Raw genomic sequence first — 67,533 nt, 5'->3', positions numbered from 1 at the left:
TATATATATATATATATAATATTGACTTTCCCTCTCAATGAATGTAACATTTTAAACAAAAAACAATGAATTTAATTAAGTTAACCTCCAAGGAGTGTGCATGTAATCTATTATTACCTATATAACAAAAAAACTTCTACCACCTTATTATTTGCCACATGTCACATTCTCCTTCATTTTTTCCTCTTAAATGGTTTCATGGTAATCATATGTATATTTCCACACTATATTTGTCATTTCTTGATTATAGTAATAATTTAATAAATAATTATTGCATTTTTTATGACTACACCTTAAATTGCATTTGAATTGTTATTGAGGTTCATGACTTTTTCTTTCTCTTCCAACAATTTTTCATAGTTAGTTATTCATACCTTCATTTTTTTGTTTCATAGTTAGTTATTCAGTCACTTGTGAATTTTGTATTTTATTTTCTCTATTTGATGATTTTTAATATATATGATGTTTAACACACTCTTTTGACTCAATATTTGTGCTTTTGGAAATTTTATTTAAACATTATTACCTTATTTTATTGTTTGCTTAGAAATTTGTATCATTTGGGTTGTCAACAATACAATATAATATCTTTGTTCTTTGGTTCTAGATTTTTTGAACCGATTAATACATGAATTAATCGATTACCACTTTGGACAAAAATTTTTGGCAATCGATTACAGATTGTGACAATTGAGTAACCATAGCTGTTGGAAACCAGATTTTCAAATTCAAATGAACAACTTTTATCCAAAGTGAATGTGTTTCATTCCAATCGTGTCCCCTCTTCATGGAAGGTTACTTTGGCTGATTGGAAGCCTATTTAAAGGCATTGGTACATTCAATTCATAACAACAATCCATACATGAATTCTCACACAATCATACACGAAGTTTTTGAACTTAGTGAAACAATTTTCTCCACTATTTTGCAACTTTGTTCTCAAACTTTCAGATTTTTTGAAGTTGCTTTAAGTGCTTATGTTATAAACTTTCAAAGATATAAGTGTAAGTTTAAGATTCCAACTAAGAGGGGGGTGAATTAGTTATTGGGAGAATATGGTTGATTTTATACTATGGTATCGAAGTTTATGTGCAGCAGATTATTTATGCAGAATACAACCAAGTAAAACAAAAGTAAATGACAAGAATAATATGAAGAAGAGTACATAGAGAGTTTTTATACTAGTTTGCCTTCTTGTCCACCGAAGGTTGCATCCAGTACTCTTGCCACATAAGAGATTTTTCACTAGATAATTTGATTTGTAATTACAATTTCTCTCCCCAATACTTTTGTACCTTACACACTCACAACTTATCTACCCTTGAAAATTCACTTTTTAAGTGAACTCTTTTCCCCTTCTCAACACACCCTTGTGATGAAAATTTCACAACCAAGATGAAGAATATAACAATGACAGGATTGCCTTTACAAGTTTTGACAATTCTATAAATTGCAATCCTTAATCTCACAATATAAATACTTAGTATACAATGTTCTTAATCTTTTGAAAGTTTAGAACAAATGCACTTTGGAAGCAACTTCAGAAAATCTGAAAGTTTCGGAACAAAGTTGCTAACAAAATATGTAGAATTTTGTTTACTAAGTTGTGAAAGTTTTTGTATGATTGTGTAAATCTTATGTTTTCGTGTGTTATGAATTTGGATATCTCAATACCTTTAAATAGGCTTCCAATCAGCCAAAACATCCTTCCATAAAGAGGAGACATGATTCAAATGAAACCTATTAACTTTGGATGAGAGTTGTTCATTAGAATTTTAAAATCTAGTTTCAAGAGCTCTGTGTAATTGATTGTCATGAAGTGGTAATCAATTACCCAAATGTTCTGTCCAAGGTGGTAATCGATTAATACACTAAATTAATCGGTTACATCAATCACTTTTGCTTTGTAACTATTTATTCAGTCATGTATCTTGTTACCAACTCGGTCACAGTTTATGTAACCTGTTACCTAGTTTTGGTAACCTGTTACTCAAGTCTAGTAACTCATTACTTAGAAATTTGAATTTGCATTTTAGACATATCCAATTCTTTAAAAATGACTTTGATTTGTTTGAGCATTGGTAATAAATATTAAAGTGAATGTAAGGATTGACGTACCAATATGAAGACTTTAATCTATAAACATCTTGAAGGTTGAATTTTCTCTGTCTTCATGGTCTTCTTCCTTTTATTCTTTTTGTGATTTTGGTGTCTTCATCAAAACCGTGCCAAGGTCAGGAGCAAGATCTTATTCACAATCTCCCCCTTTCTGATGATGACAAACCAATATCTTCTAAAAATGGAGATCCAAAATTTCTGAGGTTCAACATATGTAGATGATATAACTTTGTTGAAAGTTTGAATATGCTCCTCCTGTCTTGTATACTCCCCCTTTGTGTTATTGTATGTGCCTGAAAAGATTTTACAGAAAATTAAAACTCCAACTTTTCTCCCCCTTTTGACTTCATTAAAAAGAAGAAAATCTAGTTTTCTCCAATACAATATACAGAGATATATATATATATATATATATATATATATTTATATATAAAAAATCTTTTGGAATATTTTTAAAAAATGAATTAATTAGTTAAGTTGTCCAAATGAATCAATTCGATCTGAGTTGAACAGTTCGTGAACTTTAATCCAGCCAAACTCGAGCTAAATAAACAACCCATATTGAACTTGAGTTTCGAGCCGAGTCAATCCTTATCGAGTTAAGTTGTAGTTCGACTCGATTCGGCTCATTTATAGCCTTACTTATTCCCAGCCCTAATGTATTAGGTTAAGAAAACCTTTAAAATATTTACTTCTCTTTATCGAAAGAGTTTAATATTTATGTATCGACAATGTAATTTTTTTTAACATTGTTAGTAAATCATTCATATTTATTATTTTTATTTAAGAATTAGTGATGATTAACATATGAATAATGTACTGATTCTGACTAGGGATGACAATGAAAACCGAACTTGTAGGTACCTGCCCAAATCCAACTCGAATTTAACGGGAGAAACCCAATGTGAATGAGTTTGGGTTTGGGTTTTATCCGAGTTCAGATTTTGGGTTCGGGTTTGGTATAGTTGATACCTTATCCTAACTCGCCCTAAACCCGATTAATATATGTAAATACAAGTTTATATAAAAATTTGACACATATATAGAACCTATATATATAAATACATGTTTTGGATAGGTTCTCAAAGGGTTCAGGTTACTCGAAACATGAAGGGTTCATAGATGGTATCATTATTTTCAATACTTTTTAATTCGAGTTCGAGATCAAGTTTTGGATTTCGGATTCGGGGTTAGATAAGCATAAACTTAACCTTAATTCGCCTTGTTGTCATTCCTAATTCTAATGGTGTAAAAACTTTACATTATATTAGAGTTTTTAATAAATAATGATTAGATAATTTCCTCAATAATGAATTCCTATTATAAAAATTCACATGGGATGCTTAGAGGTTCTATCAATATCATGTACATGAACATATCAAAGTAGAATTAAATGTTCTATGAACAACCCTAAACCTTGAACATGAAAGAGAGAAATAGATGGTAAAGATAATGTGAAGAAAGAAAAGTAAGAAATAAAGTGCAATTTTCTATGAGTAAATTACAATAATATTATCTGAGTTTTAATGAAATTTTATAAATCATTTCTCAATTAAATTATTTATGGTTTCCAAATTTTAGGCATTCCTCATTATGGAGGTACATTGGCAGAAATATAACTAATGAGTTTTGATTGTGATAACCAATTGATTTGATTTATATATTTTTTAAATTATTTATGATTTCCAAATTTTAAACAATGCTCATTATGAGTATAAATTGGTAGAATTATAACATATGATTCAAAACTCATGAAGAAATATAATAGTTAGAATTTTTGTATCAGTTACATAAATAGTGTATAAATTTGCAGATAATTTATAAAATAGAAAGAATCAATTAACAACATAAATCAATACCTATAAAAAAGAACAACTAAATTAGGAAATGTATAAGGAATCTTCATAATAATTATGAAATATATAATGTAATTAAGGAGTATATAAAAAATTTATAATTATATTTTACAATTGTAATATTATAATAGTAACAACAAGAAATATATTTTGTTTAAATACTTATGATTTCCAAATTTTAAGCAATTCTCATTATGTATATAAATTGGTAGAATTATAATATATGATTCAAAACTCATGAGTAAATAGAATAACTAGAATTTATTGTATCTATTACAAAAATAAAATTTAAATTTGTGGATCAGTTACAAAATCGAAAGAATCAATTAACAACATAAACCAAAACCTATCAGAAAGAACAACTAAATTATGCAATATATAAGGAATCTTCGTAACAATTATGGAATATATAATGTAATTAAGAAATTTATAATTATATTTTACAATTGTTATATTATAATAGTAACAATATGAAATATAACATAAACAAAATATTAATGATAGTAGATTAAGAAGATTGAAAACTATAATAGTAAATTATCATAACAATTATGAAATATATAAGGAATAATGAATATTAACAAATATATAACAATAATTATGGGTCATAAGGTGGTATGATGATTAATGTGAAAAAGTTTAAGAAATGTAACGAAGGATGTTGTGGGTTCAAGCCTTACCCATAGCAGATTTAAAAAAAAAAGATATAAGGTAGTTTGATGGTTAGAGTTGGAGTGAAAAAGATTGAGGGTTCGAGTACCACCTACAAAAAATTCTAACACCCTAACCATTATCGATAAAAAAACTATGATTTTGTTTCAATTTAAAAATTATATTTTAAAGTTGTTATAAAACTTTGAAAAAATATTTTAAAAATATTAAATGAAATATGCAGTAATTATGTATTTAAATAGATCTTAAAACATTCTCAATTAATATTATTTAATCATTTTTTAAAACTTAAATAGCAAAAATCTAATCTTATTATTAATAGAAAGAATGAGCTCTTATATTACAATTAATAAGGAAATTTATTATTATTCTATGTGGCTAAAAAATGACCCATATTGAATTTATTTCATATAAATAACAATGTTTAATACTAATTATTTAAATAGATCTTAAAACGTTCTCATTTAATATCATTAAAGTGCGTTAATATCAAGAATCAAATTGTATTATGAATAGAATGAACTGTGATATTACAATTAATGAGGAAATTTGATGATATTTAATTTATTTCATAAAATTAATCATTTTAATACTAATTAAAAAGAAAACTGGATAGTTCCCAAATGTTTATTTTCCTATAATTAGGAAATTATTGGCATTGATTACGATGATTTAGTTTCTTCTTTAAAATTATGTAGTGAAGTTGTTATGAAACTTTGAAAAGATATTTTAAATATAGTAAATATAATATGTAGTAATTACACATTTAAATATATTTTAAAATATTCTCAATTAATATCATTTAATTATTTATGTATCATCTATCATTCCTTGCAGATCATTAAACTATTCTTGTGTAAAAATTGTACGGATGAAAATATATAATCAAGATAATGTTACTGTTGGTGCAGCGGAAGTGATCGTTGCGCAGCGTTGGCCACAAGCAATCAAATAATGTGTATAGAATAAATAGAAGAGAAGAAATAAGAGAATTTAGTAACGGGGTTCAGCCAATTGTGCCTACGTCCCCGGGAGCGCTGAGCGGCTACTAATATATTATTAGAGAATAAGGATTACAAACCCTAGCACACCCGTGAACCCACCTGTCCATGAGATATTTCTATTTGATGCTTATATCTGGTGCACATTACAACAAGGGACCCGGGTCCAAAATATTACATTGATACTCTATTCTATTTTAATGCTAGGCAATGTGGCTTCATATAATAACATATTTCAAACATCCACGACAGTTACAATTTAAAATATTGTGATAAACTATTAGTAATTGTACATAATCGCTTGAACAAAAAATATAATAACATTGGTCGTATTAGTTAGAGTTATATTATTTATTTTTTCCTTACAATTCTCATAATTAGGTCATTCTCTATCTAATAGCATATACATTTGTTAATTTTAATAATGCAATAGATGTCATAGTTCAAAGTATTTATTCAAATCTATGAAATCACTAAAAAATGAAAAGTTTTTAGAAACAAAGACAATATTTGAATCAACTATTGAAATTATTGATCAAATAAATGAATATATTTTGAGTTTAATTTCAAGTAAAAATATTTATAATCAAATCCAATAAGTTACTAAGTTGTTGATGCAAATATTTTTGAACTTAATAATATTATGTGATAAAAAAGAACACAACAATTCTGATTCTATTGATACTGTAATACTAATGTAGGCCAAATATTCAACCTATTAACTCATCAATTTTTAAACTCATTTATAATTTTTAGTTTTTCATATCATAAAATTAAGTTCTTCCACACTATGATATTGTATATATTTAAACTTTGTCAAGTTGAATAATGAGAGACATTGAATTTTGAAGGATATCTCAATTTCCAAATAAGAAGATTTTAAGTTCTTTTTTATACTTAGAGAGACAATCGACATATAATATGTATGTTCTTAACCATACGACAAAAAATATTACACCGTGCAAATGCGCATGTAACTGGCTAGTTTACTCTAAATTAATTGTACAATAACTAGGATGAAGTGATCATTTGTAGTTTTGCATATAGAATTTGATTATGAAATTATTTGTCTCTTTTGTGTATTTAAATAATATCTTCATGTAATTATTTGTTAGATGCCTCTCATTACTATGCCTTAAAAGAATTTTATGACAATTTTATGGCTCTCTTTAAGGCATTTTATGTCACTTTTATGGCTTTGTTTCCAAGCATCCAATGCTTGGAATCCAAGATACCAAGACTTTGCTTGCCTATAAAAGGACACATATAGAGAGCTTCAAAATCATCTTCACAACACACAACATCTCTTTCATTTACACATATATTGTGAGTGCATTCTTGGTGAGAATTCTTGTTCCATTTGAGAGAGTATTTGTGAGAAAAATATTGTCATTTGTCCTCATCATTATAAGAGGATTTCTTGTACTCTTCTTTTTTACATAGTGGAATTTTGCTCTTGATCGCCCGTGGTTTTTTTCCTCTCACACTGAGGGGTTTTTCCACGTTAAATCTTGTGTGTTATTTTCTTTATCCTTTACTTGCTTCTCTTTTGTTCTCAATTGATTCAATCCAGTGCTTCCGCATTGTGCTCTAACCTTAACATTATTCATACATTCTATAACACTATCATGAATAGAATTAGCTCATTTGTAAGAAAATAGCATTATCATGAATATGAGGATATACAATATGTGAGAATAGAGTGTGTTTGCTTTCAAGAAATATTTTCTATTTCTATTTTCTATTTTTCATTTTAAAAAAATAATTTTCATTTCCATTTCTTAAAAACATGTTTGTTATTATCATTTTCAAAATCATTCACTGTAAACTTAACAAATCATGACAATTACTCTTGCAATTAATTCAATTCTAAACTTTAATCACTAAAATAGTCAATTCAATGATTTTAGAGGAAGTCTACATATTTGATATTTGCTTTCTCTTTTCCAACGAATTTTATAAGAAGTCTACCACACAAACATGTGAAAAGTCATAACGAACATCATGCAGTTGCAAGTACTCTCTAAAAAAAAGTTAAAGTTAATATAAATTAATAATATACAAGTGTTTTAATATTTAATTTAGGTTGTAGTAACATCAAGGACGTCAATTTTGATCATAAAATCATATATTATCATACTCATTATCGAACTATATTTCAACAATATCATAAAAGAGGTGGAGAATAATTGTTACATTGAGAGATAAAAAATAAATTCAATTATGCAGATGTGTGACGGTCTAGATGAGGAAGTCATTCATCGATTAGTTTTGGTGTTTTGATGATTAATGGAGAGAATAATTACAAATATACATCCCTTATTCCACATGTTTTGATGTTTAAGATTATCACATACTTTAAAAATTATTAAATTATATAAAAATTGTTATAATTTGACTAAAATAACAATATTTAATGGACATTAAAAATTCGATTAAAAGAAATTAAGAAACTTGTGGTTAAAAGATGAGTAATAAATAAGGGTAAAATTGGAAAATAAAATATAAATGTGTATTGAGTTTTCAAAACATTCAAAATAATATAAAAAAGTTAAAACATTAAAATATATGTAACGAATGGAGTAACAAATGTCTTAAAATTTTCAATAAAATGTTATTGTCTCATTATTGAAAATTGCTGGAAATGATATTTTTTTCATTTTCAAAATTTCCGAAAATAAAACTTATGTTTTCAGAAATATGAACTGAAAACAATAATACAAACATGTTTTTAGAATCATTTTATGATTTCGTTGTAAATAATCAAAACAAACATACCCTTGGATTTGGAGAATATTAGATTTTCACGTTTTTAGATGAGAATTTGTATTTTCGTGAGAATGTATTTTTTTAATATGAAATACCTTCCGCATCTTTGTCATCTTAAACTCTTATTTTTAATCAAAGATATCCAAGGAAATTCAATCATGTTTATAATGTTTCATATCAATCAAATATAAAAACCAAACGTGATAATGGAACTCACTCATATCACATATCACATTTTTATAAATGTGTTAAAAAGCAATCATTGCACTAAAGATCACCTTATTATCATATTTACAGTTATTAAAGAATTCTCAGCAGGAGCAATTCTGTTATTCTTATGTTCCAATTTTGTTATTCATATACATCTTTCTTTTTTCCTTTTTATTTTCTTAACCAACAAAAAAGAGGACGGAACATAAAGTACAACAGAAAGTGGGACATGAGTTTTGCTGTCATTCTAAGCGTGGGCTTTTCCTCTTGATTTGGTCCAAGCCCAACCAATTAGGTTAGTATTCATCCTCTTTCAACACACCAAACATTCCTCTTTTACCCCTAACACCGTATATATAACTATCAGCCACATAGCCGCTGAGACCATACTAGGGCATAAACTTCTTTCTTCTAACTCTTGTTGTGTTTTGTTTTTGTTTTGAAACTTTAGATGTTGTTGTTGTTGTTGTTTTAGGGCTGAGGCATATAGGGGAGAGCAGTATTTAACTGTGGCTCTGAAATACCTGTAGGTACTCTACAGGGTGCCCTGCTTTTAAAGCCCTTCAAAGTAAATATAACATGGCATCATAGTACGGGTTTTGTGCTTTGTAGGGGTTGTTTTGCAATTGGATTTGGGACTTTGGTCCTTGGATAGGTCATGCCTTCCTTGCCCAATTTCACTCTTCCATTGCTTTCATCTCCTACTTTTTTTATTCACAAATCCGCCTCCAATCGCCATTACATTTTAACCATTGTTTATATTATTTTGTATTGTGTTGCTCACTTTTTTTCGTTATTAATTTAACTATGAAACATATTTTTTCAATGTTTGCGAGTAAAAAACGAAAGAGCGAAAGTATATTTTTTATTGTTTGTCTCTCTGTCGTGGATATACTCGCATGTTAAAGAGTAATTTAGTAATTTTAATGAGTTCATATATCTTGGGTGATTATTCCATCACATGTCATCATATACAAATTTTAATTGTTTCATTCATTATCCTGACTCATTCAGTAATTTGTCACACATTTTTTTGTAAAATTTTGAGAAAGTTGTTAACTACTAATTGTTTAGTTGACAGAATGTAAGCATAAAACCTCTAACTCATTATAAGAAACTTAACTACGTTGAGATGAATAATTGTTAATTATACGAGGTTATGTGATTGAGAGTTTAACTCTTTTAACATTGCAAGGAAGGTGTTTCGGTCAGTCTTCATAATATTGGTTTATTATATATTATACACGTGTAAATTTTAAAAGTTGATAGGTAAAATTATATTTAAAATTGTAGTGGGTAAAATTTTCTAATTGATTAGTTCTTGTTCCATAACCAAACAGAAAAAAAGAACCCACCTCTCTATTATCAGAGAGGAGTCTCTATTATCAGAGAGGAGTCTCTATTATCAGAGAGGAGTCTCTATTATCAGAGAGGAGTCTCTATTATCAGAGAGGAGTCTCTATTATCAGAGAGGAGTCTCTATTATCAGAGAGGAGTCTCTATTATCAGAGAGGAGTCTCTATTATCAGAGAGGAGTCTCTATTATCAGAGAGGAGTCTCTATTATCAGAGAGGAGTCTCTATTATCAGAGAGGAGTTGTATGAAAAAATATAAAACATAATGAGACTTGTATCCTTACTTGTATATTTGTTAGTAAAATTGAAATTACAATTTTACTCTTAATACCCGAAGGAAAAGAGAACGTGTCTCTTTATTACCAAAGAGAAGTCTCATTTCACAAGTTTGTCGGTACTAGGGAAATAATGATTCCCCTTCCCACCCAGATTGAGCATTGCAATTTGCGAGTATCAAACCAAAGAATCTGATATAACTCCATCTAGAGAATGATTCTTCAAATCATCACATAAAACATTGCTACTCTATATGGATTATGCCCTGAGCGATTTGTGAAGACACTACTTGTGTTCCATGAAATCACCATCATGTTACACTATCTGACAGTTAAGCCATGCTCAACCTAAAACTCATGTAACTAAAAGCACAAATAAGCTAGTATAAGTAGTACGACGATGTTCATAAAGTGACTTCTATGTTGCAATCAAATTTTCTGCTAAGTTTTTGTTTTGGATGGTTTTGGATGTTCATAACACCATGCATAAGGTAATGCTTTCTCAATAATTTACCTACTATCAATAATTTTGAAATAAAATTCTACCCGGATGATAAGCATTTTAATTCTTACTAGGCTTTCTAACAGTAGTAACAAAGACTTGACAAGTTATAGCTATAACTATCATGCCAAAGGACAAGTATCCTAAGAAATTTTACTTGAACAATGAAGTTTCTTCTTTCAAAACCAAGTTACTATAAACTCCTTTATCAAATAAAAGGAACAACTGAAATAGTCTAGAAAGCACACAGTTAGATTCAAACAGATAGTCAAACACCATTGTCAAATTACACAATAAAAGGAACAGCCAAAATAACATTAAACTTGGAAGTCAGCACTGAAATAACATAGTCATAATTAGATTCAAATATAAATGCAGAATACTAGATGGAGGGGAAGGCAGAACTGAGAAACTCCTCATCCTCACAAAATATCTGCAAATTCTTGGACTCCATCAGGAACTCAATTACTTCATTATTGCATTCCAGCACATAAGCCAATTTGATCAGCTCAATAAGTTCACCAACATGATCATAATTCTCACATAAAACACCTTCAGCTATTGCTTCTGAAAAATATGTAGCATATCTTATCAAGCTCGCATTTCCACTAACCATGCCCATCTTCTGAGTAAAAAACTTAGAAGTACTCCTTTCCCAGCGCACCATTCTGTTTTCCTTCTTGTTTATCACATCACCTGAAGACAGTGATAAAGCATAGCTTACGGTAACTGACTCTGATGTCTCATAGAAACTAAGGTCTATAAGTCCTTGAACAGATTTATGCCTCTTTTCTGGTTCCATGTTCAAACTAGAAGCAAGGAAACCAAGAATAAGCTTAACCAACCCCTTAAGGTTGAAAACATTACCAGCATCCATTTCATTGAGTTCACCACAGTTTGTTAAGGATGATTCTTCTTTAGACAGAGATTCAGAAAAATTCCTAGCACCAACTTTTCTGTATATGTCAAATAACTTGCACCGGTCCAATGGTGCAAAATTCTGCTTAGGGAACCAGACAAAAACCTTCTCCCCCTCAAAAAGCTTCATAAGATGAAGATTATCTCCAATAAAAACATCCTCTTTGTTTAGCAAAAATATTTCATTGTTACCTGCCGTTGCAGGTAGTTTCATCAATTTCTCAGAAAGAGTTTTCTCAGTCTTCGCATTCCATTGTTGTAAAATAAACATCCAGAACTTGTAGCAATTGTCATCTGATAAACATTCCAGTGAACTCTCCCAACCATTCCAGAGGTCGACATAATCATCAACTGAAGGCTTGTTCTTGACTTCCAAGGCAAATGAGAAGAAAGGAAGTATCTTCCTATCATAAAAAACTTCTAAGGCATGAAACTTAGATCCAAAAAGATTGTCCTTGTCATGTATGATACATTCTTCAGGATTAACCCATTTTCCACCTTTATCACCAACGGGAATCCAGATCTTTTTGGCTGCCTGATCTTCAGGTTTCCAGTTATTTTCACACAAGAATCTATATATTCGCACAATGGTGTTAGTATCTGAGTGAAATTGTAGGTGATTGGCAAGTAAGGAACACCCTTTCACAACATCAACAATGACACCTATTGCTAAAAGTTCATTCTTGTAATCTGCAATTTTCGGCCCAAAAAAATGCTCATCAATGAACGGACCATCAGAGAGATTAAGGTATGAACTCCATTTGGAATCAAACAGCAAACAGTTATCTGGAGGCCTATAACCAACATGGGTCTTCAGCCAATTTTTGGACAATCTTTTTGACAACTCATCATCACGCACAAGAGTATCATTATTCTTCTGCATGATATGTTTGAAACATTCAAGCAAAGAAAACACACTTTCCGGAATAATTGAGGAGGGATCTGAAGGGAAATTAAGACATTTAGGCACAAACTTCAGCCCATCTTTCAATTCAGTAACAACACCAGTCCTCTTCAGCTCTTCCTTGTACTCATGTATTCCCTTTCCATAACATGTATCAGAGTCATCAAGGAAAGGGAGACAAGTTATTGCACAAAGAGTTTTCCACTCTGGACCATATAAAATACACTGCCTTGGGGACCTACAATCACCAAGCCGAGTACGCAACCACTTCTGATCATGTATAATGCTTGAGAAATCCAGAGGAAACCTGTATTCGGTACCCTTCAGCCGCCTGAGACATGAGAGAAATGAATATACATGCTGTTTGTCAAAGGAAGTTTGTGATGCCCTCTGTTTAAAGAGAGCAGCAAATTTTTTGATGACAACATCAAAATCCACTATAACACCTATCTGCTTCAACTGATCTTTAAAAGTGAAAATACTGTCTCCATAAAATTTATGATCAAGCACCGGAAAACCATCGAATACCTCAAAAATACAACCCCAGACATGGTCAAGCAAGAAACATTCTTCAGGTGTTTTAAAGCCCATGTTTGTCTTCAAGCAGCTTGCACCTTTGATTGAAGTTATGACTTTAGTAGAGCTACCAGAAAATTTAAGGCATTCCAGTAACAAAATAACAGCCTTAGCAGTCAAAGAGACAAAAGTTGAGGAAGGTTTAAGATTGTCAATGACAACTTGGAAATTACTGCTGAAGCTAACTATGACTCCCAACAACTTAAGCTCCTCTTTGAATCGAAATATTTCATCACCAAAATAAGAGTGATCAATGAAAGGGATAGAACTGATTTGGGATGCAATTACCCAATCAGAATCATACAATACAGATCCTACAGGAGACCTGAGACCATAAGATGTCTTCAGCCAATTTCCTTGTTTGATGTTGTTCACCAAATTATCTAAGGGAAGAAGACTTTCCCTCAGATATTTGATGAAGTTGAGCATCAATAGAATATGACTTTTACTCAAATTGGAGGCAGCTGCACGAGACATAAGTTCTTCTCCAATGAAATTACATGCTTCATCATTACTGAACATCACCCCAATTGTTTTCAACTCTTCCTCATACTCGTTTATTCTAGCTCCATAGAAGCTCTCATCAACCAATGGTATGTCAACAAGAACAGAACCACTTTGCAAAAGTTTACCTGACAACTTACGAATTAAAAATGACTTCGACGGTGGCCTATATCCATTGATTGTAACTTTTAGCCAGCTTCCTTCCTTTATACATTCCAAGAATCTCTTTGGTAAAGGTGTCCCTTTGTACTTCAGATTGTGAATCCAATCCAAAAGCAGGAAAGCATTGTCTTTTGTAAGTGGTGCATGTACAGAAGAAAATCCAGCATTTGGAGGAGAAATATTAGGTATATCACCAGCATCAACATGAATTTTAAGGAATTCGATAAGCTCCCCACTACGAGTATATTGGCCTGCATAATTACCTGGACTCAAGTACTCCTTCCCCAGCTCAATATAATTTTCTTCCAACCAAGGATTAGAAACAATCAAGTCTGCCCATTTGCTCACATTCGCAGGTACCAGAACACCATTTCTGGATTCAATAACACTTCCATAGCTGTCAACAAGAGGCATAGAACTACACAAACTATCAACATCACGCTTCGATAAGTAACCCTTTGACTTAGAGTGATAAAGAAAATGACAATATAAAATGGCAAGCCTGTGATTCTTTTTAATAGAACCACATACCAACTTTGCAAAAGAGTAAACATTCACAGTAGCAACATTGACTTGACTTTCTAGCCAATCCATCAAAGTTTGTTTATAAGGGACCCGACAGATAGCATGATGTGTAACTTCCGGCATAAAAACCCGGTTGGAAGGACATCCAAACACCTTGTTCCAATTAATCAACCAAGAGCAAGGGCAAGACTGACTTGAATCAAAAAGCATTACTCTCTTGACTCCATGGGGCTGAGTGCACTGATGAAGAGATAAGTGGGAAATACTCCCATTAGTATCCACATATTTGATCAGTGGAATATTTATCATGCTGGAGCCAGAGAAACTTGAACCCCAATTAGTAGCAACAAAAAGCAAAAGCTCCAAATAGACACCTTCAGATACACCATCAACAAGATTAGAACTCTGGATACACTTTGCATACCATTCCACATTGACCTTTTTTACACCTAAAAATTGGAGTATGTGATCATACTGCTTTAGATCAAAGGAAGAATTCAAGATTTTGATTCCATCATGAGATGATAGGTTATGCAAGTATACTCCTTCCGCTCGAGCTTTGGTCAAAACGTTCCAGAAATCAGGCAGCAACCGGCGAACTTCACTAGGCTTGTAGAAGTGCTTCTGATCACTATAAGTCTCAATAGGAATAATATTTTCCTCAACTAGTTTTTCCTTTATTTTTTCCCTCACATAATTTAATTTCTCATAAGAAGAGCTGTCAACAGGAAGGAATTTGAACATCCGAGGCAAACTAGATACTGGAGCTTGATCTGATGCAAGGACAAGTGTTTTGAATGCAGCCATAAATGCTGATGGAATACATTCTAGTATTCCTAGATTCCACTTGTTATCCAAGAGAATTGTCTCCCTTGATGAAGCTAGAACAAAATCTGCTTGAATTATAAAGGGAAAGTTAGTTACCATCTCTGTAGGAAGATATGAATAGACCCCTGGAAAATTCTCTCCTCGGTGAAGCCTCTCATGATTTGGAAAGGCTAAAGTGATAACCCATTCCTCCACACCGTTTCTCCTCTGCACCATATTTTCGGCTCTGACAGGAAACCTTTGTTTCCACATGTAGTAGCTGCATTCCTCTCCAGAACCACCATTTTCCTCAGCAGAGAGATGGAGTGTGTAAGACTCAGCATTCATGTTTTTCCTCGTCATAAAGTTGACCTCGCTTGAGATCGCCACAGAACTTACAGAATTTAGCTTAGGATCCTCATTAACTTCCTTGACAGAAAGATGCTTGATTTTGGATAAGAACAATAGAACTTCTGGATGAATGGTTGAGAGCTGATGCTTCACAGGCTCGACCTTCTCAGGCTTCAAAGGCAAGACAATTGTTGTAGTGGGAAGAGTAGCATTACCATATATTTTCTTTATGTCAAGAGGGGTTGGATTCTCCTCAACCCATTCAGGAACTATATAGCCAAGACCTGAATGCGGACAAGGATCCTCATTGAATCGTATCTGATATCCATTGCTAAATATGTAAGGCTGAGCAGTTACTAGAAATACACTTTTGAAACCAATTCCTGCAATTCAAAAATAGGAGAGGTTCTGTCAAAAATTTGCAGCTTCTGGCTTATTTGGCTAGTCTAATGCATGCATATCCTAGCCAGCAAAAATCGTTTATCCATTGGGAAAGAAGCTTCATGTATTCTATTATATATCAATCATGAAGATCACTATTATAGACAGAGCTAAGTATGTCTGACCATCAGAATTGTAATCTGCACTAGCTACTAGGCCAAATTTGCTAAAGCGTTGTGAGAATAGTGCTTGACATTGTTAAAACTTTAGTGGACAATATTATTTAATTGAAAGCAAAAACTGACTGTGCATCAATTCAAGCTAGCTATATGCATGCATATATAATTCATCAAACTATCAATAGCATGTAAAGCTATCACGAGACGCCTTTCAATACAAAAATTATAAAAACCCTTTACTATAGACATTTAAAGTGTTTGAATGTACCTTTCTCGCCTATGTAACCGCTCCTCCTATTGCCTTTCTTTGTGGACCGTCCAACACTGCACACCGATTCAATGTTTTTGGGAGAAAACCCCTTTTCATTGTTGAAGATTAACAACGTTGCTGGAGCACCTGTAGCTGTTATATCCTTAGATGTTACAATGAACTCAAGTGTTGGACGAACTACTTCAGCGTACTGATTGTCTTCAGCATTCTGTGACAGTGACAAAAAAATTACAATGGTGAACAACCACTATGATTAAACAATATGATTGGATCATTTCAGTTAGAGTAACATTGAAGACTATACAAAGAACAATAAAATAAGATAGATTAAAAGATATTAAAGATAAGTGGATAACACAGAAAACACGGATGCGACAACTCGACAAGACAAGGGTACAACACAGACATGAAATTATAACAGTTGTGGTAAGTAACCAAGTACCTGTATGAGCTCCATGAGAAAATGAACATCTTTGGCATAAAGCTCCACTGATAGATTCTTAACAGCTTGGTGCAAGTCTTCAGCCAATGGGTTGAGTTCACCACCAATTGAGAACCTGGTCCTTCTTATCTCTTGAATATGCTCTTTTGGTGTTGCCATTTCAGTACCTTGTAAAAACTGAGCTCAAAAAGTGTGTGAATAATGCCTTAGCAGAGAAGAATATGAAGCCTTTGGTAATGGGGAAGAGAAGAATCCTTGGTGATGAAGTAATGTTAAAGATGGTCATCTATTTATTATACCATTCAAGGAGTAGTGTTCCAAGTTCCAACGTGAGAATTTTCCTTTCCAATTTGTCGACCTTTCACTTTCCAATGGAATAGAAGGAGCAGAGACCTTTGGAATGCCACTGTACTTTTGCCATGTTCAGCTCATCAAAAATGTTATTTTTCTATATTTGTCTTTCTTAGTTAACAAAGATGTCATAACTACAATGACTAAAACAAAAAATTCTGAACAATTAAGGACTGGTTATGCTAAAAAAACTAGGGACCAAAACATTCTAAAGTTTCAGGACTTACACAAATATGCCTAAGCAATATATCATATGGAATAAATTAAGGTTGATTGTTTTCTCTAGTAGTTTTCTCCATGGAGAGACAAGTTATTCATTTTGTCTTTACATTTAAGGATAAAAATATCATAACATTACATATAAAGGATAAAATTGTTACATCATATAAAAAATTGTGCACTTCCCTCTCCATTAGATCTGACCCGGTCGACTAAATGAGAATTTCCTTATTATATTATTTATTAAGGATCATTTTGCAATAGGTGAAATACCCTAATGAACAAGTTACCATGTCAACAATACTGGCCATTAATCCAATTTTCAGGAAATTTTCTTGATCTCAGGTTAACTTGTGGTGTAAGTAACCATGTAGCTAAAGGAAGGAGTTCCCATCCATGTAAATGCAGGACTAACTGTGAAAAAGGATCTAGGGAGTTGTGTTAGGTAGATACATAGTTTCCTACATTGAATAAACCCTCCTTTTTGTTTGTGGAATTGTAAGCATCTAGGGAGAAAAAATATGTATCCACTGTACAAGTTTCCTACACTGTTATATTCAAAAATCCCGCAGCCAAATCATCTTAGTATGGAAAAGAAAATGCTTGGGGTTGAAGATAATCATATTAATTCACCATCTCTTAGTTACAACCTCGTTCTTACATGGTGAGAGTGCCACCGTGGAAGATGTTCATTGTTCAACAACAACCTTCTAGAACATGAGTCACCAATCCTGAGTAGCAAGGGCACGATCCAATCTCTCAGAAACAGTGATATAACTTCTTATAACTCTTCAACTTAACCCATTTAATTTTCACCTTAAAATTTCATATTTACTTTTTATAAGTTAGTTTTCTTTAATTTCTTTTTCCACATGCACATTATCATATGCCTATAAAATCATGTCATGATTACTTATGATTTGTTTGCTTTTTGCATCAAATTTTATTCATTGGTGTTGTTATTCTTTGTTAGTGAACTGTTTTCTCATTTATTAATTTTAGTGGGGTTATCTCTATCTTTATATTTTTTTTCTCTTTATAATTTACTAGTGTGGACAGACACTTCGTGTCTGCCGGCGAATATTGTGTGATATTACATATTCAATTTTTATATATTTCATTTTTTTTGAATTAGAATGTATTTGTTGTTTTCGGTGTAATTTATATTATATTTTTGTGTGTTTATGATAATGTTTAATTTAATGTGAGATATGTGGTTAATTAATGTATTGGTGGTGGTTGCTTAGGATTATATAGTTTTTTGTAAAAATTAAATAATGTGAAGGGCAAAATAGGAAATGAAAATTACACCATGAGGAAAGTTATTTCAAGTTTTGGCTTTATATATAGTATAGATAATTTTCTTTGAAAAATATTTTTATCAATCTCAATCATACAATATTTTGATTATCTATTTGAGAGGATATAAAAACTAACTTACGCCCAAATTTGCATTCTTATGAGTTTAAAATAAATATAATGTTTATAAGAGGTAAGTGCTTAGGAATATTTGGAATTTCTTCATAGATTTATTATGTTAAATTTTCTATTATGTTTCTTGGAAATTTAAATATAAGAAAATATCTTATTTTTATATTTAAAATTTATATATTTTCTAACAATTTCATATATAAATCATAATTTTATCCCCTCTAAAATTATGGTCTAAGACTGCCACTGCCTTCATACATCTATACTACTTATAAAGGGAAAATCCAAAATAACCAGGTGTAATTTGTGGTTCTCCCTATTTTGCCCTCACTATATTTTAATTTTTACAAAAAAAATCATATATAACCTAATGTTCCTCTCCACCTAATATATGCTCATATTATTTGTTTTATTATTTTTTATTTTTACATTATGACTATCAGTCTTTGATGTAGAATATTACACCAATCAAATAAATTCAACTGTATGTTACAAATATTTAACACGAAATATTATATTTGACATTTATAACATACAAACTATACATTATAAATGATAGGAAAGCGAATTGACAGACACAATAGCAGCTGTCAACACGCTAGTGATATATAATTAAGATTTACTTTACTTGGTTGTTTTTCATGAAGCAAAAGTGCAATTCTATTTCAAACCTTTGTCATCTACCTAATTGATACTGAGTTTAATTGCAAAGTTAAATTCACTAACACTAGAATGGTTATGAAATCAAAATGCATAATTTTAAGACTTAAAAAGGGTATCACTTATGTTGTGCAATTTTTATTTGATATACGAGAGCAAAATAATGTGATTGAACATAAACATCAACATGTGTCGTGGTAAGAAACATTGATCTCAAATAAAAAAACAATGCAAGGGAAAATGAAAAAAAACCGAAAAAGCGTAAACTATAAAAAACGTGCAGATGAAGTCATGAAGGTGGGAAAGACGGGCACGCCCCACTCTCACCAAAACTTAAATTCCATTTCCAAAACTATTCTTCATTAAATTTAATTTTCTTTTATATATTCTCACGCCAACCACAATTAATAAAAAAGCAACAACAATCATTTTCCATAATCACTTTACAAAAGATTGATTCTCTCTACCAACTCAGAAGAAGCAAAGAAAGAAGGAATCAGAAGAAGAAAAAAATGGATGATGAAGTTGTTCAGCGAGTTTTCCATGAAGGAGGTCGCGATTACATTCAACAACAACCTTCAACTTCTTCTTCTTCTTCCATCCTCCAATCTCTCCCTCTCCATGTGGTATATATCAATCTCAACTTCATTTCCTCTTCCATTTTCCATTTTTGCGCTTTCTCATTATTACACTATGCTTAAGCAACGGTTGCTCGTAATTTCATCGAATTTTGTTTGTGTTTGGACGTTTGTTGAAATTTATGCGTTTTGTTATCTTTATCTTCTGTTTTTAGGGTTATATTTGAGAATTCTAGATAGTGATAGGTTCAGCTAGTAATGAGTTAGCATTTTTCTTATAATTGTGTGACGTGTTTGTGTGTGATAGTGATTCCAGAGAGATGTTGATTATTATGAGGATATTCATATTCTGCAGTTTGGATAGATTGATTTTTGAGTTAACTGTTGATTTAGTTATCGGAAGATTCATTACAATATCGCCAAATATGTACTCCAAAGTTTTTTTATCATGGATTAAGTTAGTGGACAAATGTAGTGACATTTTAAATCTTTCAGGAACTTAATTGGTGATAGAAAAGTATTAAGGACTTATCTATCAATGTTATAACCTTTCTAGGACTGAATTGAGGGTTTATTATATTGATATTCAGCTATATATTGAACTTTACTTTTTTCATTCTCACGATTCATGAAATTGTTGGATGAACTGGCACAGTCTTTTGATCATGGCTATTACTTGTTGGTAAAATCTATCCAAGAACTTCGAGAGAAGAAGGAGGGCATTGTTACAGTTGGCATTGGGGGTCCAAGCGGTTCTGGTAAAACAAGGTATTGATATTACTATCAATGTATTATTTTCAATGTGTTTCAGTGAAGTAAGGTGTATGCTTTTGCTGCATTGTTTTTCTTTTAATTTTGTTTTTTCGTGGTCCCTGAAGCTTAGCAGAAAAGGTGGCATCTGTTATTGGTTGTACTGTTATATCAATGGAGAATTATCGCGATGGAGTTGATGAAGGGAATGATCTGGATTCTCTAGATTTTAATACCCTGATCAAGAATCTTGAGGTTTGAAGTTGCTTCTCTTTTACATTAATGTGGTTAAAATGCTGGTCCGGCTTATTCATTGTTACTTTGGTTGTCTTGATGGGTTTGCATGGCTGACCCTCATCAAGCCCTTGAATTTTGTGCCTTACTTCTTGGACTTCTCAAGGTTTATATTATACATTATTGAAATGTAGTCTTCCTATTCCTATGATCCAAGCAACATTGACAGAATCAAAAGAGAAAAGAAAAGGAAGAATAAGAATAAGAGAGAATAAAAATATATAGGCTAGGCATTATTACCACTGATTCATAATGTTAGACTGTTGGTGGATTATATGTTTGTTTTCCTTTGTACTTAAACTGATTAGATTATGTGTCAATTTAGTATATCGTGTTTGAGACTAGCTTATGGTTTTAGTGAGAAATGCTAATAAGTTGTGCAAGGTTTTCTTTGTTTGAGTATTTGTTAACAGGCTTCTCTGTTGCAATTAGGATTTGACTAAAGGCAATGACACATTAATCCCAGTGTTTGACTATCCGAAAAAGAGACGTGTTGGCTATAAATCAATACAGAGTGCTTCATCTGGGGTGGTAACGTAGCTAACTGTAGACTGCAGTTTTTTAGGCGCTCCTTGCGTTTGATTTTATTTTGTTTTTTGCTCAATTTTTTGTTTGCTTTTTATTCAATTCATTTCAGGTAATAGTTGATGGTACATATGCATTGCATGCCAAACTGCGGTCTCTGCTTGATATTCGAGTTGCTGTGGTAAAATTTATTGTTATAGTAATTTTATGACTTTCCTTGAGCTATCAGTTGAGTTTATAAATTTCAAAATAATACACTCTTGAGGTTTTGTTAAATCAGGTAGGTGGTGTTCATTTTAGCTTGCTTTCTAAAGTTCGCTATGACATTGGGGATTCTTGTTCACTGGATTACCTCATAGATAGCATTTTTCCATTATTTAGGAAGCACATTGAGTCAGATCTTCATCATGCACAGGTTAATCCCTTTCTTCTTCTCACCTCCAAATTTCACTGCTAATGCTTTTATTTCCGCTGCCCCTTTCTGGCAGATCAGAATTAATAACAGCTTTGTCTCATCATTTAGAGAGGCAATCTACAAGGTTAAATGCAGAAGTGAGGTGTGTCTATCATCTATATATTAACAATGATGAGTTTTTCTCTTCATGTAATTTTTTCCTGATTAATTGTCAATGAATGAACACATTTAAATTTCTGGATTTCCTTTCTCTCTGATGCTCGTCTGTCTATTTCTTTTTTTACGTTTGCTATCCTGTGTACTGAAAGGCCATTGTCTGCATGCTTCACTTCACCTCATACACATACACCATATGTATCTTACAGCTTTTAAGGTAAGAAGTGAAAAGTGGATCTTGGTAAAGGAAAGCTAAAATGATGATTTTTTTAAATTAATGTTCTTTATCTAGTTCATAGCTTCCCACTTTTTCTTCTGTTCTTTATCCAGATGAATAACAGATGAAGCTAGTTTTTGACATGAAAACATTTAATGATCTAATAGGTTTGTGTATGTTCACATTCTGTTAAATAAGGACCGTTCATTGCTTGCTTTTCTGTTGTTCATAGTAGATCAGCAGCAATGCTTTACTGGTAATTTTGTCATAGGCACTCATAGTTATGCATTAATGGGTTATTAGAAATGGGAGATCGTTTCTACCGAGAAAAAGAAATGGGAGATCAATAGAGAAAGGAAGGTTTAATATAAAATGGGCACATGTTATTTACGTGTATGTATGCCTTTTTACAGTTTTACTACTTTGACATTTTGTTTATGTTCTGTAACTTTGTGAAGTTAATTTTCCATTCTAGATTAGCCTTTCACTCCTGTTACTTCTCTTTCTGAATTTAGTATTTGTTTGCATCTCTTTTTCATTGTCCCGTATTTGTATGTTTTGAGGTACCCATAGAACTTTAAGCTTTTGACTATATTCTAATTTTTTTGCAGTCTCCAGATGAGCATTCAAGTTCTGCATTTCAAGGAACTGAATCCCAAACAGATAAGTGAGTGCTTTGGTGGTAGGAAGAAGAGTGTGGTGTTGACTAGCTTTTTTTATCTACAGCTGTTTCTTACAACAGTTTTAATATGTAGATTTTAGACATCTACAACAACAACAACCAAGCTTTAGTCCCACTAGGTGGGGTCGGCTGAATTTTAAATATCTGAAGTGGAAAATTTGTTTTCCTTTCAGTTTTCTTGAAATGTACCTTAGACCGCCTTCGGCTAGTGAAGAGGCTAAGATAAATGATTGGATCAAAGTGCGGCAATCTGGAATAAGATATTATTTATCACTTGGTGATCAGAGGATTGTGGACAAAAATTTCATTATCAGGCCTAAAGCAGAGTTTGAGGTAGCAATCAATTTCTTTTTCATCTTACTCTTTTCCTTTCTTCTTTATACTAAAACTATATTAAACAGCATGAGTGGGGTTTATTTCATATGTAGAGCATTTAGTTAAATGATGCATGGCCAAAGGATTTCCTCTCTCTAGTTTAAACTGCTGATTGCAACAAAAATTGTGTATTAAATAAGTAGACATGGATTTATACTTCTCCCCTGTGAAAGAAAAACTGAGGTCTGTGGAAATTGTAAATGCACCCCTCAAGAGTCAAGACTAGTAGGCCACATAACAAAAGCAGCTGCTTACTTGCTAATCATCTTCCCTACCACTTAAGATGTTATCTCGTGCAAGTTGCAATGAGGCCTGGACGTTGGAGCTTTAGAACCAACAGTCATTTCCTCTCTAAATAGCACTGATATTGAATAGCTTCATCATCAGATGGAAATTAGCATTAGATTGTCAAAGTTGTGTTTTTCTTCGTACATGAAATTGTTGAAACTGAATATATTATAGCAAATAATAGGAGTACAAAGTGATTGATATACAAAAGTGCTGCCTTGCACCACGCTCTCTCTCAATCTTTTACAGTTTTACCCAGCACCTTCTTCACCTATTACAAGTGCCCAACACTTTTTATCTGTGTATCTCTCACTTGTGCACTACTTATTTCTTGCAAGCCACAAACACAATAGCCCATCCTTTCACCTATTTATATATGTTCAAGGTCGGTCATTTAAATTCTAGCAGCTTCATGATTTGTATGGTCAGTGGCTTCTTGAATGTTGTTAAAGACATGTTTCACTGCCTTCTACAAATCACTCCATTATTCCACATCTATATATCTCAAGAAAACAATCACTGGTTTTGAACAGTAATATCAGACTGTCTGAGGAAAGGTTTTAATATTTTGATTTCTGAATAAACCCGAGGCTACAGCATAATATTTTGGTCCTGGTATTTCCTTTTCTCAACCAAAACAAAAACTTCATAGGTCGTGTCATCTTTTTTGGGTTTGGAAGGGATCCTTCAAGTGGTATGACTGGTATCGCAGAATAAGGATTATAACTGACCTTTGCCAACATATGATTGTCAGATTGTGTACATGGTGAGAATGACTAGTTTGAATGATGGGGGCAAGAGATATGCCACTGTATTCATTTCAAGAATGATGGGATGTATTTTTGTTGGGATGGAGGTATGCAAGAATTTAGGAGTTGGAGATTTAATGTAACATAGGCTTAGGAACGAATGCATTAGGAAGAAAGTTGGGGTAGCTCCTATTGTAAAAAAGATGTAGAATTGCATCATAGGTGGTTTGGGTATGTGTGGAGGAGACGGTCAGAACCCCTATTAAGAAGAGTAGATCAAATGGATGTTAGTCCAATATTTAGAGGCAGGGAGAGGTCAAGAAAAACCATTAGCGAAACAATGAGGAAAGAGTTAGATATCAATGTTTTGTCAATGGACATAATTTATGATAGAGCATTATGACGTGCTTGGTTCATTTAGCCAACCCCGCTTAGTAGGACTAAGGTTTGGTTGTCGTTGTTGTATATCTCCAGGGAGAAGAGCTTCTATCTTTAATTGTGCGGTTTGCTATACGATTCTTCTCAAAATTAGAATTAAAGGGTTTTCTTTGAATTTTCGTTGACATGGTGTTTTATGTTATTAAGTTTGATCAAAATATTTTAGTTATAGTTTGAGTTTGTCTGCCTTTGACTATTCCTACCCTTTAAATGTACCTTCTCCATGCCTTTTTTAGTCCTTTGTTCCATCTGGAACATGTTATCCATCATGAGAAATGAACCCACTCTTCATTTAGCAGTTTTTATTTGCCTTTTCTGATCATAGTGTTGAAACAGGTTGGACGGATGACACTGGGTGGATTGCTGGCTCTTGGGTATACCGTTGTGGTTAGTTATAAACGTGCATCCACGACTGTCAATAACGGCAAGGTTTCAATGTCTTTTGAAACCATTGATGCTCTTGGTGAGACATTCATGGTGATGAGAGGAACCAATAGGAAGGCATGAGCTTCTTTTACTCGTAACTATATATCATGTTCCCTTTTAAAATAGATCTTCTTGACTGCGCTTATTCTTCACTTTTGAGTGACTCACCATGTTGTTTTAATACTAATGCAGTGTCACAAATGAGATTGTACTCTTCTCATCTTGTTCAGAACACAAACATGATATGTCAATAATTGTAGTTTCCTCACTTTTCTCTGAGAACCGTATTCCAAAATCACAGGGACTCACAGATTTAGCATTGTCATGCTTTGCATACAATGGAAAATTAGAAAGGAATAAGAAAAATATGTCCTTTTAGTAAAAGGAATATATGAACATGCATTCTTGTGACCTTGTTCAAATATGAAATTTTATGAAAAGAGAAATCATAGTGGATATTCCCGGGCTTGAAAACTTTCAAGTTTTAAAAATGACTCAATTTTATATTTATCTTGCCAGTCTAAGTTCCTAAAGCATAAACCATATCTTTAATCTGAAAACCATTAGTTAGGACTGAAAGTATATTTTGTTCTGCTCTTTTGTGTTGATGCATTTTTAGTTGTTTTCTTGTTTGCTATTTTCTTCTCAGTTTTAGTGGTTTCTTAATCCCTCCCTCCCCCTCTGTATATTTTCCTTTAACAAATTCTTTTATGAAAGGCTTTCCTAACATAAAAAGGATGATCTAGTGCACGAGGCTCCCACCTCGTGGGATCTGGGGAGGATAAATGTATAGCTTTACCTTGCAAATGGAGAGGCTATTTCCAGGATTGAAGTTCGTCTTGGTCACTAAGCAGTAACCTTACTCTTATGTTGAGGCTAACAGAGTGTGAATGTTTTATTTTCTTCCTTTTTATATAAATAACATTGTTTGGTTAGTTTCCATGTTTTTTGCTTGCTGCTTACTTTGATTATGCCCTTTTTGTTTGATAATGCGGCTAGCTACTTATCCGAGAGAAGGAATTTTATTTTTCCTGCAGACCGTTGGAACAGAAGCATTGAGGGTAGGTAACAATGGACCTTGGATTACTAAATCATATCTGGAAATGATTCTCGAGAGAAAAAGTATGGATTTGAATGCACTTTCTCTTTTTCAAGTTCATGAATAGTAAATTAATTCAGTTATTTTTTCTTATTATTTGATGTTCTCTTTTCTTATATGTGATGATGACTGTTGTAATAGAATTTGTTTCACCAAGAATTAAATTGTCTATCATTAGATTATCTTTACTATCAAGATAATAATGAGCATAGTTTACTTTTGTTTGTGGCTTGTACTTAACAGTGAATTATGTGATTGTTGTTTTTCCTTTTGAATTCCACATGCAGGTGTACCCCGTCTTAGTACACCACCACTTGTGACTAATGCATCTATGACTGGTAGTCAAGAAACAACAATCATTGCACCAAAGCCAATTCGTGTCACTCCTGACTTTGTTATTGGTCTTGAGGATATATCTCAGCCATGGACTCGATCTCCAACAAAATCTAAAATGGAACCTGTTTTGGCAACATGGCAATTCATATCTTCAGATTCCTCTGAGCCTGACAACTCAGTCCTTGGTATTTTTTCTTGAATTGGAGGATGTAGCCTTAAACTCTTTCTGATATTTTTGTTAATAATTTCCTGCTTGTCTACATAAGATTTCCTTTATAGCAAGAGTTCTCTCATGAAGCAACCACAGATCCTTCATCTTTCAGGGATACCATTAGGCTTGCTCCAATGCCTGATTCATATGACTTGGATAGGGGATTGCTTTTGGCTGTTCAAGCAATACAAGTAAGGAGGAGAAGCTTAGAAATTGCTTAAGAGTCTCATGTTTTGAAAATTACAATTCCATAGGAAATTCGTATTTATATGTTATTGTATGCACTATGACCATTGATCTTTGTTCCAGGCTTTGTTGGAGAATAAAGGTGTCCCAATCATAGTTGGAATTGGTAATATGGATGTTTCCCGATACCTCCTCCTTCCTATGTGTGCGCATGACCCCATTTATTCATGCAGCATGCCTATACATTGCTGTCTTTCTCTGCCACATCTAACAATGTACACAACTAGCTGTACCTCATAAAACAAATCTAACAAATGGAATAAACAAATATTTGATTATAAATTTCTGAAAAGAATATAGATAAGGAGGCATTTCAGAACAAGTGAAAATGTGGAATTCCATTTATGTTCGAGGATTTGTAAGCAGGTCGTAGCATTCAGTCTCTGGAATCGATCAAAAAGTAGTGAACAGCATAGGGCCAATTAGGTGCCATCATGCTAAGCAAACATATACTTGGTTAGTTCTTCAAGTGCTGGCCTTAACTTTGGGGAACATTAAATTAAATATATCTTCCTTGAAGTTGGACTTAATTACACTCGCCATCCCTCTTATTTTTAGAAACTACACCAACTTCCCTTGAGACTCATTTTGTAAGGGGTGAAGTGTTACAATAATATAAACCTCAACAGGGTAAGTGAAATGACAACATAAATGCCAGTGTAATTAATCAAGAGGGATGCTGAGTTTAATTAAGCCAAACCTCAAGATAGGTAATTGTAATTTCCCATTTGTTTAACATAGTAGCTTAAGATGTTTTTTGTTTCCTTTAAGTTCCCCAAATATATGATTGTGAGGGGCTTAAGTGTAATATCAATATAAATCTCAAGGGAGTAGGTGTAGTGACAATATAAACCTTAAAGAGGGTAAGTGTAATGACAACATAAATATGGAGGAGGTTGGTGAATTTTTAAAACAAGAGAGGTGCTGAGTGTAATTAAGACAAACCTCAAGGTAGGTTAGTGTAATTTCCCCTTAGTTTTTACTAACATAGCAACTAAAGATGCTTTTTGCTTCCTTTAGGTTCCCAAAATAGATGCTTGTGAAAATTCAATCTAAAAAAGTTCAAAAAATAACAAGAAGTTGACCATTTTAGCATTAAAACATGAATTTTCATTTTTGAGAACCTTCTTTTGCTGTATTTCATCCACCCTATCCTATCCTTTTCCTTTACTCTTAGTTTTTAAATGTTTTCTCACTTGTTGATATTTACTCTACAAAATATATCTTCTTGTTTTCTTGGATTTATTTAATTGAATTAATTCACATGATTGGTATTTTTGTTTGTAATTGTTTTCATTTTATATCAAACATATGCTTCCCTATACTTTTAAAAAGCTATGCCTAAATAAACCCGAAAAGCTAGCTCATAGGGGTGGATTGCTCAAATCATTATAAATGGTTCATTGCTCCTATACTCAAACAATGTTGGACTTTAATGCTTAAAATCCCCTTACATGTAGGACCAGGCATATAGAGCGTGAAGTTTGTAGGACTGGACATCCCATGGGTTGCTCAGTCCGGGATAGTTTTTGATAACATAGCAGAAACATTTAACCCAACTCCACCCTAAAAACTAGCTCATATGGGGATGATTCCCCAAATCGTTATAAATAGTTCATTACTCATACTCAACTGATGTTGGACTTTAACACTTAACAAAGGAGGTGGTGGAAAGTTTGACAGTGTATTTCTGAGAAATTTTTTTAACACTTGTTTCTGAGCTTGCTTAAAAGGTATGCTCATTCTTCATTAAAAATAACAAATAATTATGTCATGCTCACATTTAATGTCTGGACAGGGCACAAGTTAATGCAACAATTTCCTTTTTCTTCCACTATATCTTTTGGTTACTGATTTCTTCAACTTGTGGAATCAGCTTATCATCATCTTAAAGCATATATATAACAGCTGTTTTTTCTGAAAAAGATTGGTCATGAGGGAAGTTATGCTTTACAGGAGGTCCAAGTGGGTCCGGAAAGACTAGTTTGGCTCATAAAATGGCTAATATCATTGGTTGTGAAGTAGTTTCCCTGGAACACTATTATATACAAGTAAAAGATTTTAAGCATGATGACTACAGCTCTCTTGATTTGTCTTTTCTATCAAAGGTAAGCTAATTGAATAAATAATTTATATGTAGTTGAATGTATAGTTACTCTAGATATCCTTCGTAAACTTTGCAACTTCACATTTCATATATATAGCAGCCTAAAGAAGTTGGTTTTCTGCATATAAATGGATTTATTTCTTCTCAAAAGCCAATAATACTCATTGTTCCGTCTCCTGAAGCTACTTTTTAAGGGGTTTTTGAGTACTTGGTTGTTGTTTTGAGTGCTTCTCTTTTTAATAAGTTCATGCCAATTCAGTGCTCTCGCCCCATAAACCCCTCCCCTTGATGGTTTGGCTAATTATTGGGTTTATAAACTTTAAATGAAGCATTTGCTTTTAGGAGATGTAAACCTTTGCAAGTTTGGGGGCTCCCTTGGTTAGACTTGAACTAATTAAGAGCTAAAAGTGCATAGTTGACAAAAAGAAACTGCATGTTCCTTCAGTTCCAAAACTCTTATACTGAATGATGTGGCAATCCATGCCAGTGCCCCTAAGTCATCAATTAAATAAAAGATCTATTTAAGCCTGAGATAATAAAAAGTATGTAATAAAAAACAATTTTTTGGTTGTGAATACTTTTTCGTTATTTATTTATTAATTGTAAATTTTTAAAATTTGATCAATGGCTTGGCAATGCTGACTAATGTCAATTTTTTATTCCACCCATGTGAGCACAATACTATTTTAGTTTAGTATTTGTCTAATGATCACAGGGCCTGGTGGTATATTGAGTTACCTTGTATTCACATAGATAATTAATATTTTTTGGGTATATCAAAGGTGCCATTTGGTTTTATCCAATACCAAATTTTCTATAAATCCATTTAGAGTAGGAAAATGTTATTCTGGTCCTTGGGCTCCATTTGTGATGTTCAAAAAAATTTATGGACCCTTTAACTAGTTCCACTTGTAGACTTTATTGGTAATGCTTTGTCTTTCCAATTGTATATTGAAACAGTTAAAGTAACAATTGTTTTGCGTTAAATGTAAATTTAGTTAATTCTTTGCTGTCCCCTTTTTTGCTCACGTAAGATGTTAATATCAATGTTTACCCAAAAATGGTTAATGTATATATCTATTCACAAAAAGATGGTAATGTCTCTTTAATTTAAATGCTTGGTTAGTCAAAGCTTCTGGATTCTTCTCAGCCATTGTATTCATGAATCTTGTAGCATTCTTAATTTCTTATTCTTCTGTCCCATGCAGAATATCGATGACATAAGAAATGCCCGAAGAACAAAAGTGCCTATATTTGACCTGGAAAGTGGTGCCCGGAGTGGCTTCAAGGAACTTGAAGTTTCTGAAGACTGTGGAGTGGTCAGTCATTAAACTAGTGTCCCCAAAACTATAAATTTGTTTTCTTAATTACAACCTTGCTTATGAGGTTTTTAATAGAATAACCTGAAGTAGAAAAGATAAGTCCTTGACTGTTTTCTATTTTTATACACACACTTGCCCACATATTGAAGTAGATTGAGTTTAGTGCTGGTCTAATTATTGGCGTGCTGGTGGATTTAATGCTGAACTGGGGATTGCCATTTTGGCTGTCAAAAGCCAACCTATAGTCACCAGATTTGCTGGGTTGATATGGGAACCGCGAATCGGTTTGTGAGTTACGATTCGCGGTGCTTTTGCACACCAATACGTCCTAGTTTGTGTATTGGTAGTCACTTCCAAATGAACCACCATTGAGGGTGTCATCTTCCTAGGCTTCAAGCCGCCATATCTTCAATGCTGTAACTCCAACTGCACATGATGAGGACGAGGCTGATGACCTAGCAGAAAGGCAGATGGGGAGAAGAGGAAGAAAAAAAATAAGAGGCGGAAGAAAAGAAGTGAGAAAGTAAGAGGCGGGCAGCATAAAGGAACATAGATACAGATAGAGGATAAGGAGAAATAAACCCTATAATCTAAAGGACCTCTTTACTAAATAGGCTTATTGTGTACCACATATTAGAATTAATATCCTCTCCAGTATTGGAATGTGAAAAAAATGGATCCTTAAAAATTTATTTGTGCCAAATGTCAGCATCCCTACCCAGTCCGAACCCCACATGTCAGGTCAGTAGGTCACTATGAGCCAAACCTTTCCAAAAGTCAATGCTATTATGTTCCGGTCAAGGAATAATTTTGTTATGCTACTTTGGTTCCTTTTCCTAATTGTTCCGTCCAGTTCTTATTAGTTTATCTGTTAACTTTGACCAGATTATATTTGAAGGCGTCTATGCTTTGCATCCTGATATCCGAGTATCACTTGACTTGTGGATTGCTGTTGTAAGATTGAGATTTCATCCATCTTTGAAGGCCTCTGGTTCATATACTTTTTATTTGCATTTCATGGTGCTATGAAGCCTACGATGTGACTTCATTATGAAGACTGTGGAGTGGTCAGTCATTAAACTAGTGTCCCCAAAACTATAAATTTGTTTTCTTAATTACAACCTTGCTTATGAGGTTTTTAATAGAATAACCTGAAGTAGAAAAGATAAGTCCTTGACTGTTTTCTATTTTTATACACACACTTGCCCACATATTGAAGTAGATTGAGTTTAGTGCTGGTCTAATTATTGGCGTGCTGGTGGATTTAATGCTGAACTGGGGATTGCCATTTTGGCTGTCAAAAGCCAACCTATAGTCACCAGATTTGCTGGGTTGATATGGGAACCGCGAATCGGTTTGTGAGTTACGATTCGCGGTGCTTTTGCACACCAATACGTCCTAGTTTGTGTATTGGTAGTCACTTCCAAATGAACCACCATTGAGGGTGTCATCTTCCTAGGCTTCAAGCCGCCATATCTTCAATGCTGTAACTCCAACTGCACATGATGAGGACGAGGCTGATGACCTAGCAGAAAGGCAGATGGGGAGAAGAGGAAGAAAAAAAATAAGAGGCGGAAGAAAAGAAGTGAGAAAGTAAGAGGCGGGCAGCATAAAGGAACATAGATACAGATAGAGGATAAGGAGAAATAAACCCTATAATCTAAAGGACCTCTTTACTAAATAGGCTTATTGTGTACCACATATTAGAATTAATATCCTCTCCAGTATTGGAATGTGAAAAAAATGGATCCTTAAAAATTTATTTGTGCCAAATGTCAGCATCCCTACCCAGTCCGAACCCCACATGTCAGGTCAGTAGGTCACTATGAGCCAAACCTTTCCAAAAGTCAATGCTATTATGTTCCGGTCAAGGAATAATTTTGTTATGCTACTTTGGTTCCTTTTCCTAATTGTTCCGTCCAGTTCTTATTAGTTTATCTGTTAACTTTGACCAGATTATATTTGAAGGCGTCTATGCTTTGCATCCTGATATCCGAGTATCACTTGACTTGTGGATTGCTGTTGTAAGATTGAGATTTCATCCATCTTTGAAGGCCTCTGGTTCATATACTTTTTATTTGCATTTCATGGTGCTATGAAGCCTACGATGTGACTTCATTATCATTTTCTTATTTGAAACAGGTGGGAGGTGTTCATTCACATTTGATTTCACGAGTTCAAAGGGATAAGAGTAGAGTGGGATGTTTTATTGCCCAAAATGAGATCATGACGACAGTTTTTCCTTTGTTCCAGCAGCACATTGAACCTCATCTTGTTCATGCACATGTTAGTGTACCGGATTGCATACTTTTTCTTCCACATCTTTTGAAACTGCTCAGGATGTAATAGTTTTGGTGATTTTAGATTTCAGTCTGAACCATTTAATGATTTCCATGTGATCAAGAAGTACTCCATTTCTTTGTCTTTTATCAAATCTTGAGAAATACTTTGGTTTGCAAAGCTTTTTGCATGATTACTGATGCACTTGAGTAACAATACAAAACTTGGTGATGTTAGTTAATGTTGATAATCGACTCTTTATTCTTTGCTTCCACCTACCTTTCTTTTGTTGTAGAATTGTCTTTCAATTTCGTTTTATCATAAATAGTGGGGAGTTTCTTTTGGAGAATTGGTGGATGCATGAGTTGTGACTGTTTCCTTTTGCTATTGCTTTGCAGCTTAAAATTCGAAATGACTTTGACCCTGTGCTTTCTCCTGAGAGTTCTTTGTTTGTATTGAAGAGCAACAAGAAAGTAAGACATCTATCTGTATTTATAAATTATATTATGTGACATGGTTCTGTTCAACGTGATTACTGAAGATAGCAACATACAACAGGTAGCTTATCAAGATATTCTTGCAATTCTTGATCCAGCAAAGTTTTGCAGTTCGGTCCAGAAATTTATTGATATTTATATAAGGCTTCCTGGGATCCCTTCTAATGTGCAGTTGACAAATAGTGATTGTATTCGAGTCAGAATATGTGAAGGCAGATTTGCATTGCTGATACGTGAGGTTGGCAATATTTTTCTCTTGACCACACCGATTGCTTGATGATACTTTCACAGATTAACATATCAACTTATTTATTGCCTCAAATTTGATGCTTCATTTATGTGAAACTATTATCTTGTACTTGTCAGCCTATTAGAGAAGGGAACTTCATCATTCAGCCTAAAGTGGATTTTGACATTAGCATTAGTACAGTTGCTGGTCTTCTTAATCTTGGGTAAGTCACATTTAGTTCAACAGATAATCTTCTCCATCTTTAGATCTCCATTAAATGTAAGACTACTATGTTTTATGGATGTTGTGGTGTTTGAGCTACAAATGCTTCAACAATAATTAATACTGTGAGAACTCTGTGTTAGTAACATCTTGGACAAAAGGGCAGGTAATTACCGTCAATGTTTCTTGCTACATTTCAAACATTAGGAGAAAATAAATATGTATACCAGTGTCTAGTATTGCAGTTTGCCATAGAACCTAAGTAGGAAGAGCGGGGAAAAAAAGGTTGTGGTTACCATTACCTGCTCTGTCCTTTTGCAGTATTAGGAGTGCAGAACAAGTAAAGTCAGGGTAAAAAATTAAGATGGATATTTAGTGGTAATGGTAACCTCTATTTGCAATAACATATGGGGTTCATGTAAGTCTATAATCAGTTAAAATAGGCTGATTTTAGTTGTTGCTATTAAATCTATTTAATTCCGTATTTGGTATGAGTGTATATTGGATGGCTGTTGTCCTATATTTGACCCAACAATAGATACCTCTTGCAGGTTTCTTTCTAATTTTTTTATTTGTCTGACAGTTGGTTTTTTTATGTATTGATTATTATTGATTTATTTTGTGGTGCCATTTTTCTGGCAGGTACCAAGCAGTTGCTTACATTGAAGCATCTGCATTCATATATCAGGATGGAAAGGTCACATGATTCATCCCATGACTCACATTTTGTTGAAAATGCATATATTTTATAACTAATTGATAGAAGTTACAAGGCTGAAATGAACTTGGTTCTGATTTCATTTTCTTTCTCTGAATCTAAACTTGCTAATCTGAGCAATATGGGGATTCAAATCATTTTTTACAGCTGAACTCTATCGGATTTTGTTCATTTCAACTCAAGTTCGGATGTATGATCATGAATTCTTGAATTGAACTGTTAAGCACACATTGATAGCTCTTCTATTTGTGACTTAGAAAAGTGAAGCTTGGTGTGAGCATTGTGAATGCCAATGAGACAACTGAAGATTTCACGATGAAATATCCTTAAGCCTATTTGAATATCACTCTCTTATAATAGTTTCCTAATTACTTACTAGTTTCCTAATTGCTTGACAATATTATATTCCTTATTCCATAGTATAGTTTTTAAAAATGGTTTTGATATCCATTGCCCTAAGCCTAATGCTTAAGGAACCCAAAAATGCAAAGTCTTTCTTGGGCAGTGATCTTTTAATGGATTAAAAGTCAGTGATGTATTAAAAATTATATGCTCCCTATGCCTTCACTGCTTAGTTGTAAGAACTTCTGGACTTTGATGTTAAAATTCGCATGTGCTCAGTTAGTGATGTTTTTTTGGATTGAAACAAAACATTAAATTTGCAATACATGCATTCTTGTTTGATGAATGACTATAGTAGCTCATTTGCAACCACAAAATTAACCTGCTTATTAGTTACGTATTATTATGCAGGAGGATGGTCACTTGAAAAGATCACCTCTGGGCTTATTTCTTCTTATCAGCTTCTTACTTGCCACTGAAATTTTTTTCTTCTTTCTTTGGGGTAGATTCTGATTGAGGTTGATCATCTACAAGACATATCTGACCCATACATTCAGATCAAGGGTGTTGATAAAGATGCAGTGGCAGCAGCTGGTTCAAGGCTTAAATTGGATGGTTCATATACTACCAAGGTACTCACTTTCTTTATATTACTCCCCTTGTTGTCTCTAGTGTGTATTGCAGGTGCAGCATCAATCAAGTATGTCATGATGTCTGTCTGGATTATGGTCAACTTTTTATTGTTCTTGTTTTTTTTGTTTTGGTAGAGTTATCTTGAAATAGTTTTGGAAAGACTACCAGCTATTGAAGGAACTTCTGGTGGGATTCACTCTCAGCAATCGTCAAGGCTGCTAGAGATTATTGAATTTATTCAGTCTCAGGTAGCCATTACTTTTTGGACAGATATTAGTCTTACATTTTGGAGCTATATCAATGCTAGCCATATAACTATTTAACACCATTACTCTTTGCGTAACTGTTATGGAACTCTTTAAAATACATCCACACTTAAATCTTGAATTTTAGACAAAGACCAATGAAAGTTTTCATTTATGTTACTGGTTGGGTGCCTTCATCTTTCAAGTGAGGATGGTTGATATAAGGCTTCAGAGAAGTTTAGTTTAATACTGAATCAGTATGCATATATATATGAGCATAATGATTGATATTTTGATGCACCAGATCATATCTTACCATATAATAGTAAAACTAAGAAAATGCAATTGTCAAGAACATGTGGGGCAGTACAGCCTATTCACATGATCCAATCGATCCTAAACCATATAGCACCTAGGGATCTGCTCCTTTCTACTCAATACTATCTTGTTTCATGTTAGTGCTGCTATACACATTTACGTAGCACAGATATCCTTCATATTGATCCAAACTAAGCTACCGCATTCCTAACTGTAGCGAACCTTTTATTGCTTGAGAAGCATGTAATATTAACTTTTCTGGGCATTTATCGTTTGGTGTAAATATGCTGGAATAAACAGGGATGTAGCTCTGCTTCAGAATCTTCATCAAACAGGGTGGTCTCTCCAATTGGAGGGACTATTGAGGAGATGCAATCCAGGATTAGAAGGCTTGAAAGGTGGCTTGCAATAAATACGGTACTCCAAAACTCTATTTCAAAAGCACTTGTTACTTTCAGTTTGCTTTAACTTTTATATCTTGTTTTTTCCATTAATTTGTTTATTTTGTACATTGGCAGGTTCTATGGACATTTTTTATGTCTGCCCTCGTTGGCTTTTCACTGTATCAAAGGAGGCGTCAGTGATGAGTCTTGGAAGTTTTCAAGATCACACATTGGCATTATTGTCTGGCAACCTTATATCAGGTCTCATTTTTTAAGTGGGAGTCTATATTATAAGCTAGCTACAGTCACCAATCCTTTAGCTGTATAGGTTTAAATAGGAACGTGTTGCGGTTCATCAATTTTAAAGTTTAGTTGAAGTTTTCATTAATCCATATGAATATGATTTGTCGGAAATTAGTTACAGAATATGGAGCCATCGCCCAATTTCCAGTATTTAAGGTGTTGCATAAATGGAGCCATCGCCCATATGTAATTGTGGCGGGCTCTAGGACTGGCAAGGAGTTAGAGACACTTGATAACATGCTTGCAGTTCAATGTTAAAAATGTTGGCTTGTTTGTTAAACACAATTACACAAGCTTTGAACCATGACCTAAGACAACCTGCTGTCGTTGCATTCTCAATTCCAACCAGAACATGAAATTGCGGGAATGATTATATAAACAAATTTTGAATGAACCGGTTATGTTGGTAATTCCAAAAAATAAGCTATCCTAGGTTGAAGGAAATTGTCATTCTACCACCTTCAAGGAAAATTTTAAATGTGCCAGTTGGTCCTATTTATCTACCCGGGCAATTTTATTGCACAAGCCATTGTGACCTTAAAGTGCATTGTAAACCCTAAGATTTGGATGGGTCCGGGGAGGACATGTGAAAATTCTGTCATTACACCGACATTGTTGTGGGGAGGACATGTGATGCGAATCTCCAGGGATGGTTTGCTTTCTTTGCCGACCGTTCTTGTCTAAAACTTAATTTGATTCGCGAAATAATACTTTTATATGAATGTCCATATTTTGTGTATGCTTATAGGTGAAATGTGTATGAAATTAGTGTTTAGGTCGAATTGGTGTTTATTTTTTGTTTATGATTTTTTGTGTTTGTGTTGGATAAAAGAAAGTGGAAAAGGAAGAAGATGGAGGCGCCACAAGCAAAGTAGCTTGATAAGTCAATGAGGTTTGCCACAAGGAAGGATCCTTGATAAGAATAAGGTTAAGGCGTCGCACCAATAGTGATAAGCCAATGAACGCCACAAGAACTAGTCTTGATAAGTTCTAAGTTAGGAGCAAAACTCAACTAAAGAGGAATTAATCCAAATAAATTTCAACTTAATTCATTCATGATCAAAAGCATACATAAATAGGGAAATTCTGAAATTTGAAATCCTAATTTTGGTTGGAGTTTAATGCCTGATTTGATTTGACCTTGTGTGTTGGCCGAATTCCCTTGAAGTATTCAACCATGCGCTTATTTGAATTTGACAAATTGATTATGCCTTATCTCTTGCTTGGCTGAATTGATTAAGACAGATTTGGTCTTGAAAAGGAAAGTTCATAATTGGTGAATTAATCTCTTGATCTTCATGTTTGATTGTGAGTTTGAATTCAGACTTGAATGAGATGATTAAACTTATATCCTTGACTTGAATGCATTGAATGAGACTTGATTACTTGTCTTTCTTGAAATAAGCTTGAACCAAATTTGAAATGGTCATTCATTTGCTTTCAAATCCTTCATTTGTTTCTAGACTGATTGGATTGTTAGAAACTTGCCTTATTAGACTCTCTCCACGCCAATTTGAAATTGGCTCATCAATGCTATCTTATTGCTTAATTACTATTATGATTCCATATGGTCTAGTCGTACCCTCCTAGAACTTAACCACTAGGCCACTGGACCATATTACAAGGAATTAAAATAAATTCCCAACCCTATGTTATATGATTTTAATGAAACTAAATAAATTATTTAGACAATAATTAAATAAATCCTAAGAGTACTCATGAAAATTATTCTCATATTCATGCAATAAAATAATAACTAAAGTATCGTAATTTCCTACCAAGAATGTAGATTCCTAGTGACTCTCATACTTATAAGATTGCCCTCCACAAATTATAAGTTGACTTCCTTGGTTTACATCAACATGTAACAAATTTGTCGTTACGCGGACACTGTTGTGGGGAGGACATTGATTTGAAGCAAATTTTCACAATGTTTAACACAATTATTTTCTCTTCTAACTTCCATCTTTGCGAGAGTCTTCTTGATATTGAGGTTTTTGGTTGGTTGGGTAAGAGGCTATGGCATGTTGTAGCTAACAATGGGGCAACGAACATAGTTAAACAATGACATATTATTTTGCTATTCTCTGATTTGAGACCAGTAATGCCCATTTGGGGTGATTATCAGTTTTATGGTTCTGGAATAATATTTTTAAAATAATTTACCCATTTTTAAAAGGGGTTTTTCTTATCAACGCTGATTATCTCCTTGATCACCTCTACTAATACCCCAATTACACCATTATTCGGATGACAATATATACCCCAATTGTGAGGAATGGTAGGGGGTTAGGAAAATTGCTTAATGGTGACACAATTGGCCAGATTGTGCTCTGCTAAACATCAACCCCTATTGCCTAAGTAGAATGATAAGGCTGCCAAGGAACCTAAGTCTCCTGCCACACCAAATCTCTTAAGAAAACTTGACCACTTTCATTCTATTTGGTTCCTCTAGACTCTTGTGCATAACTTGGGAATGACTGAATCTTTTAATGAAACATTCTTCCATGAATGATGTTTGTTACTAGAACTTGTACATTATCATGTTAACTATTTCATGTCATGCGAACATCAAATTAAGCTCTATTAAGACTAAGGTCAATAGGTCAAGCATCAATAAATATAAAGCTTAGAATAGTGAGAAGTTTCATACAATATAATAAGTTTATCAATAAAAAAAAGGCTTATAGAACTATTGTTTTAAAGTTTTTATTCAAGACATTGTATCTCACTTGTAATTCTTCACTCTTTCTATGTTTGGTAGCTAGACTTCCTAGTGGTTGGAAATATATTCATAGAGCATAATGTTCAAAATTGGTGAGAAGAACATTTCACAAGGTTAACCTAGCAGGTCAACGCATTTAAATCAGGTTTCCGTCGGTTGGGTATCCATGAGTATATATTTTTTTAGAATTTAAAATCTATGCAATATCAGTATAAAGTTTTTTATACGATTTGTACATCATCCAATATTGATTTGTATTACTTTTATGTGAGAGTCAATGATTGTTAACATATGAATTATCGATGACTTACTGACAATGTACAAGACACTGTCAGTATTATACATATTAAATCTTTTTTTATTGCAATGCCTATTTGTAGGGCTACATGAAGTGAAAGGTCATGATACCAAATAGTAGCTCAATTACTCTTCAATTACTCTTGCAACATGCATATATCATAGGGGTCTTTGACAGTAATATGACACGAATAAATTTGCAATATCGAGCCAAATGGAACCAGGCAATATGATGGCTTCGACCCAGGTGGAAACATTGTACAAGACATGGAATGTAATAAATATAATCCATGTTACATGGAATGAGACAGAGGGCTCGTGGCTTAGAAAATCTGTTCCCAATGATACCAAAATGAAAAATCATCTGTAAACCCCCAAAAATTTGAAGTGCATCAAAACTGAGCAGTTACATTCATAAAGCTCTGTTTAGTTATGTGATAAATATTTTTTGTTTAAATAAAGTATGATTGGAACTTTACTTTTCAATTCCTCTAACCTTCAGGAAGTAAACAGCTACTGCGAGGAGAAGGATAAATAATGCAATCCACAAGCTCAATCCCCCTGAAAAATTTAGGCAATTTAACACAGCAGGAGATAAAATTTTAGGCATACACTCATTTATTGAACACAGACACACACAGATCTTTACTTTCAGAAGCCATCCATTGCAAGCAATGCAAGTGCTCCACTTTCTAACTTTATTGAAATATTGTCATTCAACAAAATATTATCACAGTTTGGTCTCCCGGTAATATATTCTAGGTTAATTTTCTTAACAGACTAATAGGCTAAAAGGACTAAACCATATGTAACGAGTTCCACAAAGCAGTCTTTAAAGCAAATAAGAAAACATGAGAGTTTTTTGTCAACAATATCATGAAATATGTACATACCATTTTTCTTCTCTTTAACTAGTGTTACCCTCGCACTTGAATCCATGGATACAGAAGCCAAGGCCCTGAATATAGAAGCCACAACTATGATGTAACTGCTTTTAAGCATGCATAATAAAGAAAATTTCTAGTAGCGGGAAAAAGAATATTATGAACACATTAAGTTCAAACCTTGAATCAGGGGAGAATGCTAAGGCAGTTACTATTCCAAGGTGAGCCTTTTTTATCACGGTCTGAATCTGCATATTTTTTGAACTTACAGTTATAATGTCCCCAGAAGGTGTTCCACTGCATTTCAACATACCAAAACAGAAGGAATAAGTTACTGTAGAAGTCCACCCTTGAGCAATGTTTTGAAAAACAAACTGGTGATTGAACAGGCTAGACCTCTAGGTCGTGGTTCAACTAATTCAACCGGTGGTTGAACTGGATAGTGTTTGAACTTGAGACCTAGATGATTCACAGTCCATTAAGTTTGGTCCGGTTATTAAAATATTGCCCTTGAGGTAACCAATTAATTTTTTTCCACATGGCATGAAAACTAAAAAAAATAAACATGCTTCCATGTGACTTACAAAAAAGAATGAGGGTGGTATCCTTAAGTACTAGAAAAGTACAGATTAGAAGATGTACCATGCAAGAAACTTTCCATCAGCTGAGACATTCAATGCAGAGATTGCATCACGAATAATACGCTTTGAGTTTATTCTTTTCCACGTTTGCGTATTCCAGGTCAGAATGCTTCCACCATTATCTATATACAACAATGAAATACTTGTGCCAGTTAAATAAAGATCCAATAAGTAGAAGAATATTTTTTTTGGTGGATTATTTACCAGCAATATATAGGACCTGAGCCCTATCATTTATTTGAGAAAATCTGCAACAGCTAAAATTATCACGCTGTGTGAAATTCAAAAAAATATGATTAGTATATATAATTAATGACAAAGCAATCACCACACCAAACAAGGGGAATAATACGGTTATCCAAAAAGAATATAATATTAATTTCATTTTATAAAAAGAAGTTTATTATGATGAAGAGAAAACACTATTAAGGGTGACAAGGATCAGGAATTCTCCTAAACAAAAGACCGATACAAAAAAATATGAAAATGGAGAAAATCAATGTATTAAAGCTTTCTAATCCCCCAACATATTTGATAGAGAAATCAAGTGATGCGCCAAAGAAATCACCTTAAAAATATGAAAGTTCTGCTCTAACAGGACCAAAAACACCACCATATTGTAACATAAACTGCACATTGCCATAAAAACTTCCTCTTTATTTCTACCAAAACCTGAGAACTAACCATCAAAATTTGGTATAGGAACCTAGGACACATTACCAAAAATTGGTCTACGAACTATTGATGTGCAGTATATCCATTTTCAGCCAATCTAGCCTAGAACTTCCCCACTAGGATTTCAAGGTTTGATTTTCTAGGTACCAAGGATATGACACAAATAAAACATAAAGCTCAGTATAGGAAGGGTTGAAGGGATAAAAAATAGTGGCACAAAATGAATAATTTCCCCTATGAGAATATAACAACTTCTCTCTTAACACAAGGAGAGAACAATGGCACTCTCTCTTAACACAGGAGAGCACAGTAGCACACATCTCTATAAACAAATTAGAAGAAACACTCCAAAGGAAACTAAACATTTTACTCCGACTTGAAGAATTGTGTATAACGAGGCTCAATATATAGGTGAGATCCTTTGCCTCTGACCACTCTCAAGCTGAATTTAATATTTGTTTTCTCCTCGCCAACAAATTTAGAGGCAACTAAATTTCCAGAAAGAACTTTACTCTTTCTATTTTGACTTTTGCAAAAGAGCCAAAAGTGGCTTTACTTATCTTTACAATCTCCCACTTAAAGCTACGTCTGGTGAGCTTTCTCCTCTCGCCAATTATATGCTGATGTTATGACAAGGGTCTTTACCATATAAACTTATCAGCATTGATTCACTTCGTCATAACATCAGTAGGTCATCTTTGTTGTGCACACCCACACTGCCTTCTTACTTCTCTGACAAAGTAGCATCGAAGTCTAATATGCTTTGTCCTTTAATGAAATTTTGAGAACCAGGGTAAATTAGCAGGTTCAACAAGTTGAACTGGGAACCTGCCCATACATATTGGTCTGACCACTCAATAACTACCAGCATTACTGAAAATCAGTCAGGATCAGCAAGTTTTAGTTCAATACTTTGAAGCAGCCTCCAATCTTCTTAAAGGCGCCTCTTTCATAAAGTGACCAAAACATATATCAATGAAAGGAATGTCACAAGTATGTGGAGCATGGACCACTAAGGCGACATGCCATTTGATGCTATACACAGAAACAATTGTTTGTATAATCTGTTTCACCCCTACTTCTTTAACCCATCTATGAATAAATATTCAGGTAATAGATAATAATTTAACTTGCCTCAGAAAATAGTAAGCAAATGAACCTTATACAATAAATAATATGTAAAAAGTTTTAAAACACAAAATAAAATAGCAATGCATATCATCTATAGCCTAGACTTGATATAACTAAATGTGTACCATACTAATTAATGATTGCATTCATATATTGTTCATGGCTTCACTATATATTGTAAATATTAGAGTACAATTCATGACATTACCTAGTTTTAAACAATTGATATGGAAGACAAATTTCCAAGTAATGCTTAAAAAGCTATCACGTCGATTCAATATTTTCATTCGATAGAGCAGTTAAGAGTTTTGCTCACATTTTCATTTGATAGAGCAGTTAAGAGTTTTGCTGAAGAAATATCCCAAACCCTGCTGGGGCCAGCACCTCCCAAAGAGACAAGCAATTTATCATCAGAACTGCAACACAAAAAAAACCAGACTATAAGGCACAATCCATAAGCCACTCTATCTCTCTCCTTTCTCACCTTTTTCTTCTTTTACTTCGAAGCTATTAACTATGAAGTCAAAGAGAAACATCTCTCAGAAGTGCTTCTATGCACAACAAACCTGAAATGTAAGTCCTTCACAGTAGAATGCGCATTAGACTCGTTGAGAATAATTTCCATACTAGGCCACTTGAAAACCCTTAAATTGCCATCCTGTACTGCACCAAAATTACAACATTATGTGGCATGCTACTCCATCAAAAAAGAAACACTACATTTTAATGCTCATTTGTCAAATTAATGAAGGTACTGCAATCCTGTACTGAAGAAAATCAGAAGCATCATAAGCCCAGCAATTATTCTCCCGTGAAAGAAAATTACCTCACCAATAACCATGTAATATCACAATGGTACAAGTGAAAAACAAAAAATAGATTATATATCACAATATTGAACTTGAAACAAAATGCTGCAGTTACAGAGAAAGGCTACATTTTGATTTGTGACAGATTTTGAAGCTACAAGTGACAATTTAATTTGATGTTTATTAGAGTAGTTCAGTTTTAACCATTTTGTAACTGATTTGCTTAATGTGTATTTAGCCCTCCTTTTCTTTCAATGAATCTGGTCAATCTTTATGACCAGATACATTAATTGTTAGTTTTATATTTTGCTATAAGAGCACATGCTCATTCTGTAACTATTCAATTCAGAAAATAAATATAGTGCATAATTCTTTTCTCTCTCTCCTCTTTTATCTTTTCCCGTTCTCTCTCTTTTTCTCATCCTCTCAACAGTAACTTCTTCTTCTTTCTTGTTACACGACTCATACATCTTCTTCTTCTTCTCCAATTTCACAAAGACAAACAATGTTTGTCATCGATGTCAGTTGGGTCTTCAGAAAACACAGATCTCTTCACAAGAATATTTTCAGGTTAATGTTAAGTGATACAAGGAAAGAGTATTTGTACTAAGGAAGGATAAGCGGTTACATGATATCTATGACAAAAGAACTCTGTCTACTGAGTTAACCATTATAGGCTATAACCATATTCAGTATATGCAAGTTTGCAACAGAATTTGACTTTTCTTAATGCGGATTTCAGATTGGTATCAGCTGGTGTGAAGGACAACATTAGGAGAAAGTATACAGTATAAGTACTAGTTAACTAACAAGAGCTTGGATCTTAATCTCTTGGCAAACATACCATAACTGAACATGAATTGCAGTAACAAATAATAAGTGGAGATATTTTCATATAACATCTGTTTTTCTTTCAGATACAAAATTATCAGTGTCAGTACACAGTTTCATTTATGTTAATTTAAATGGAGCCGGTACCTCTCCTCCCGCAGCTAGTGCAGTACCATCATTGCTGAATGCCAATGCTAATTGCAGTTCAACATCCTCCAGCCCAGTAAGAACTGTCTCCGACTTCTTCAGGCCCAACTTAAGATTTTCAGAAACCTTGTTGTGGTCCCAGTCAAACCATCTGCATGAACAATGCATAATATTGATCATGATGTTATATAGCTAGATATAATAGAGAGAAAGAAAATCAAACTTCATATATATTATAAAACATGTAGATAACAGACTGGCAATAACATTTTTTATAGCAACATTAACTACCCTCTTTATACAATATCCCCTCCCACGCTGCAGTAAATCCATACTGTCATTTAGTTAGTGGCAGCACTGGGGATATGTTCTGGGAATATACAACAGCATGCATGATGCACCAACCATTCAGCTGATAATCCTCTAAAAACAATTAAAAAGAAGGAAATTAAGACAATTGATTTTCCAGATGCTTTTTGCAAATTGAAGCAACAATGTGCTTAAATTATTTGCCTTCATTTTCTCTAAAATATACAAAATTCTATAAATGAAACAACCTGTTATGATGAAACATTAGAAAGCCCTAAAACTATCTTAGTTAGGAGCTCTTCCCATTAATAGGATTGTATCCCTGATAGCCACTGTCCTGAAAGTAAGATAATTCTCAAGCTCATTTTGCTAATCCAACTTGATAATTAATTTAACGTACAGTGTTGACTAGCTCAACAAAATCTAGTAATCAAAGACGGTCTTACATCATAAGTTATGGTTGGAAGGAATTTCTAAAATATCATACAGTTATTTAGACATTTAGTCTCTGATTTTCCAATCCAATCTTAGATCCTAAAGCTTAGGATAAAAGATATGTTTGTGAGTAAAAATTTGTAGAAGAAGAGTTGGAGAACTAAGTGACTGATTTACATCAATCCATAAGCAGATAAAATAACTATTGAAAGATATCTCTTAACTGAAACCCAACCCATCCTAGTCTGTCATCATAAGAAAGGATAGGTTTTGGATTAGATGTAAACCTAAACTATGTAGAGCTCATGCAGTCCCTCATAATATTATGCACTTATTAATACTTCTAAATTTTTAATTCTCTATGTTGGATTTTTAATTCTCTTACATGTGGTTTGAGCTTAGAGGCCAATTAAAAGGTGAAAAATGGAAGTGTATCTCGATAAAGTACAGTCTAGGTGAATGATATCTCCATTTTCCACCTGCTCAACCATGCATGGCCTAGATGTATGCTCAAACTTGTCTAGGTTCACCCACTCACAAAATATTTGACATGAAGATCTTAACAACAAAACAAAGTCTATATGGATTTCTCTTTAATGAAAAGAAGCAACTTCTATGAAAGAAGGATGAGATGGGAAGCAAAAAAACCTGCAACTCTTTGGCATCATTGCACAAATAAGGCCGTCTCCATTGGGGTGAAGTGCCATTCTATAAGGCAACTCAGAATTAGTTCCTAGCTTACCCACCTGAAAATATTGATAAAGTTATTACTCAAACAAGAGAGTACAGTATTAGTAACACATGCACCGCATCTTTCTATAGGCACTTTATGCAAACTTAGATGAAATTCCTGTATCAATTACTACTTAAACCAAAAAACAATTCAGTTACACCATGGTTAGCAGATTCTCTCCCTCCAAACCGCATACTAGTTCATGAATAGCAGATAGCATTGTCACAAGGGAAAAAGCGAACTGAGGGGACCAATCCCCAAAATAGCATCACTTTGATGCAGCCGCATCATTGATGTGATGCGGATAACCAAAGTAAGATTTAAATGCAAATTAAGCCATCATAATACCTTCAAAACATAATGCAATCTATATTGACAATGCTAGAAACATAATATTGTGAGAACATCAAATGAAGTGCAAGTCAGGAAGCCAAGTGACACAGAATAGCAACAAATGCAGATACTAAGTCCACATAATATAGATGAGTTTGTAAGAGCTTCTAGACTGTAAATGACAAATAGTGGTTAAGTTCAGACCAAGTTTCTAGGGTTTTTCTTGGATTGCTAAATTACAGTCAGTTAAGATGGTGTTAGTAAATTAGCAATCAAATCGGCTAATTTTGACAACACTAGTGTGAGTACCACGTACCAATACACAGTACTCATTGTGTAAAGTATAAATTATTACTACATGATAAGTGACACATGCATGAAAGTAAGTAACCAAGGTAGCATTTGATGCAATTAGAGAACAGGTTGGAACAAGATGTACTATTCTATTTCCTTTACTTCCACCCTTATTGAGAAACCAAAATGCCTCGCTTTTTAATCTCATGCCAGGTTCTGTTCTATTAAGAAAATACACCAAACATCGAATGGATCATATATGTTTTGTTCCGTCCTGGTGTAACATGTTTACTGAATGCTACATGAGGATTAGAATATAAGCAATTCAAACAAATCCACATTCTACAAAACTACACAAATCAACATGCAGCAAAATCAAACAACGAGCACAGATTCCTCACACTAACAAAAACAAACATCAATCCGCATTGCATAACATAACAACAACAACATCCAAATCAAAACCAAATCCGATTCCTACATTTCCGAATTACAAAAAAAATCCGTCACGAAATCAAGTCTCATAAAATTTCCGTAACCGAACACGAACATATCACATACCGGTTGATCAGAAAGAGAATTGGATGCAACATCGAAGTGCGCGATCAACAAAGAATTAGGAATACCGCTGTGGCCTTCTCCACCACCGCCGGCAAACACCAGGTAGTTCCCGGCTGTGAGTTCCTCTGTTATTGTCTCCTCCGACTTCGTCTCCGGCGGAGAGTTGTTATCGGAGTCAGAGGAATCATCGGTGGTTTGGTTAAGGCTCGATTTTATGAGGTTTTGGGGAATCCAAGCAAGGGAGTAGATAGGAACACCGTATTTCTTCAAATTGGGAGCGTCCATTTTGTTTTGTGTTTCTCTCTCAGATCTATGTCTTCTTTTAACGTTAGTATGATTCTTCAATAGCGTTATGCGTTATTCACTTTCACACCGTAGTAGTATTAAAATTAAATTACACTAATACACCTCAATTTTAATAAAATTATACAAATTATTTATCTTTTTCCAACTATGGGTGAATGTAACCTTAAAAGAAGTTATGAGTATTTTTTTTTGGTACAATGGAATTAAGAGAGGAAAAAACAATAAAACAAAAGAAGAACTTAGCTAAGGGGATGATGGTCATGAACCATATACATCTGATAGTTGGTAGGGACGGTGTTCCATCCTGAGTTTATCTGAAGAGTGCCATCAAATCCTTGCCATCAAATTAGCCACTTGATTAGCCTTACAAACAACAAAATCAACCTCCACTATCCAGTCTGAGATAATCAAGAAAGGACAAATGAGACAACCTTCAATATTTGTTGATGTCGAATATGAATACCACTTGAAAGAAGATGGATCGCCTCGAGACAATCACTTTCCGCACGACCCCTTTTAAAACCCAATTCCCAAACAAGTTTCAGACTCTGATCCATAGCCAAAAGCTCCACTAAAATAGTTGATCCAACACCAAAGTTAGCTGAAAAACCAGACAACCATTGACCTACATGATCCCGAATAGCATCACCACCCATTACAAGAGAACTTCGAATGCAACTCCCATCAACATTGATTTTAATCGTACCAATATCTGGACGCTGCCAACAAATTTCCCTTTCACAAATAGTATGCACCGTTTGGTTCCAATCCCAAAAATCATGATGTACATTACGAGCAATCCAATCAATATCCCAAGTAGAAGTACCTAGAACAGTGTTCTTTCGCCCCCTCCACACCCACCACATGCCAGCCAGAAAAAGCAGACCATTCCTTTGCTTGCAATTCTTCAGCACCCAAGATCGAAAAGACTGGGTAACCCAAAACAAAGATTTATCCCAACCAATTCTCTTCCATAAATTAGAAGAAGTAGGACAATCCCGAAAGATATGCATAAGATCCTCTACACCTCCATTACATCTCATACACATAGGATTTGCCGTCAAGTTCCTCCTGAAGCAAAGATCATTTGAGGGCAAAGTCTCATGAAAACCTAACCAACACAACATTTTATTTTTTCGGGAACCCTCAAACGCCACACCAACTTCCAATCACTTGACAAATGTTCAACATCTTCCTCAGGTTTGTTAATCCACCAATAACCTGAATTGGCCGAATAGTTTCCTGTTACATGTCCCTCCCAAATCCATCCCTCCTCCTCAGTTGGTAAGCCTAGAGTGAAATGGTTACTAATCAACTCTTTCAGTTCAGAAGGAGCCATAGTATAGAGAGCACTAAAATCCCATGTTCCCTCAGTCCAGATGTCCTTCACCCGAAGTTGAGTATCAGAAATATTAACAAAAGGGACAAAGTTACATAAAGTCCCAAAGCCTGTCCAATTATTATACCACAAAGACTTATTTCCTTCTCCCAGCTAAAGGTTGAAACCATCCTTGAGATTTTGAGTAGCCTTCATAATACTCCGCCAAGTGTAGGATGTTCCCGCTTTAATTGGAGAAAAAAGAATAGACTTGCCACCAAGATATTTTTCGTTCAAGACTCTGCATCACAATTTATCTGAGTTATTAATCATCTGCCAACTCATCTTACCCAGTAGAGATATATTCATTGATCTCGCATCCCTCAAACCAAGACCACCATCCCGTTTATGTCTAGTGAGAACATCCCAACTAACCAAATTAAGACTTCTCTTATTAACATTACCACCCCACATAAAGTTTCTTGTCATCTTATTTATATCGCTACAGACACTTTGTGGTAGCCACATCACCTACATAGAGTAAATAGGGATAGAGGAGATAACTGATTTCACTAAGCACAAATGACCAGCTTTATTAAGAAGATGAGTTTTCCAAGTACACATACGCCTCTGAATCTTTTCCATTATAGGGTTGAACACATCACTGCCCACCTTACCTTGAACAAGATGTATCCCCAAATAATTTTCAAGATTACTAACCACGCACATAGAACAAATATTCATGAAATTATTCTTCCTTCTACTTGTCACTGTATTTGAGCACATAAACTTAGATTTCGCCTCATTAACCTTCAGACCTGAAGCTTTGCAAAAATCCTTTAGAGTCTCTAACACCATCCTGACCTCAGAATTAGTTGTCTTGCAAAACAAGAGAACATCATCGGCAAATAAGAGATGAGAGATTGAAGGACCACCTCGTGACAGTTGAATCGGCAGCCACATACCATTCTCAACTTTTTGATGAATGCTTAAAGCCAACTTCTCCATGCAGAGAACAAATAAATAAGGAGACATAGAATCTCCTTGACGAAGACCTCTTTTAGGATGAAAGCCAGCAAGTCTAGAACCGTTCCAAAGTAAAGACACCTGCCCTGATCGGACACACCACATAATAAGATTCACTGTAATGGTGGGAAAACCAAATTGAAGAAGAGTATGTTTCAGAAAGTCCCAATTGACCCTATCATACGCTTTCTCTAGATCCACCTTAAAGGCCATAACACCCTTCTTAGCCTTAGACTTGTGTAAATGATGCATAACTTCTTGAGCCAAAATAATATTATCTGAAGTGCCTCTCCCTATAATGAAACTACTCTGCAAAGGACCTACTAACTCATCCAAAAAAGGCCTCAATCTATTCACCAGAACTTTAGTAATGATTTTATACACCACATTGCAAAGACTAATAGGTCTGAAATCTTTTAAAGTAGTGGGAGTAGTTACCTTGGGAATAAGAACAATAAGAATCTCGACAATGTGAGCATCAGAGAAGCCATTCTTGAACGCATCTGATACAAGTTGCCATATGTCATCGCCCACCAAATGCCAATATTTCTTGAAGAAAATGGGTTGAAAGCCATCCAGTCCAGGAGCCTTAAAAGGCTGCATACTCATAATTGCAAGAGTCACCTCTTATTTCGTAAGTGGAGCAGTCAAAGCCGCAACCCCAATATTAGACAAAACTGGGGTCACATTTGGGCACTGATCAAGAAGAACCTAAGTAATCTCACAAAACAAAGCCTGAAAATACATTTGAGCTTCATCCCGCATCAAATCAGGATCAGTGCACCAACACCCATCCTCAAGGAAAAGGCCATGAATCTCGTTCCTCTTCCTCCAGACAATCGTTTGAGTGTGAAAAAACTTAGTGTGCTTATCCCCAAACTTAACCCATTGCTCCCTTGATTTCCGATACCACAAAATCTCCTCATGATTCAAGATGTTATTATATTCCCGCCTTAGTTGAACCTTAAGTCTTGCCAGGTCATGATCCTCAATCACCTCTAGTCTTCTCTGAATACCCTGGATTCTCGCCTCAACTCTTCTTTTCCTCTGAAAAATATTACCAAACACCGACTTATTGAAAGCAATAGAATCCTCACGAATTCTATCTAACCCATCAACAACACCCCTGCCACCATGTTGCCAAGCCACTTGGACCACATTATCAAAATCCAGATGAGTAGTCCACGCAACTTGGAACCTAAATGGTCTATTACCTGTATACTCGGACTTGCCACCACATCTTACCAACAAAGGGTTATGATCAGAATGTAACTTCGTGAGATTCTCCACATAGCCCTCAGGGAAGGCAGTGCGCCAAGAGCTAACGGATAAACCTCTATCCAGTCTCTTTGAAATACTCCGACCCGAATGCTCCCTTTTGAACCAGGTGAATCGGCTACCAACAACACCAATATCCATCACGCCACAAACCTCAAGAACATGAGCAAACCTATTCGCCCTAGAATGGTTAAAATGGCCACCTCGAGTCTCCGACAGTAGCAAAATATCATTAAAATCACCCAATAGAAACCACGGTAGCGTCACCATATTCCTCAAGGACATAATATGTTCCCACAACAAATCTCGTTCCCGAAAAGATGGACTAGCATAAATAGCAGTGCAAATCCACTCACTTGGACCACAACAGGTCTTCAGAGAGATAGATTGATAGATTGAGAAGAAATACTGATACAGTAGTACTGAAATTACCACCCTTGATTGTGAGAACCCAAATACCACCGGAATGACCTGCGGCCTCAATAATACCATATTCCACATAACCTAGAGAATTCCAGAAATTTTTGGAAGTAATAAATTGACAATGCGTTTCCATGAGGATTATCATCGAAGGTTGTGAGGATATTATATTAGTATTAAAATTAAAATTAGGCTAAACAACTTTAGTCCTTCCTTAATTTACAATTTTCTTGAAATACACACATGGGTATGTGGTATTTCATTATTTTTCAAAAGGGAGTTGATTATACTTGCAAATTTAAGAAGAGAGAAAATATTCTATGATTGACTGAGATCTTTGAAATCATTTCTCATATTCACCCTAAATTTAAAGGGCATTGGATCTCAGTATTAGAAAATAGTCTACTCTATATAAGCTCAGAAGGAAAATTATAGATAAATCATTAACGATCATCAGAGTAGGATATGAACTTCCATCAATTTCATCTACACGACTAGTCTTGCAAATTGCTTGATTTTTATAATTTTATGTAAAATTCTTAATTGGTTTTTATATTTAAATATATATTTGATATAAAAGATAATTAATATCCCTGAATTTTAATAAAATTACACAAATCACTATTTTTTTTACTTATACACAAACCATATCTAATTTATATAAATATATTATGGTGCCTAACATTGCATGAGCAATGAGTATAACCTCTATAATATATATATATATATATATATAAATTAGGGACGATTTGCGTAGATACAAAAAACGAGATGGATAATTTGTACAATTTTATTTAAAACTCAGGGAGTGTCACTCTAGTTTATTTGCGATTTTGTCCTATACATAACTCTTCACCTCTGAAGCATGAATACGTTGAACACCCTCATGTATCGGTGTCGGACACGTATCTGACACGGATACGCTCGGATTCGTGAAGAATACGTATCCATAGATTATCCAAAAATAAAAATAAAAAAATAAAGATGAAGATACGTTTCTAATATGATTTCAACATAGAATAGGATAAGATGAAATACGTTTTATCAATTTTATGAATTATTCTACTATATTTTCTAGTTTTGGTACTTGAAATTTTGGGGACAATAATTTACAATTTCCATTATATTTTCCACTTTATATGTTTTGATTTACATTTATAATTTTATCATATGTATTTTTTACTATAGATGCGTCCCTAAACGTATCGTATCTTATATTTTAGAAAAAATGTGTGTCGACATATCGGATACATATTGTATTGACACATGTATCCGAATATGTGCTTCATAGCTCTTTAGGAGAAGTTTCATCGAGTCAGATATGCTCACAAGCACAGAAGCCAACTTGAATGCCTGAATTATCAAATCAATGCCAAAGGTACCATGTGAGTTGTAAGGCAAATCTAGTAAGCATATTATACATGAATGACAATGTACATTTAAATTCTACAAGGTAGTACCTTACACAGCTAAATTATTTAAACTAAAATTTACAATGATTTGTTCTTCTATATCTTATTTACTTGCTTGTTTAGTATTCAACCACAGTTTCCTGTGCCTCTTCTCTCACAGTTGGTGTCTTCAATGTTGATGAAAGTGAAGTTACAGCCTCTCCAACCGTCACGAAAAGGTAATCGTCTCGAATGTTATTATGACCAACATCTGCTTTTCTCAGCTTTACCAAGACTTCAGCAAGAGGATTCACCAATGCAAGCTGTTACAACTTATTCCAGTTAGTCACAGTTATGATTTTGAGCCTATTTACGAAGGTGTGCAAGTAAATCAAGTTTTTAGGAGTTTAACATTCTTACCTCAACACCCTTATGTTGCAATGCTGTGTTCAACTCCTTGAAAAGTGAGACTCCACTTGTGTCTATGGTACTCACAGCTGAAAATCTCAGATCATATTTTAAGAACATGTTATTTGTGATTGAATGTGTGTCACATTTTGCATATAAAGAAGCTATATCAATCATGTCCTTTAGCATGCTAAACCAAAGATTGATATCGAGTGCTAACTTAAACCCCTTCTTTACTAACAAGACATTTGTCTAGTGGTATAAGGCCTTACTGATTCCTAGATAGACCAAAGGTCAAAGATTCAATTCTTATGAGCGAAACTTCTTGGAAAAAGCAGTCACGCACCCCGAAAGATATTAGTCCCCTTACCTATAGGGTGAGGGGATATTCTTTGTTATACAAAAAAAAAACACTTCTTTGGATGAGAATACTCAGTCTTACAAGTAACGTTTCACTCTATCCTGAGTCTTGACTAATTAAGTGAGCTATGTGCACATATGGAACTTAGAATTGCATGTATGTAGGAGATAGGAGGTGTGAACTCATATTACAGGAAGAGTTTTCATTTATATTGTCAAAGTGGCAAATTTTCTTTCTAGGATCAAAACCCAACAATAAGCAATCACTACAAATAAGAAAAGGCTTCTTTATAGAAAGAAAAAAATTCTAGCTACTTTGTGCCTCAAGTAAATCATGTAAGTTTTAATACACTAGCAATAGAGACTATATATGGCTTGCAACTTGCAAGAAACCAAGACAAACACACTTCACAAATTCCAATTTTACAGTTTAATCATTGTGTGTGATGATTTTGTTACCTGACATTTCAAGAATCATAAATTGAAGGCTAAAGTCTTTCAGTATGTTATCTTCTTCAACTTCTTCTACCCACCTTAATATCCTAATAAAAAATACAAATGGTTTAGTAAAAATAATAACCAATGCAGCAAGAAATGTTTTAAAAACTTCATAAATTTTGTAGAGACAAAACCAACCTCTCATGTAGATATGTGATATTAACAAAATTGATTGGAGCCTCTATTCTTAATATAAGAAAACCAGGTACTCTTGCAGCTTCCTTATAATGATGAAGATCTCTATATATGTCTGTTCCTGGTATGTTCCCCAACATTACTGTTTTAGGTCTTGTAATTTGCAATAGGAGTTTCAAAATTGACAACCCGACCTGATCAACACAAGGGGCATTAATAAAGAGCTCTAATATTTTTCTTTTCAGGGTCGCAATTGTAGTCGTGATGGTACTTTTAGTCTCCATGACTACATTGTGACAGAGCTTGCATCCACATTAATTGTGTTTTCCTATAGTTTGCCTTATTTGGGGTAAAAGTACTTTAATCGCAACAATCACTTCGATTGTAGGCAAAAAAAGTGAAGAACATGTGAACTTACTGCAATAGCAAGGCCATACTGAACTGAGATAAAAATAACACCAAAGAATGCAACCAACATCACAAGGAAATCGAATTTGTCTATCTTCCAGAGGAGATAAGCAGCAGGGATATCAATGAGGCCAATCACTGCTGTTATTATGATCGCGCCCAATATAACATTCGGGGTGTAATGAAATAATGGCATGAGAAATAGGAGTGTCACCATGACTGCTAATGACATTATAACGTTTGACATCGCTGATTTTGCTCCTGCGTTATTATTCACAGCCGAGCGAGAAAAAGATCCTGAAATTCATCGCTTAAATTTGTTAATATGTTTCTAACACATGCTGTTATACTTATGCTTCATTACCAAAGACTTTTAGAATGTTTTTAGGTTGTAGACATTATTAACCTGTTGTAACATAGCAAGATGTGGTGCAGCCAACCATATTCATTAGCCCAATTGCCATCATTTCTTTATTTCCATCCACTCTGTAGTTTCTGAGAGCTGCAAATGTTCTTCCTACTGCAATTCCTTCCTGTTTAAAACATTCCACTAATCCTTTAATGCTAGTGATAAAACCAATTGAAAAAGAATACAATTATGCTCCCTTAATTACTATGCTGTTACTGGTGCTCAAGTGAATTTGTCTCTGGAATGAGTAAGGTTGCATCTACACTTATTTGATAAAGTGCATAGAAATCTCAAAATGTTAAATAATTTAGCATGCTCACTTTCCCTTTGGAAGAATCTTTTAGGAAAAAATTACTAATGAGTACAAATACTTTCAAAAGGTCAAGGGTTCGATTCCTAGGAGCTAACACTTGTTGGGTGGGACAACCTTCCTTACCCAAAAGGTGAGGAAATACCCTTGATAGTACCAACAATAAACTATACAGATTAAACAACGCAATAATACTTTATTATAAATCATGACTATTGAAGATAAAAAATAACATAAAAATAAAGAGGAGGATGAAAATTATTAAACTTACAGTGAGGGATAAAATGCCAGTGATAAAGCCAGTTTTAATGACTAGACCTAGATGAGTTCCATTAAAGATCAACTTATCAGTTGAAGGAGGATTTATTCCTTTTGGCAACTTTCCAATCTAGCAACCACAATAGCAGGTAGTACCATTTGTTTAGTAAATAAGCTGATAGCAATAAATGGCTTATCAACTGCACTGAAAATGAATATTGGAGAGTGTGGAGCAGAAACTTACTACGCTGATGCCATGATGTTGAGCCTTAATAGCAAAAGATAGGATGGTAGAGATTATGACACATACAAGAGGGGCTCCAGCTGAGACCCAAAAAAGTTTGGGTTTCTTTTTGCTCTGCAATACAAGTTATAGTCAATATACTAGGTTACAGTTATTACAATTTACATGCATGCAAAGTAGTAGGTTGTTCTCTGTACTGCATTACAGTAACTCTGGTTGTGTCACATAGATTTTATTGATGATTGTGTCACAGATTTTAACATACATTGATGATTGTGTCCTTTAAATTTCTTATTGGATCAGCCATGAAGATATCTACTACTTTTTGTATAATCAAAACTCAGAAGTATCTCTTACCACGTGCATTCATGGTTGTCTTTTTAAGAATTGGTTATTTCTCCTAACAAATGTTATTCTCTTAGTATGATACATGATGATCTAATATGTTTTATATCACTAGATCAACGTCTTATTGTCTTATTGTTGATTGTATTCATTTAACCATAAGCTTTAACCATTGAAATGTATGAATATGATGATTATATTTGCACTAAAACTACAGAGATCCTGGCTTGACTATAATGAAATGGTTCATATAGGTTTCACTTGACTCAAATCTTCTGCCCCATTTTTTCTCTCTTTCTCACAACTTTTTATATATTTTATTTCATCAAACTATTTTTTTAATAATTTTACTGATTTACCTGCTATCTCTCTATAATAATTACAGTCACATATTTCTATTTATCATCTCTTCTTAGCTACTTATGAGTAGATTTATAAAACAGACATTAATGTTAATAAATATGAAGAAACCTAATTTGCTAAAAAAATTGTTACTATCTATGAACAACTCTTATTTAATAAAAAACAGCTAAACGGCTTAATATATTTATTTATTGAATTTAAAATATTATATATAGCGTACCACGTGTCTTGCTAGTAATAATACTATTAGGAAGGAAAACCCCATCAATATTGTTTGCCATGACCACTGCAGAAAGACCACAAGTAGCAAATTTTCTTTAACACTGAAGAACATAAGAGGAGATGAATAAGTTTATCAACTAGTGATAATTTTGAAAAATATATCTAACTATTGAAAATTTTAATGAATTCATTTTCTTAATTCATGTAAAAGAACTGAAAAGTGCCTTTTAAAAGTAAAAAGGATATGAGGTAGTGTATGACAGTAATACTTCAAAACCAATTTACATAACACAATAAAGTGATATGTGTCAATTATTTTTACTAAGAAAAATATCAACTTGTAACAAATATCACCTTTATATGTGTATAGAATTTGTAAGTTAATATGAGAATTTATAATTTTCTAGTTATAATGAATTGAAGGAGCAACCTCGTCTGTTTTATGAAAAACAGATTTCATAACAGGAATGATGGCCATATTTTTAGTGAAATGTGTGATTCCAAGGATGCTTTTGAGCTGTTGCAAAGCGACAATTACAGCAGATCCGGCCATGAACCCCAGAAGAATGGCCTTAGATAGAAAATCAATGATAAATCCTAGTCTGCAATCATTCATTTAAGAGTCGATCATGATTAAATATAAATGATGAATGATATAATGACAATATAAAATACTCTTACTTACATTTTTTTCTCATTTGTAATTTTGAAATGAAAGAAAATGCTAAATTGGAAGCAAATAATTACCTTAGAATTCCAAGAGCAGCTTGAAAGAGACCAGCAAAAAGAGTTGATGTTAAAGCTAGCTTAAGAAACAAATCAGGGTCTTCATTTGGAGACACTTCATCTTGGAGCATGGATCCCATTACAAGAGAAGCAATAGAGACAGGTCCTACTGCAAGATCCTTTGAGCTTCCAAGAACAACATACACAAGTGGTGGAACAAAACTAGAATCTGAAATAATATGCAAAACCAACCTATAAGGATTAAATGAATTAGTAAAAGGTTGTAGATTTGTAAACTTAAATAGGCCACCCCTTCAGCTACAATGAAAATACACTCACAGAGTCCTAGAATTGGAGGAACGTTTGCAAGCTTAGCATAACTGATTCCCTGAATGACAAAATACATAATAAAATCATTAATGTACTACCTTCACTTAATAACTTCAACTGTCTAGAAATTTGATTTCTTTTACATATTATAGGTCTCCCAATTCTTCTAATAAAAAACTGTAGCCCCAAAGACACTTGTACAAGGAGTCCTTTTAATTTGTACATCAACTTTTGAACATCATACCATTCAATACATATTTGTCTTGATCCTACATTTAACTAGTGACAAATACAATGATGTCCCATTGTTGTAAAAAAAATGTTGTATATGTGTTTTTCCTTGTACAAATGGATGTGTTGAATATAAAACTATTCATTCGGCTTGCGAGTTGAGTTTCGAATGGAAAAAAATGAAAATGCAAGATTTGAGAGTCATGAAACACTCAATTTTCCTTATTTTCTCTCCAAAATCCAACTCGATCAAATAGACCCAATATTATCTTATCTAACAACTTATGTTTAAGATAAAGTTTGTTCTTCCAAGAGCCTGTCTATGAATTGAGTTTTGGAGTTGAAGGAAAGGGAACGGAAGACTTGAGAGTTATGAAATACATTTATGAGATGTCTATTAAATCTTTCATTGTGCTCTTTCCTCTCCAAAATTTAACTCGCTAACAAACCCAAATGGTCAGTTTGCGAGTTTGATTTTGAAGGAGAAAGAAAAGAAATGGAAGGTTTCAGAGTCATATGATATATGTATCTCATGGCTCTAAAGTATTTTCTTTCTTTTTCTGTCGCTCTAAAACTCAACTCACAAATGTAAACTGGTAAACCACAAGTTGAAGACACACCTGAGGGATTGCCAAGCTAGCAATGGTGATACCAGAAATAAGGTCAGATTTCAAGAGTTTGAGGTTGTATTTTTGGCCCCATTCAAGAACAGGGAACAAATATTGAGCTCCAAGTATTAGTTTTCTCTGAAGTGTTTGTCCCTTAAATAGGCGAAGAGGATCATCAGGGAAAAAAGTTTCCTTAATCCAAACCTTGAGCCTATGTAAGGTGCTTTGTTTGGGTGGTGGTGCAACTGGGTGTGCTTCTGGTGCTTCCTCGTTTATGTCTACAAAATGTGTTTGCATGGTACTGCCACTAGAATCCATGGAACAAGAGAACACGACTATAGCTTCTTTTGGTTTGAGCAATGTTGCCTTTTATTTGAGATTCCTCGCTCTACACCATTAACCAACACCACAACTATAACACAAGATCACCATTCTCAGAAGGAAAAAAATGCAACAAGATAATACAAAACCAAATAATAACTATAACTCTATACGTTTTGCTAACTATTATTCATTAGCATTAGAACAAAGCTCTTAAATTTTTTGATATATTAAAACAGCAATCATGTTTTAAAACTTTGAACACCAACCATGTTTTCAGAACTTTGAATATTGCTGAACTACAAGCATGTTGAAGTTTTGGACTCACCTTCTTTATGTCTATCTTCTTCAAAGTCATGGCATAAAAACACTCTTTCTTCACTGAATTATCAACCACCACAACAGTGACAATGGGCCGGTTGAACTCTTACTCTTCTTCTCTTATACTTTTAATATTTGGCTAAGAGGTTGGGACATGAAGAAGGGACCAATTTGGAGTAAGGGCATAGAGGCCAAGGTGGGAAGGGTAATGCCTAAGGGAGCTTAATGGAGAGGGGGAATAGGAGATTTTGTGTAAAATTTTATGTTCAAGACTTTAGAGTGCATAAATGCATGCCATAGATAATTTCTAGAGTTGTGCAACACAAATTTTCTTAACACTTGTAAACTGTATTTTACTAAGTATAGAATAGTTTTCAAGTTCTTTTTGCCACACATTATGTCTTTCCTTTTTTGTATTAAGTGTGTGTAAGTATTCTTATTTGGGAGGAGGAGATGGGAAGGACATATGAGGGAGGGAGAATTTTGGGGGAGTTTTGTTTGTAAATTTGTTGACTGTAGATTTTTCATTCCAACATGTGTTGGTTAACACAAATCTTGTACACTCTTTAACAAGTAACAAGTTCCTCTAGTGCGTGAAGCAATGCATGCCCTCTGAGTTAAAGTTACACATATAGCTAAAAAATGAAAGTAATACAACCAAATTTATTGAAGATACCATTTAAAAAATCTTAAATGTTGGATGTGGATAATATATAGCCTATGATTTGATACCATTTACTTGGTGGTGGAAATGACATAGGTTAGGCTAGTTTTCACTTAAATGGGACTATTTTATAATGTGGGATATGAGCCTACCACATTGTTAATGATATACTTTTCTTTATGATCGGATAAGACTTGTTTATGAAAATATAAAGGTCTAACCTTACATGAAGTCATATTTAGATGCTTATATTAAATGAAAACTTTATGTTTGGTAAAGAAATTAAACTTAAATTCTATAACTTTTTTATATAAAAAGTAACTATAATTTAAGTAGATATAACTATTGATACATTATATTGTATGAAAAATAATAAAATAAATTATTATATCATTTTATTTTTCTTTGAAATTTCATGTTTGTAGTTATATGTTTTCGCAGCCGCAAACTCACCCTTCTCGCAATTAGGGCAAGAGGAATAAGACATTTTATGTTTTTCACAAATAAATGAACTTGAGTTTGCATTAGTTTTATGTCTAATTTGATAATACAACTTGTAACACTTTTAAGAGTTTTTATTTATATTTTTAAGAGTTGTAATCAAATACTACACAACATAATATTGATAGATAGTTGGTTTATGATATGTCTCTTCAAATATTGTATATGAAAGTTAGCTCCATTATGTGATATATATTATATATATGAATAATTTGAACTCAAACAAAATTGCTTGTCTAAACCAAGAGATCATATAATATTATATTATATATATAAATAAACAAAGTGGTAGAGATAAAATAAATAGATAGTTTTATTATTATTGTTGTGAGTAACTTAAATTACAAAGACGGCGTCGTTTTGATACGGTTCTATCATCATTTCATCACGCACTCTCACAGTAGCATTGGCAAAGCTACTTCACTCTCATCTTCACTCTCATGCCTCCTCTTCCGTGAGGCACGCCTTCATTATTATATTCACACTCTCACATGTATCTCTTCTAACTATCTCTCCTTTCCTCTCTACAATAATAATCATAATTGCTCTACACTCTACTTATCATCTTGCTTCTGCAACTTCTTCTTCTTTGCTATATGTCAATTATCTTTTATTTATTTATTATTACGTGTAAATTGAGGGTGATCTTGGCACAATGTTGCTTGTCTTCTACCATGGAGGTCATGTGGTCAAATATCAAGTTGTGACTTGTGAGAATAAAGTTAGTACATCTACTCTCCACGGATCCCACTATGTGGTAGGAGTCTAAGGGAAAATATATATCATGAGAGAGGTTTACCCTTAATGAGTTTTTTCTGCTTGATTCAGCCGAATACAGGGGCTCAAACCAAAAAAAGTTACACATATTGGTTCCACTAAAATAATTGGAATCAAAGATAGCAAAACAGAACCATTCTGTTAATGTCTTGTTCCTTTCTATTCCATTGTGTTCTGTCTATATGCCAAATGCTACCGGACCCTTTTTTTGTGCCAATCAAAATTTCTACTCAACTAGAGTTGTCTTGTCAAGTTGCGAAAACTGGAATTTATGTTCTGTTATGAATGTGTTTTCAGATAAACATGGAAGTCTCTAGCAGCCATAATGGCAGTAACATTATGTGGTTTTTCAAGGATAGAGGATTTGATGACAACAGCATACAAGGAATGTTCAGAAAATGCATCAGGAAAGAGCAAGTGAGAACTGGGGGTATTTCAAAGGGATCGGCATTGAAGAAAGGAAACTGCACTCGATTGTTCAAAATGTCCCAAGATTCTTTTGCTTGGTCTGAATGAGAAGATTGTGCCCATGGTTCAATGTCTGAAGACATTGGGGCCCGAACCCCATCAAGTCGCTTCAGCCATAACCAAGTTCCCTCACATACTCTCGCACAGCGTAGAAGAGAAGCTTTGCCCCCTTCTGGCATTCTTTTAGGCCTTGGGCATTGCTGAAAAGCAACTTGGGAAAATTACATTGCTCAACCCGAGGCTTATCAGCTACAGCATCGGTACGAAGCTGGCAGAGATTGTAGACATCCTTGCTAGCATTGGACGGCTCCTTTGTTTCTATGATTGAGGTATGTTTAGAAAGCATGGGTACTGAGGCTCCTTTTCCTGTCATTCGGTATTGGTGATGAGGCCCTATAACTCTTTTTGTCATACCTGCATTGTTTCACAGCCTGATGAGTAGTTTACAGTTAGTTTTATCAAATCACCAAGGAATATTTGGGTAAGTTCCACTTATATCTGATTGAGTATAATGAAATAATTGCTTGTATATAATTAATGCCTTACATACCACTGCATAACGAGAAGCTTTTTTGAGATTCGAAGAAGACAATAACCTCACCGTTGCATTTAGGCTCACTTTCATATATACTACTATCAATAATTGTCTTTGCAGTGACGAATACCGTATCCAACAGATGAACACTATATATATAAAGAGCAACTAAATAAGACATGGGATTAAAAATAAAAATCGTGGACGGCAGGATTCGAACCTGCGCGGGCAAAGCCCACATGATTTCTAGTCATGCCCGATAACCACTCCGGCACGTCCACATTGTTGTTAAGAATGCCATTTAACATTAATATCTAGATAATTAATAAGCAATTCCGTTACCACATTAATCGCCAAAAAATTATTATAACAATGCATGTAAAACTACAAGATAGTATTTCAAGTATGTTTTTTTGTCTTCCTTATAGATTGAACTTACTAACAATATCACCATACCAGATCTTTTGCCTCCTCTCTAGCCAATAGTTCCATCAAATATGTTCCCGTTATTATACTTTATATTATGTTAGTAATATACTTTGTGTATTGATTCTATGTATTTCTAACAATATGGTAATTGGTAAATGATGTGACTAAAAAAATAACATATAACATGTTATATTTTTATTAGGAAAAATAGTATGCAGATAGTTCTGCGAAATTGTATTGAAATCATTATGTCACATGTGCATCAACATTATACAAGAGTAGTTGGCTACAAGACTAACAAAATACCCTTCAATTATTCATTATCCCATGTTAAAGCTGACCAATCTTAAGTCAATAGACTCATGTTGCTCCATATAATGAATCGATTTCAATTCATGAGTGACCATCTCTCTAATTTCATTTGAGATTGAAGGTGGAACCTAATGCACTGTTTCACCTAAACTCCTTATCACAAATTCAGTCTCTAAGATGTTTCAAGATATTTTTATTTCTTGAACTATTGTTCAAAATCTGGCAGAATTGTCTACCATTCATAGTGTCACAAATTGGAATGTCCTAAATTAATATTAGTAGAACCAATAGGACTAAGGAACCAGAGGTGGCAGAATTGTCAACCAAATTGTGTCCTAACTGAGAATGAAGCACAATCCTGAACACTATAGGCTTTGCATTAACCTTATAAAGATGCTAGATGAAATGTAGTTTATCTTCTTAATTTCCCACTCACAGGCTTCAATATATATTTTTTACCATGAAAGTTGATTTTCAATTTTGGTTTTAGTTTTCAAAACCCTTTTAATCATAAGTATGAAAAGAAGTGCTGGTGGCATTATTAAAAATTTATAATAAAAAAATCCCAAATTTTTAGGGGAGTTATCGCAGATCAAAAAAATGAAACTAAATTGATATTAAAACACATCATGTTTTTAAACACACCATCACTCCCTCGACCATAAGGTATTAAAGTTGTTGCTTAGTAACCATAAAGATCATAGGTTCAAATTCTGGTAACATTGTCTCCACTTGCGGGATAAGACTGCAAAAATTACACTCTCCATACCCCACTAGGTGGTAGCATCACGCACTAGAGCACACCATCACTCCCTTAAAACACACACTACCATTAACTCTCCAATCATTCCTGAGCACTTGGTAACCTGATAATCACAATCAATCCTACATACCATAACCAAATTTTCAAATAATACTACTCAAGGAAAAAACCAAATACCAGCAAGCAAAAGGGTAAATAGACCACCATTGGTTTAGAAAAGGCAAAAAGAAAACAATCATGTTCTAACTTGTCCTGAGAGATTTGCAGAACTCCAACTAGCAAACCATTGCTGTTACAAATATGCAGAAGAATTTAATCCCAACACCAAATATTTTCAAGGAACAGAAAAGATCCAAAGTGGCCAATAAAATTATCAAGCAGAAGTATAGAGGAACCTCATGAAAACAGAATACTAAAGAACCAAAATCCATGATAATATTACCAATAGAGAACTGTGGGATAAATACAAAGAAGCACATCCTTTGGCACAAATCAAACTTCTGTAGTTCTGTTGCATAAAAGCCATAAGGCAAGCCCGAAAGTTAAACATATTAGGACCGAGAATATACTACAAATACTAATCAGATTTGAGTAGCATTATTTAAGTATTAACCAAGAGTTTAACAATTCCACTTATTACTTCCCTCTTCAGAAACATAAGTATTAAGGCTCGAAGTTACAACTCTCATTTTGCACCTTCAGATGGAGAAGGGGATGATGCACTGCAGGAACTACCAGAAACTTTCACTATTCAAACAAGGTAATCTAACTTTTTCACCCTGCACATAAATAAGAACTTCACATCAATCAGCATGAATTAGCATATAAGTATGCTGTTTTAAATAATAGACATCCTAGCCTAATTAACAGACTACACAGTTAGATCTAACACTGACTAATGCTTTTATATGTTGAAGATGCAAATAGAAAATCTCAAGAAAACTGAGTGTGCCCAATGTAACACACACCAGAATAACCAGATAGATAAATTCCCAACACTTGTGTTCCTTTGGTTCCTGCCCATAAACATATTCCCCTCACCAATTCAAGGATCTAACAAGTTTCCAGGGTTATATCTTACAAGCCTTACCCTCACAAGCAGAAAGGTCGTTTACTAGATTTGAACCCGTGACCTTATAGTCACTAAACAATAACCTTAATGTTGTGTCAAACTCACTCTCCAGGGGGTCATATCTTACCCTAGTTAATAATTAATAGTTGGAATTGGAGAATGATATGGATCACATTGAAACTAAGGAAACAACCTAACCAAAGCTACCATAAACGGCATACAAATTAAATCAAATTATAGCCAAAGTTCATACCTGACTACTAAATTGTTAATCTTTCCATTGAAAGAACTGTATTACCTAACAAGTCAAATAATAACATAAATCAAATCAAAAGCATGCCAATATTATCTTCTATTCTCTTACATAAATCATAAGAAAACATAAGACTAACAATAAGAACAACAACAACATCAAATTAACTAAAATCCCAAAGCTAATAATTTGATCTCTGACCCTTAATCCTTACCAAGTACCAAAACCAAATTCACTTGTAATCAAAATTGGGCACAGGAGGGGCATCAAAACTCTCCAATATCTTGGTCTCGCTTCCACCACTCGATTTTGGTTCCTCTTTCTTTTCTCCACCAAAAAACCCACCAAACCAGGGTTTCGACACCGAATCAGAATCCGGCGAAGGAGAAGGTAGGTTCATGGGTTGACCCGGTAACCCAGCAGAAGGGTAACCGGGCATGGGTTCATCCATTATAGGTGGCAACTGTTGCTGCGCGCTGAGAACCTTGTTGAGCATGATCCCAGCGCCTTCGATAAGCGCGAGGAGGAATCCGCCGAACGCGGCGGATCGTGCGGATGCGGCAAGGCCCTGACGCATGGTGAGAAACCCGCCGGTTGCAGCGCCGGCGAAGATAGAGTTCCAGGGATCCTCTTTCTGACGGAGATACACCATGGAGCAGTCAAAGGTTGAGAAAAGACCACCCCACACAGCGAAGCTACCACCCACGCGCGGCGCGTTGAGTCGGACGGCTTGTGACGCGCCGACAAAACGTTCACCCTTTGGGGAGTTGTAGAGGCCTTTGAGGAAGTGGAAGGCGGAGCCTCCAACGGCACCCATGCCAAACGCGCCACCGAGGTCGTCGAGGATGCGATCGGGACATGGTTCGCGAGATGTTTCTGGAGTACCCATAATGGAATCAGAAGGAGAAAGTGGTTTATTTGGGATAGGGCTTTCTGTTTATCGATGGCCCCAAGTCGGTGGGCGAGTGAGGAGTGCAATATTGTAAATATCTCTCTTTTTATATTCTTATGTGGATCATTCTTGTGCATACTAAATTTATCATAAAAATAAGAGTAAATTACACAGATATTACATGAGTTTTAGTAAAATTACACAAATCATCTATCACTTTTCTATACCTACACGTCCCCTAATTTTTATATTTTCATTACATTGACCACCCCGCATGAGAAATAAGTGTAATTTTTTAAACAAAAATGTGATAAATGCAATTAAGTTAAACAAAACATAGTATATTGTGGAGACAAGTCCAAATACTATATGAGTCGATATCTCTTTATTATTTTTGGTTCGTTACGATATAGTGTAAGAGCAATTTAAACAATATCTCTTTAGAATTGTTGATGCATTTTATAACCAAAAGTAATAAAGATATATTGATTTGTATATTATTTGAATTTTTCTCACAATATACCATGTTTTGTTTAACTTAATTGAATTTATCACATTTTTTGTTTAAAATATTACACTTATTTATCATGCGGGGGTGATCAGTGTAATGAAAGTATAAAAAACTATGGGAGGTTTGTGTAGGTGTAGAAAAGTGAGAGATGGTTTGTGTAATTTCACTAAAATTCAGGGGTGTTAGTGTAATTAACTCTAAAAATAATTAATCTACTAACCATCCATTAGTCTAATGATATAAAACTTCATTAAATTTTAAGAAATATCAAAATATGAAGGGTTTAGATGAGTAAAAAATTAATCTCTTTTAGAGTGTATGATTACCCATCTTTATAAGTATTGCTCTAAAAAGTCAAATCCTTGATATTTTGGTCTTCTTAAGAATTTAGTGGGATTTTACACCAAGAAAGACTTACGTGAAGACGAAACCATATAGATACAACAAATAAGATCTTGACAACACATTCATATTTTAATTCTAATTAAATTA

The 67,533-nt window shown here is 33.9% G+C and overlaps 4 protein-coding genes and 1 non-coding gene across 11 annotated transcripts; 1 reads left to right on the top strand and 4 right to left on the bottom strand.

Moving 5' to 3' along the window:
- Positions 10,976–16,996, bottom strand: LOC109332095. The gene is made up of 3 exons (XM_019566917.1): positions 16,779–16,996; positions 16,334–16,544; positions 10,976–15,888 (listed from the first exon to the last, which is right to left on the bottom strand). Exons 1-3 carry the CDS (start codon positions 16,935–16,937, stop codon positions 11,141–11,143), a joined length of 5,118 nt encoding a protein of 1,705 aa, XP_019422462.1. The 5' UTR covers positions 16,938–16,996; the 3' UTR covers positions 10,976–11,140.
- Positions 19,826–37,127, top strand: LOC109333193 (uridine-cytidine kinase C-like). 6 transcript variants are annotated; one of them, XM_019568526.1, is made up of 26 exons: positions 19,829–20,065; positions 20,673–20,785; positions 20,896–21,022; positions 21,494–21,592; positions 21,699–21,767; positions 21,867–22,001; positions 22,075–22,143; positions 22,986–23,041; positions 23,230–23,389; positions 25,243–25,407; positions 26,370–26,454; positions 26,719–26,952; positions 27,075–27,169; positions 27,288–27,330; positions 29,181–29,332; positions 30,540–30,650; positions 31,539–31,607; positions 32,796–32,939; positions 33,332–33,406; positions 33,603–33,668; positions 33,797–33,882; positions 34,524–34,578; positions 35,448–35,573; positions 35,709–35,822; positions 36,438–36,554; positions 36,656–37,127. In XM_019568526.1, exons 1-26 carry the CDS (start codon positions 19,952–19,954, stop codon positions 36,719–36,721), a joined length of 2,745 nt encoding a protein of 914 aa, XP_019424071.1. In that variant the 5' UTR covers positions 19,829–19,951; the 3' UTR covers positions 36,722–37,127. The 6 variants fall into 6 exon arrangements, with proteins under 6 accessions (XP_019424073.1, XP_019424071.1, XP_019424069.1 ...); XM_019568524.1 differs by lacking the exon at positions 31,539–31,607 and adding an exon at positions 32,609–32,677 and having other exon boundaries at positions 19,830–20,065; positions 33,492–33,668; XM_019568523.1 differs by having other exon boundaries at positions 19,830–20,065; positions 33,492–33,668.
- Positions 53,312–59,616, bottom strand: LOC109332419 (probable sulfate transporter 3.3). The gene is made up of 13 exons (XM_019567396.1): positions 59,235–59,616; positions 58,393–58,441; positions 58,075–58,282; positions 57,758–57,929; positions 57,326–57,391; positions 56,398–56,511; positions 56,167–56,283; positions 55,583–55,709; positions 55,187–55,473; positions 54,772–54,962; positions 54,595–54,677; positions 53,788–53,864; positions 53,312–53,690 (listed from the first exon to the last, which is right to left on the bottom strand). The coding sequence occupies exons 1-13, from the start codon at positions 59,538–59,540 to the stop codon at positions 53,508–53,510; spliced, it is 1,980 nt and encodes a 659-aa protein (XP_019422941.1). The 5' UTR covers positions 59,541–59,616; the 3' UTR covers positions 53,312–53,507.
- On the bottom strand, positions 63,009–63,090 carry TRNAS-AGA. The gene has a single exon. It is a non-coding gene; the product is annotated as a tRNA-Ser (tRNA).
- LOC109333284 (mitochondrial import inner membrane translocase subunit TIM17-2-like) lies at positions 64,724–66,616 on the bottom strand. 2 transcript variants are annotated; one of them, XR_002105996.1, is made up of 3 exons: positions 65,853–66,616; positions 65,639–65,683; positions 64,724–65,092 (listed from the first exon to the last, which is right to left on the bottom strand). XR_002105996.1 is itself a non-coding variant. In XM_019568687.1 (2 exons), the coding sequence occupies exon 1, from the start codon at positions 66,525–66,527 to the stop codon at positions 65,871–65,873; it is 657 nt and encodes a 218-aa protein (XP_019424232.1). In that variant the 5' UTR covers positions 66,528–66,615; the 3' UTR covers positions 64,724–65,092; positions 65,853–65,870. The 2 variants fall into 2 exon arrangements, 1 of the variants encoding a protein (XP_019424232.1); XM_019568687.1 differs by lacking the exon at positions 65,639–65,683 and having other exon boundaries at positions 65,853–66,615.

Source organism: Lupinus angustifolius, chromosome LG18 (genome assembly GCF_001865875.1).
Source record: "Lupinus angustifolius cultivar Tanjil chromosome LG18, LupAngTanjil_v1.0, whole genome shotgun sequence".
In the NCBI taxonomy this organism is placed as follows: domain Eukaryota; kingdom Viridiplantae; phylum Streptophyta; class Magnoliopsida; order Fabales; family Fabaceae; genus Lupinus; species Lupinus angustifolius.
Note: the sequence above shows the minus strand (reverse complement) of the source record. Positions and strands in the feature narration are given on the sequence as shown.

What these genes read in the sequence shown, in the direction of transcription:
- LOC109332095 (XM_019566917.1), bottom strand. Translation starts at nt 16,937, where the DNA reads ATGGCAACACCAAAAGAGCATATTCAAGAGATAAGAAGGACCAGGTTC. An exon ending in TTCTCATGGAGCTCATACAG is followed by an intron (nt 16,545 to 16,778) that starts GTACTTGGTTAC and finishes TCACTGTCACAG; the next exon opens with AATGCTGAAGACAATCAGTA. An exon ending in CGGTTACATAGGCGAGAAAG is followed by an intron (nt 15,889 to 16,333) that starts GTACATTCAAAC and finishes TTTGAATTGCAG; the next exon opens with GAATTGGTTTCAAAAGTGTA.
- LOC109333193 (XM_019568524.1), top strand. Translation starts at nt 19,952, where the DNA reads ATGGATGATGAAGTTGTTCAGCGAGTTTTCCATGAAGGAGGTCGCGAT. An exon ending in TTGATATTCGAGTTGCTGTG is followed by an intron (nt 21,768 to 21,866) that starts GTAAAATTTATT and finishes TTGTTAAATCAG; the next exon opens with GTAGGTGGTGTTCATTTTAG. An exon ending in ATGGTTCATATACTACCAAG is followed by an intron (nt 35,574 to 35,708) that starts GTACTCACTTTC and finishes TTGTTTTGGTAG; the next exon opens with AGTTATCTTGAAATAGTTTT.
- LOC109332419 (XM_019567396.1), bottom strand. Translation starts at nt 59,540, where the DNA reads ATGGATTCTAGTGGCAGTACCATGCAAACACATTTTGTAGACATAAAC. An exon ending in TCCTCCAATTCTAGGACTCT is followed by an intron (nt 58,283 to 58,392) that starts GTGAGTGTATTT and finishes ATATTATTTCAG; the next exon opens with ATTCTAGTTTTGTTCCACCA. An exon ending in TTTTTCATAAAACAGACGAG is followed by an intron (nt 57,392 to 57,757) that starts GTTGCTCCTTCA and finishes GTCTTTCTGCAG; the next exon opens with TGGTCATGGCAAACAATATT.
- LOC109333284 (XM_019568687.1), bottom strand. Translation starts at nt 66,527, where the DNA reads ATGGGTACTCCAGAAACATCTCGCGAACCATGTCCCGATCGCATCCTC.